The sequence below is a fragment of the Brachionichthys hirsutus genome, chromosome 16 (assembly GCF_040956055.1).
Source record: "Brachionichthys hirsutus isolate HB-005 chromosome 16, CSIRO-AGI_Bhir_v1, whole genome shotgun sequence".
Lineage (NCBI taxonomy): Eukaryota > Metazoa > Chordata > Actinopteri > Lophiiformes > Brachionichthyidae > Brachionichthys > Brachionichthys hirsutus.
The window spans coordinates 1,540,982-1,601,330 of NC_090912.1; the positions used below are offsets into that span (position 1 = coordinate 1,540,982).

A 60,349-nucleotide genomic window follows, 5' to 3' on the forward strand; every position below is an offset into this window, starting at 1 on the left:
AGTGGTTAATTTAATCAAATATAGTATATTCTGAATAATTATTATTATTTTGGATCCTAATATTTTTATAGAGAGACGCCTGGCCAACTGGAAGGAAGGCTGACTGCACTCGGGTGTAGTTCAGGGAGATCATTCAAGTGTTTCATTTTTCCGTCTCTCCCTCCGTTGCACGCCGCGTCCCCTGCGTTCACACAACCCGATGCGTGCCGTTGCTTTAATCTTTCTGTTCGCTTTGGTTTAATCAGGCTTCACTTTTACTGAAGGACAGTATTAGACAAAAAAAAAGAAACAAAAAAAGCGAGCAGCCGACAGAACAAACGGCAGCGATTCAGACACCGTCTTTGGGAGTCTAAAGTCTTAATAGTACTGTATTATAGTAATAATAATATACTCTGGGGTGAGTTCTGACCATTAATTGTGTCCGTCTCACCGGGTTGTGTTATAGCCGTCAGGAACTAACGCCCTAATCTGTTCGCTCAGTGTTCTGTACTGTGAGACTTTGATGCGTACGTTCATCTGCACTGAACGCCGCCCGTGCGCCGTGACGCTCGCCAGGTGCTCCGCGTAAAGCTGATCGACGGGACGAAGACGCGGTCGCTGACTGTACGGCTTTTTCTCGGCGAGGAGCAGAGGGGGCTTTACGGCGTTGTAGTAGAGGCATGTTTTCCCCACTTATTTCAGGTCCTTACATGAGTCTGTTCAAAGATATAAATAACACACACACCCCCCCCCCCCCCCACACTGCTTTGATTTGGACGGCGGTACATTTTAGGCACAAACGAGGGTCGTGTTCACAAAGACAAACCGAACGCATCTATGCAAACCCTCCATCCTGACTCGGCGGCGAGCGGCGGCCTCCGCTGGAAACACAATCCTGATGTTTGTGTTTCAGTAGATCTTTTTATGAGGCCTGTGGACTACAATACTTTTACGAGCAATACGTCCTTCGCCGCTCTTGGAATTGTGATGTCATTTGTCTCCGTTCAGAGGACTCTCGATCGTGTTGATCTGTCCCTAGCCTGTGATGCAATAGTGAGGAGGAATCCATTTCTACAGGTCCTTTCTGCATCGACTGCTGAGGTTGTCTTTCTGAATAAGATTTACCCCACCTGTGCAAATATTTAAAGTAGCTGCCCCCCCCCCATGCTGTTATGTCTTGTGTGTTTTTAAGTTTACACATCACTCTCTGGCGAAAGTGAAATCAAATTATAGCTAATTAAATCCATTCCTTCAGATCTACAGCTGATGTATTTAATTCATGACATTTGTGATGAGTAATAAACATAATATATTAAATCTCCTTTGCTTTGTGTTTCTTTTGAAAAGTAGTTTTCCGCTATTTTTTTTAAATGTGGAAGACATTATTTATGCATCAATGTATAGTAGATAGTAGACGTCACGCAATCCCAGCAGCCACCGCCACACAGGAAGCTGTCAAAGCAAGCGGATAATTCAGCAATAAAGTGCCTTTATTTTTGCTCTTCTTTCATGTTTTTATGTTCTGATTTAATTACAATAAATGTTTGTTGTGTCTTTAATCCTGCTACAAAGCATTTACAGCTCTTTCTTCTTGCCTCTTCGTGCGTGCATTTGCGCGGAAACGCCGCTAGATGTCGCTAGTCCGTGCTTCGAGCCTCGTTTCCTCCCTTGAACCCTGTCCCACAGAGCAAAACTGAACAGAGACACTATTGTACAAAAGGAAAGAGATTTTATTCACAGTTTGTCCTTTTATTCATTACAGAGGAAGAGGCGAGGAAGAGGTCCAGTCACCAAAGACAGCTTATGGAAGGAAATAAAGATGATTTGCTGTTGCAGGAAGGAGCGGAGGGAAAGAGAAATCGAAGATTTGAATGTTTTCTTTCGCCCCTTTCTCTCCTCTCCTTCGCTCTATTTTTCCTCTTTTCAAGGGAAAAAAAAAAAGTTGCCGTCACTTTTTAATCTGACCTTTTTCCTCTCTGGCCTGCAAACGGCCTCCTTCCTCCCACCCTTTTTTGCCACCCAAGAGGACGCCTTCATAATTTGGAATGAGGTCCCTCACGACTCATGTGTCGCCCTGAGACTCCGCCTCGGATACCGAGGGAGGCGGAGCGACACGGTCTTTTCGCATCCGAGGCAGAGGTGAAGAGGTGAGAAGACAGAAGATGGTTGCAAGGAAAGAAAGGTGAGACAAGTCTTTGGTTTGTAGATGAGGCGGCTGAGCACATGGGTTCACACAAGAGGTGAGCAAGGAGGCGGGGGGGGGGGGGGGGGAAGAAGAGGACAGGGAAGGCAGAAAAGCAAAGGGATTGTTGTCTTTCTTGTCTCCTATCTTTGTCTTTACTCCTCCTTCTCCTCTCCGTGTGTGATGACGTAGCAGATGTTCTTGTAGTCTACGTTGCCGGCAACATCTGGGGGGAAGGCGGCCCACATGTTCTTAATCTGAGGAGACACACAGCATGTAACAGCGGGCGTTTTCTTCCCCCCCCCCCCCGCTCTCCTCCTTTCTTTTGTGAAATGTGTAGAATTTATAATCGTATAAAAGTCAAACTAATCCAAGGCCGATCCGCCAGAAGCATGCAGCGCTCCTTTACCTCGTCTTTGGAGAACCTGTCGCACTGAGTGGTCAGGAGCTCCTCAAGGCTGAAACGATAGCGAGGAGCCGTCAAACCCGAGTTCATCCGAGTTAGACATCAGAGTCTTTACAAATATGCTCACAATTCCTTCTTGATGCTTCCAGTCGCGTCGGGGTCCAGGACCTTGAAGGAGGTAAGAATAACGTCCTCGGGGTCGGCGCCTGGCGGTGACAGGAGGGAGGGGGGAGGGGGGGGGCATTAGCGTGTTTAAAGAACACCAGCGGGTTGTGGGTGCGACGCCCACCCTTCAGCTTCTCGCCGAACATGGTGAGGAAGACGGTGAAGTTGATGGGTCCGCTGGCCTCCTTGATCATGGCCTCCAGCTCCTCGTTCTTCACGTTCAGCTGGCCTGAAAGGTGCCGCCCCCCCCAAAAAAAAGAAAATCAGGTTGGACAGACCGGCGGCGAAACACGTGGCCGTGGGGATTAACCCCGCCCACACTCACCCATTGAAGCCAGAACGTCCCTCAGGTCATCTTTGCTGATGATACCGTCTCTGTTCTGGTCAATGATTGTGAAAGCCTGAGGAGAGGAGGAGTGGAATTAGATGAAGGAAGGGGGGGCGGGGGGTGGGTGGCCTTATGTACCCCCCCCCCCCCCCCCACTTCCATGTTCATCTATGATTAGAGAGCAGCTGTCTGATCTGCTCAACCTTTGTCATTTACACGCAGGAAACTGAAGATAAGCTGTCGAACTAGAACTTGAACTCCGTCACCGACTTCCCATCTTTGTTCTTCCTCATCACACACGCACACTTCCCTCTCTCTGACAGACATAACCCCCCCCCCCCCCCCCAGCTGCTTTCTTTCCATCTTTGCATCGCGCTAAGTTCTTCCTAATCACCGCGCCATGCATTCCCTGTGTGGCACTCAAGAAGCCTGTATCACTTATCACGGGAAGAATCCTTTCTCTATTCCCAGCGCGGATCCCTAGACAACGCGGCGAGAACACACACACACACACACACACACACACACACACACACGCACACACACACACACCCTCTTGATCCGATCTCTTGACAGCCCATCCTTATAAAATCCCGTCTCCCTGACCTCACCAAACGCCGACGCGTGGCCTCCTGGCCTCAGGCGGCGCTTTGGCACCTTCTCCTTTTGCTTTTAAAGGACTTTTAAATGAGGACGATATTAAATACACAATAACTCATTTAACATCCTCCTAATATTCTATTCTCTGTATAAAACGATGCCTCTGGAGTTCCAGTTATTCTGCCTGCACCCCCTCAACAGGAGCCTTAAGGAGACATCTGTGTGACAACTGGGGGAGGTCAAAGGTCAACACAAATATTGAGACCTTCAGAGGGTGTTAGAAATTTCAGAGCTGCTCCTATTTACATTCCTGTAATGAAATTGTCAGGGGGGGGGGGGGTGCGGGGGGCACGCAAAATAGCCACGGCTGTGAAAACGGATCCAAGTGCTGCTTACACAAAATCTAATTTTGGCTTCTCTCTCCAAGAAATTCAAACTAAATTACACCAGTTTCAGTTTTAATCCAGAATATGAGCGGCGACTCAGACGTCCAACGCCCCCTGAAGCTGTCGCGAGTGAGGCAGGTACAGGAGAACGAAGGTGTTCTGGGATGGGATGAAGAGTCGCTGTCTGCGTCGGACAAACCTCACCTCTTTGTACTCCTGAATCTGGCTCTGCTCAAACATGGAGAACACATTGGAGGAGCCGCCGTCTCCTCCTCCCTGCCTCCTCTTGGCCTTCTTTGGTGCCTGGAGGACAAAAAGAGGAGTGAAATCCTCGAGTACGTCGAAAAGCAAAAGTAGCCGAGGTGCAAAAATCAAAGAAGGCAATCCTGAAAAAAATGAAATGAAAATGAATTTCCTGTCCGTAAGTTAAGTTATGATCCGCCAGATCGCTATCGAGAATAAAGGACTCGATACAAACACTGGAAATCACATCTTTATCACATAGAAGATGAAGTTCAATCGGATTAATAATGATGCGTGAATGAGGTTCGCATGCATCTGTCCAGAGTTAGTCCTGCAGATATTCGGTATGCAATCTGAAAATGTACAAACTAGCATCCTCAAAACCGGCGTCGCCGTGACGCACAAAAACATCCACCAAAAACGTAGAGCTACCGATGACGAACGCATCCCATCATTGTCACAATGTCAAAAACCGCCGGGAAAAGGTTTTTCCTTTTAATCCACACGGGTTGCTCTGACTCCACCGGCAGCGTGCGGCGACGCGGGCACCCCCGGTACTCACCATCTCGAGACGGTATGGGTGGAGGTTAGGATGATCAAGAAGGGGATGACAATTGTGAAGCCGCGTTATACGTATATCCCCGGGGGCTTATATACCCCCTGCCAGGCCGATCTAACTTTAGCCGCAGCCTCAAGTTTGGATGGGAATTAAAAGAGAGGGGAGGGGGGGGGGGGGGGTGGCGGCTAAGGATGAACTGGTGGCAAAAGCGAAGGAGACGGAATGGCGAGACGCAGTATCACCTTACGGGAGGGCAGAAATAGACCCAGGAGTCTTGGAATCGAGGCAAACCCGATAGCCGAGGGACCGGGCCGCAGATCCGCAGTCCCTCCTGGACTAATAAGGACATTCGGGACATGGATGCCGGTTGGACCGGCGCCTCCTCCCGTCCACCTCCATCTGCCTGCAGAGAGGAGGCGCAGCGGGCCTGGCAGACTTTATTTTTGGTTTGTGATGTCCATTGCGATATTACAGGCGTTCTATACGCGGCTTTTACCCTGTATGTACACAGCTAGCTTTCATTTTTAAGTCGGGGTAAATTCATGACAATTTTTATTTTTTTTATTTTTATTTTTCTCCACTGAAGTTGTGATGGAGGCGGATATGGAGGAAACGTGGAACATAAACCAAAAACTGTAGCTGCACCTATATATAACTGCACACATACGTTTATGGCCGGGGTAATATTAGAAGATATAGACTATGAGTACTGGAATAATATACTTAAGTTTCACTTTATTAAGGAAGGGGCTTTATTTGGCTTCCTTTTTTCTTTCTTCTCTTGCTTGATCGTGACGAATTAAGGGTTTAATATATAATTAGTAAATAATTAAATATTCAAATGTGATGGCTGAAGTGATTCTTGTTTTAAAATACTTCATATAGTTTTAAATACTTTAGTTCAGAGGATTTACAATCCTTGACTCTGAGCCCTGAATGAATGTTGGCAGTGATCAGTTTAATCCTGAAAGATCATGTCATGCTTTAAACAAAATATAAAGCTTATAAGATTAAATTGGGAATAGAGTAGTGTTTGTTTGATGTATTTAAATATTGATCACTCAAGTTTATTTTATGGCATTTTAATTAGTTTCCATGAATCTCTCTCCGTGCACGGATCCCATTCCCAGTCAGTGTGACCGTGGAATTGTTTTTCCTGCTATTTTTCTTTTTTTCGTTACTCAACTATCAGAGGGTGTGATTGAGAGGCAGATGTTAAACTCAGTGCAGTTCTTTGCGACTGTCTTTGAACGCACCATCAGCCGCTGGATGCTGTCAGGCTCTCAGGCTCTCACACACCAAAGGTGTGTTTGGTGATTGTCCTCAGTCATGAAGACATCCCCACCTGTTTGCCCCCACCCCCACACTCTGGGGTATTACTTGGCATGGTGACGGCAACACATTCCCACATGAACATAAAAGGAACAGCTGAAGGCGACTGAAATAGCTAAATAAACTTGACAGCATTCCTTTGCTTTTTTCGCTTTTTCTTTTAGATCTTATATCCTAATTTGCCCCCGTTAATCTGTTTTGATTAAACAGACGCTTGTTTGTCTTGGAGATTTCCCGACATCCAGAACCCCCAACGGCAGCTGTCAGCCCCCAGAGGCGTGCCCGTTTGACCTTTGACCCCGGGTTTACTTAATTATCACCACCTTGTTACGGGAATGAAATATGCCACAGCACGTTCTAATTTTAAACTAAAAATAAGTTGTTGTCAAGGAATGCAACGGATTTTTTCTTTGATGACTAATTAAAAAATATTATAAGAACAACAAAGCGATCTTGAGCCGTAATAAAAAGTGCAGGTGTTGCAGCTGTGGCATCTCTTTGCTGAGTTTATGACGCTGAGGTTCACATTGTGTTTACACGCTGGCATCGCGAGGAAATGTCCCCCCCCATATATCACCTTTTTTTGATGACTGCTATGACCGTCTGTCCGGCTTGGAATGGAAAGAAGCTCCCAGCTTGTCCGTGTGGAACAACCGTGACAGACGAGGCGCGAGGGACGTCGCGCCTCACGATGTTGTTCCGTTTCGTTATTCTATCCCATTTTGCATTATGTTGCATTAAAAGTCATTCAGTGAATTCCAGCAAAGACTTGAATGAACAGTCTATTTATATATTTATAACCAGCCTCTGAGGCTGTTTATTTCAATGCATTCACCAATCAATGAATAATTATGCGTTTATTTAAATGACATGCAGATTGACTCATGAATTCACGCCCTGTGCTCGCAGCGCCCTCTGCTGGTTCACACAAACAGCTGTCTCCTCTTTTCCTCAGCCCAGGTTGATGAGATTCTCATCACTGCGCTCACGTTCTGCCTGGCGGCTCAGCCACCACTCCTCTCTGGCTCTCCGAACTTCCTGTCCATAATAATCGTGAAGTTTGCTGAAGTCCTCCATCGGATTGAACCCCACCAAAGGCCATTCGCCGTGCAGAGGCGCCGGGCCGTTCAGCGGCGTGACGTGGGCGTTCCTCCTGAGCCACACTTTGGGAGACTTTTTGAAGACTTTAGTGGGCGCTTGTTGGACAGCACCGGAGCTTGAGCTTCTCCTCTCTCTGGCGGGGGGTGATGGCTCCGACGCAGGGAAGAAGATGGCTGTGGGTTCGTGGAGCGCGCCAGAGGAGCTATTGGGTTGACCAGAACCTTGTTGTTGTAGTTTAGCTTCTGCAAACAGAGAGCAGAAAATGAAACAGTGACTTTCAGTTTCTTCTGGATCTATAGATCCGGAGCTTTTGAAGATGCAACAAATCCGTTTGTCCACTACTAATTCTTGGTGAAGGCCAGCAAAAAACAGAACCTCCTTTATGGAGGTAATCAGAGAAAGATTATTGAAAGTGTCCAAAAATAAAATACTTTTGTTGTGAATATTTAACCCGATTTCACCTGGATCTGCCTCCTCAGGTAATAAAGACAGAACAAATCCGTTGACTAAAACGACGCTTGTAAACGCAACTTTAACCCGATTAACAAAAAAGAATCTAGATAATATAGGCGATCCGATTTGCATAAAATAAAATAAAAAGATCAAAGGTCCTGCTGCTCCTCGCCCACCTTCATACTGCCTCCTCAGGTCCCTCCCCAGCAGCGACAGGTAGCAGTGACTGGCGGACAGCAGCGCGTTCACCCAGCTCTCCCGAGTCCGACTATCCGCTGCTGCAAATCGGTACGTTTTCAGCCCGGTCCCTTCGAACATCAAAGAGAAATGCCCGTCGGGGTCCGAGCGCCGCACCGCGCAGCCCTCCAGCACGATGACGCCCAGGAGGTGCCGGTCGGCCGGGCGCTCCAGGTAGAAGAGCAGGTTGGCCTTCAGGACAAACCACCGCCGCTGGAAGGTGGCGCTTCTCGCTCTCTGCCCAGACAGACAGACAGACAGACAGGCAGGCAGACAGACAGACAGACAGGCAGACAGGCAGACAGACAGACAGACAGACAGGCAGAAAGACAGACAGACAGACTTTGGATTCGCTGTCTAAAACAAGCGACACTTCAAATGCAGTCTCTTCCAAACCTTTTTGTAGAGATAGCCCTCTTTATCCACCGGAGAGGGGCAGGACAGGTAATGGGTCAGAATCTTTTCATGGAGCTTCATCCCGACACCTACAGGGTAAAAAAAAAAAAAAGAAGCGACATTTTGCTTCATCTATCAAATGCAGATTATTTGTATAATATAGAGAACGGCTTTGTTTTCTCATCTCATAACCTGCAGATCTGTCCTCAAACATATTCTCACCTCCAAATACTAGACTTAAATCCATTCATTGGATTCTCTTTAGAATTCTTCTGGATTTTAGGGAAGATTTTGTGTTATTTATTTACTTTCTTTAGTCTCTTTACTATTCATGATATTAAAAAAATGTTTTATAATGCTATAAGGAGAATTTTTTAGAATGAGCTAGACAGACAGATGATAGATAGATAGACAGATAGATAGATAGATAGATAGATAGACAGACAGATAGATATTTTAACTTACGTCTGTTGCATTTTCTCTTGAACTTTTCTAAACTATTGTTCTCCTTCAGCATCCCCATATAGACAATGTTTGAAGATATAGTTTCTCACCAGCCGGTTCTCTCTCGGGTTTGAGGAGACGACTGTTGAAATATAAATAACTCGACCCACTTCCTTGTAACAAAACCCTGACACATAATAGTCTCTCTCCGCTACGCTTTGGTCGACCCCAAGCTGCCGTCGGATCAGCCTTCAAGCAGGACAGAACTGCTACCTGGAAGCGAGAGGTTGCCCCTGCATCGGGTTTCTCACTTCTGGTTTGTGTTTCCAATTTGGCCACATGAATATTTACATGGCGTTTACACACAGCTCAGTCCTTCATGTGATTTGAAGAAGATCTTCTGAGCCTGTGAAAGGATGTTCAAAAATAGTTTCAAGGCAAATCACCATTTGTGTGCATGTGTGGGGGAAAAAAATATAAAACGTTAAAAAACACAAAATACCCAAGCAAATTTGAACAGTGGTGTATTTTATAATCATTTGAGTTTAACTTGTATACACGCCTATATGCGGTATGTGCTGAATAATAATAATAAACTAAAATATTAACATATCAAATGTATTCCACCCATAAAGGTTTGTCTTATAAACATTCAGTCGTTTTCGCAGAGACACTTTTAAAACAATTCAATCGGAACGTGCCTGTAAAATCACCCATGACCAGGTGGCGGCGCTAAACACTGCGTCGCTCCCTGTCGGCCACCGTAGAGCCCAAGATAGCTTCGAGGAAGAAGAAGAGGAAAACAAGCGGAGAAGCGAAAACTAACATCGCTCGAATTGTTTTCATGTAATGTTCGTTTATTAGCCTCGTTGGTATAAAATCGCACGAACAGAATATACAGAATATGTCGTAGAACTCTAATAAATGTTACCGCATGCTGGAGTTGGGGTTAAATGGTTCACTTCGCGCTGCATGTTCCGGCTGTCGCCTGTTTTTAAGCTAACGTTTTAGCAACGAAGCTAACACGAGTCCCGCAGTAACGTTCCAAGGGTCGGCCCGAGTTCTATGACGGGCAGTGCGGTTGATTTTAGGACTGATGGAGTCTCTGTCTTGCCTTCTGTAGCGCCATGCCGAAGAGGAAAGTCACGTTCGAGGACGGGAACGAAGGTTTGGAAGTGAATGACGACCTCCCGAACAAAAAGGTAGCGGTGTCCCGTTCACGCCAGGAACCATGACGACCCGCGACCGGATCGTTGCATTTGAGCAATTTACGTCTGCAGAATTCGTGCTTATTTCTTATTACCGTAAAGACGAAATCATTGTTTATTCCGTCAGCGGTCTAACTGCATGCTATTCCTGTCCTTAACTTATTACTGTGAGCTCTTTAAATGGACACAAAGACAGGCTCACTGCTTTGGGAGTAAATATTTAATAGCATGTATTCTTTTCTCTCTCTCTTACTGTTGATTTAGAGTTGTGAGGCCATGACTGGGCCCGGCTCCAGGTTTAAAGGCAAACACTCCCTTGACAGCGATGAAGAGGATGAAGGGGGTGAAACAGATAGCAGCAAATATGACATTCTGGCCAGTGATGATGTGGAAGGTATGATTACACGATTACACGATTACACGAGCCGCCGCTGAAATGTGTACGGCTGGTTTAGCTTACTCTGATGTAACGTTCTAGAAACCGCCCCTTGCGTATTAAGTGCATTGGAGGGATACGCTATTTAGCAGCTGTAACTAGATAACAGAAGAACGTGTTAACAAGTGTTTCTTTTACAGCTAGCTAAATAACATCCATTGCAAGAGCAGATATTTGCATATCAGATGTTTTTTTAAACTCGTTTCCGCGCCAACGTGGACTTGCTTTTGTAGTTCAGTCCCAAAGCTTTCTTCTGTTTAGGCCACGATTTACAAAAGGGCTCTGAAGACAAACAACACTTCTGAACAAAAGCATGACATTTTTGACTTTGGAAAATATTCATCCAGTCACTCTGAATATTCTACAAGTGTCTAAAATAATGTTCTCCTTAAATATGTTGTGTTTTCAGGCCAGGAGGGAGCAACAATCGACTGTGACGAGGGAGTTCCTATCACACCTTTCAACTTGGACGAGGAGATGCAAGAAGGACACTTTGACTCCGAGGGAAACTATTTTATCAAAAAGGATCAGGAGATCAGAGACAACTGGCTCGACAACATCGATTGGGTGATTGCATTTCAGGGACTTTATCTTCGTGTTGGTCAACGTTTTGAGCTATAACGTGTATTACTTCTTGCAGGTGCGAATTAAAGAACAGCCATTCAAACAGAAGAAAAAAGGTCTTGGAGCCAAACGTACACGCAGAGCTGGTGATGAAGATGAGGCTGAGGAAGAGAAAAAGAGAGAAGAGCAACGGGCAGACCGAGAAAATGAAGAGGAGGAGGAGGAGGAGGAAGCCAAGCCTGCTGAGGACCCGCTGGCGTCGCACACGCAGCGCCAGCTCACGGAAGCTGTGGTCGAACTGTTGGTTCCCGGGGAGACGGTTGCAGCGGCGCTCCGTCGGCTCGGGGGCCTCGGAGGCCGGAAGAAAGGGAAGCTGCTGCAAGAGGGCGAACCCACAGCGGAGACGAAGAGGGATACAGAAAAGCTTGACAAGCTCACGGCGCTCGCGGACAGATTGGTCGGATCTGGGATGTTTGAGATCTACCAACAAACGTACGAAAAACTGGCCTATTTGATGAAGAGCATGCACGACAAGCAACCAGCCGTGAAGCAGAAACACAGGGGGGACGGCGACGACGACGAAGACGATGAGCTCGACATGTTTGCTGAAAACTTTGACGAAACACCTGGTGCCAGATCAGAGGAAAAGGCAGACGACGGAGGAAAAGGTGGGTCAGCGTGACTTTCAGGCATTTGCCTCTAATAAGTCGCCATCTTCTTTTTGGTTTAATCCCGTTTTGTCTTTCTGTCAGTGTGTGATAAAGTGATGTGGGAATACAAATGGGAAAATAAGGAGGATTCAGACGTTTATGGACCCTTCACCAGTCAGCAGATGCAGGCATGGACTATTCCAAATACAAAACATCCAGATTGTCGGGTTGCAGGCTTAGTTTAGTTAATTTGGGTTTTAATCTCCTCGCTGTCTGTTTTCCAGGATTGGGTGGATGACGGCTATTTCAGCAGTGGCGTTTACTGCAGGAGGAAGGACCAGGAGGGAGCTCAGTTCTACAACTCCAAAAGACTAGACTTTGAGCTCTACACATGAGTTCTGTGCAGCATCAAATCAGCCCTCGCTGTCGGCATCCCTTGTTTTCGGTTTCAATCTTTGCATCCAGGACTTTGCGGTGACGTGACGTAATAGGGGCTTGTTTTCTGTACATTGATCTTAAATAAATAACTCATCTGTGCTGTGTTCTCCCCGTGTCTGCGTGGGTTTTCTCTGGGTTCTCCGGTTTCCTCCCACATACAAAAACATGCAATTTAGGTGAATTTATTGCAAAAATCAGTTGCTGTACTTGCAGTTTGGATATAATTGGATAAAAAATGAAGTATAAAACTACATCTATCGTTTCGAATTGGCATGCGCTCAGCAGTGAATTTAAATATTTTCATAAAACATAATTTTTTAATATATTAGTTCAGGCAAGGATTGGGAAAAAAAACTAACTAATTTTAGGCACTCATTTTTTTCTTTGCTTTTCTATTGGCTCTCTCTTTCTGGAACGCCTCAAAGTCTATCCTGATTGGTGGGATTTCAACAAGGATTTCCGGGTGGAAAATTAAACCGTTCTGTGATTGGACGGAGCGTCTGTCTGTAAACAAACGCCTCGGACGCCGAGCCACAGTAGAGGGCGCCGTCAGACGCGCGTTGTTTACAGTGAGGTCGGATAAACACCCCGCAGTCCAGCTGAACGTTGTTGGTAAGTTTATTTGGTTTTTCTTCAACATCATTAAAAGTTTCTTCCGAGGCACGACGTTCGGTTATCCCGCCGTTAGTATTTTTACTGTTATGAGGCATGACAGCGCACCCGGCTCCGGCTATCACCTGGAACTATCAGCGGTAGCGACACTGTACCGTGTTGATACGGTTGCGGTACATCTCTGCCTAAATGTGTGCCCAGCGCCATTTTTAAAATTTATTTATATAAATAAAGTTATCAGAGATAAGATAGCGTTGGCAATAATTAACACCGTTTAACGTTATGTTGTTTAAATAAATAAATAAAAAGTCAGCGTCTGTTCCAGCAAGTAGACGCCGCCCCGCTGTGATTGAGCAGCCGCTACCTTTTGATTGAAAACATTCTCGTCGGTATTTAACAGTCAATCAATCGGCTTTATTGTTTTTGTTTGAATTGACTTTCCGTTTTTAATTCCACGTGTGATCATGAAAAATCATTACAATTTAATAATGTTTATTTCATGAATTTCTCTGTTTTATGACACAAACAAAATCACTTGGACTGTAAATGGGAACAAATGAATTCACGTAACATTTTACAGAAAAACATCCATTGATTATGATGAATTATAAAAAAATAATAATTGAGTGTTGACTTGAAATAAATACAAAGGAATGTGTGATTTTGTTCCTTTCCCATCAACGACGCCTCTCGACTGCAGAAAAATAAGTAACAGCGTATTCTTCAGGCGGATGTGGACGCGCTTCCAGTCGATGTTGATTCCCGCTTCTTTGGTGTTTTCGTTGTTATTTACAGAGAAGGAGAAAGGGAGAGCGAGGGGATGCTGACTTATCCCTCTGACCCCCTCCCTCAGATAGTTTGTCCAATGGATGAAGACCCTATTTCCCCAAACCGTTTCTGTAGCGCGCCTCCCCACAGTGAACCTCCACCCCTCCCTCCCTTTTCCTCCATCACTCCCAGGTATAGTTGTCTCGGCACCTTTTTGGTTTGCTTTGTTGTTGTTTTCCCCTCCTTTTGTTTTTAGCGCTTTTATTTATTTATTTATTATATAGAAAGTATTTAGGGATTAATATTCTTGGGGTCATTTGCATCAAAATACTTACAATTCAAAAATGAGTTTGCTCCACTTGTGTTTACCTTCTTTGTTGCTATGCAGATTTAGATGCTGCGGTCTCTGCATCGTTTGATGTTATGTTATCTATTAAAAAGGAACCCTTACTTTTTTGGCTCCAGTCTTTTTTAGAGCGTGGGATTCCGTTGCAGGCTGGTCGAGTGAGCTTGACATTGAATTAAGAGATCGGGGAGGGAGGGAATGTGTTGAAGGCTGCTGCAACCATATCCAGACATCACGCGCTTTTGCTTGCAGGTTTTCCACGGCATAGCAGAGTGAACTATTAGCCTCGGTGGTGGTATGCGCCACCCAAGTACCCCTCCAGACCAAAATAACCCTCGGTTGCCGTCTCCCTGTTGATGCCTGCAGCCGAAAGTCATTTATGCGTGGCACGATTTGTTGCGTATTCCAGTCCTCTCTTTTGCTAATTGCTTCACATCAATTTCAGGGGTCTATTTCCTCTCGGCTTAGCTTTCATCCATATCACGTCAATCATCTACGCTTCTTAGATTTAGAGTCTGGAATCTGGAATGAAAACGAGTATGTTGAAGGCCACACCTGTTATCAGCGTATCAAACGCTCGTTTTCTGAGGGTCTGGTCCGACTCTGCATTTGTAGAAACCTCTCTGATGCACTTGAATTGGAATCGGGGAATCAAATATTGATGCGATGATACTAAATGCACTTTTGATACTAAATGCACTTTTTGACTTTCGTGGCATATATTTAATAAAACGGTCACATGGTGATACTGAAGATTGTTTTTTTTTTTAAAACATTCACAGCTGTGCAGCAGATGGCGGCCGAGCTGGACACAGAAGGATCGGTCGCATTCAAGGGATCGCAGCGCAGCGTCCCAAAAAGCCGAGCAGCGCGGACGATGGACCGGCTGAGGAACCGTCCGGACAGAATCCGTCCCCTCCGAGAAGACGGAAGGGGAGCGATCGCACGGTGGGGAGTTTGGCCGGAAGGATTCCCTTTTGGATCGGGTTCATTAAATGAGTCCTGACTCACGCAGCGCACATTCCTCTCTCCGATTCATAGGTACAAGTGTCAGAGTCCAAGCAGCCGCGTGGAAATGAGATGCAAAGCAAGGTCGGTTTAATCTTTCTTTGCCGTTCTGTGACCGACGGTCGCCCGGTCTCGCCCGCGCCCGGCTGTTTCTGTGTCATGACCCCTTCATGTCTCTGACCCCGTCACGCAGCAGCTGCAGTTTATGTACATGCACAGCAACACCGAGGGTTAATTGAGTGATTTAATCCTCTTTCACGGTCTGCTGCATCCGACGCAGACGGGCCATCCAGTGTTCATGCGACATCCCAGAATAGAGTCCGTCCTCTTCGGTTTAAGAAGCGACGCATTTCGAATATTTGGACTATTCAGGTGTTTTTTTTTATTCTGTTTTTGAGTTGGTAAATTAATTTGAAATGTCAATGCTCACACTTCCGTGTTTTGATATTGATCAAGCCTGACATTGTATCGATCGATTGCTTATTTGGTGTGATCAGCAGCTCCGCTGAATCCTCCTAAATCGACTCTCAGAAGTTGTTTTTGTTTTGTTTCTTGCAGGATGGATTTGATTTTAGTTTTGCAGCCGAGTGCCAGAATGAGTAAGTTTTTCAGTTTGTCTTTGTTTACCCGAGGGGCTCCTTAATCTGCTCGCAGCAACGTGTTTGAGGCTTCACGTCCTCGAGCTAGCGATGTCTGTCCGATCGTTTTCCAAGCTGTAGTGGCTGAATTAGTTCCTGCTTAGAAGCATTTTAATTTATTTACATCTTTGTGACGACAACAGTGATAGCGATGACATCATAACCACACAGGATTATTAGCGTGCGCCGTTCTTTTCACCCCTGGAGCATCATTATACGTTTTTTTTTTGTTCCTTCAGTAGGCCGGAGAAGCGGAAATCTCCACGGAAAAACCCAGACGTCATTGCTGCAGAGGATGTCGTGCAGGTTTCTGGCGGCGCCACGCACAATCTCGACGGCGTCCGCTCCGACGTGGATACGAGCGTGAGATCGGCGGTCGGGCGCGCGACCGGAAACGCATCTGAACAGAAGGGATGGGTGATCGGCCCGTTGTTCCAGTCGCTCAAGTCCAAGATGGCCAGTTTCTCGGAGATCGTCATGAGTCCGGTTAAACTCTTCAGAGCAAACGGTCCCCTGCTGTCCGTCGACCATCTGGGCTGTGAGCTGCGGCCCGGCGAATCGTTTCACGCCGAACAATCGATGCCGAGAAATATCCTCCGTCCAGGAGCGGAAGCACCAAGTGAGCCTGGGAATCGGGGGGCCGAAAAGGTTCTTCGTGAGTATTCTGAAGAGTTACTGTTCTCAACGCGCAGCTCTGAGCGGGCGGACGAAAGTCCAATGAGCCAGTCGGAAGCAAACGTTCCTGATTCCGTGCCTTTGCCGCAAAGTCCCTCCCGCTCCGCTGTTCCTGAGGGCGTCGGCTCTGCTCTCCCCTTCGTACTGTTACGGCCCGTCGTCGACGCAAGCGCCTCGCAAGAATTCAAGCTAAAGCTACGTCGTGCTAAGCTAAATCACAAAGACAAGCCGCCAGGGCTGCCGAAGCCGCTGCCGAGGAAGCCCCAAGGGAACAGGAGGAAGGTTCCCGCCGAACCCGTAACATCTGGCGTCGCGGAGAGAGAGTCTGAGGTCGTTGATGCGCTGGCGTCGCTCGCTGATTCCGTCCAATCAAACCGCTCCGATGATGGAGACGGAACAATCTCAGTTTGTCACAACCAGCCTGATCAGGATCACGGCGGGAAGATGGATGATCGGCTCTGGGACAACGGGAAGGACGCTGAAAGCGGGCGGGCGCTTCAGCCCGACTGCCTCCCGGAATCCGAAACGTATTCAGCTGCACATCTCGAGAGGGCAAAGAGGCAACTGAATCCGCAAGATCATTTCCTAGAGTCTGCGAAAAGGAAAAAAGTGACGGTAGATGTGTTTAGGATGGAATTAAACAAACCGGAGAGGGGGCCGAGGCGACCGCGGAAGGAGGCGTCCAGAGACGTAGACGGGGAGGACAGGCTGAGGCCCGCCAGGACGCGGCGGGCCGTAGCATCGGGAGCAAATAAAGGAAGAGCAGGGCAAGAGATGCTAATTGCTCAAAGTGAGAGTGCGTTAAACACGCGGACTGCAGGTTCTTGGGATCCGGCGGTGGTTGATGAAAGAAACGGCAGGTCAGAGGACGATAAAATGGGCAGCAGCGCGGCAAAGCCCGGAGGTCCCGGCAAAGGACGGAAGACGAGGGCGGGCGTCGGCCACCCCGACGGCATGGCTCTGGAAACAACGATTGCCATCGCTTCGACCAAACGAGCTGAGGAGCAGCAGCGGTCGGAGGTCGTCATCGGTCCGGATACAGAGCCGGTCCAGAACACGAGGAAGGGCAGAGGCGTGAATAAGAAACCGCTAAAAAGGAAAGTGAGTTCAAGCAGCGAGTCGTTGGCTCGTACCGCGCCGGTGGAAGTCACGCCCACGCGTACCTCTCAGCAATGTCAGAAAGGAGACGGCAAGAACGTGGAGCTGAAGCAGCCGCCCAAGAGGTCCAAAGAGGGTCGTAGCGGCGATGTCGAAGCCTCTCCGGCCAATCGGAGCCGAGAAGCCGAGCAGCCGGTCCGCCTCCTTCATTCTGTCACCAAAGAAGCGCAGCCTGAAGAGGACGACGGCGAACTCGCCACGGATCCGGTTTATTTTGAAATGACTCGCCGGGCGTGTCCGGAATCCTCCAAACCGCCGTTAGACGTGCGATTAGAAGAAGCTCGAGGCGAAGACGGCGTGGAGGACGAGGCCGTTCCCGGCGAATCCAGCAACGGCGAGGCCTCCAGGCCGAGAAGGCGGGTCAATAAGTCGAGGCAAGTGGATGACCAGAGGAGAACATGCAGGGGTGAAGCGGTGACGCCGTCCATCGCCGTGGACGACACGGACCGGGCTCCGGTCGGAGCTCGCTCCTCGGAAAACCGCTCGTCAAGCCGTCTGTTGCGCAGCTATTCCTGCCCGGAGATCCCCTCCTTCCGCTCCTTGGACACGCCCTTGAACACGCCCTTGGACACGCCCTTGGACACGCCCTTGAACACTCTGCATCCTCCACATCGCTGCACGGTCCCCACGTCCCGCCAGAGTCCGTTCACCCACTCCGCCGTTTCCCATCAATCCCTGCTGCGGACACGCCGACACACGGTCAGCAGCGTCGAGGTGGAGCGGGAGGTCGCCCCCCTCTGCCTGCGTAAGGAGGTGTTCCCGTCCAGGAGATCGGTCCCGTACCACTGCTTCGGCCCAAACCGGTGTCCCAGCTTGTCCCTCTCGCCCCTCGCCTCCTGCTTCCTGTCCAGCCCGCTGGCTTTCCTTTCCAACAAAGCCGACTCCAGCACTCCCGGTCACGCCTCTCCCCTCGCCGCCGACGCCGCCTCATCTAGCAGGTATCCGTTTTGAATGTAAATGGTAACTATGACGATGACGATGACTGAAAAAAAGTTTCACTTCTTTTCTTTCTTTTCTTTTTTTTTTTGCAGTGGAATGGCCGTGGAGTGCGAGATTGGCAGCCGGCGGAGCGAAGAGGAGGAAGACGGCGAGAACACGAGCTCATCCGGTCAGGAGTTTGAAGACGCGGCGCTGAGAGAAGAAAAGGCTTCGTCTGATTCTGAAATCAAGGTGTTGCCTTTTTGTGATGTCATCACGTGCTGAGAGACGCTCGGGAACGTTTAGTTTGCATTTGATCTGATTCCACTTCCTCTTTTCAACTATATTTGTTCTATTAATTTATAACAGTGTTATAACACTTTGTCACAGGCGGAGCAAAAACATGAGCGAGGGAAGGTGTCGTCTATCAGGATTCGTAAAACTTTGCCCAAACCTCTGAACAACCTGACGCCCATGGGCCTCCCCAAGACCATCAGGTGAAAACCCCTGTTGGCACATGACGGTCTACGTGCATGTAGTTTATTGAGCACCAATCAATAATCAATTTCCTCTTTCTTACAACCACAGGCTGAAAAAGAAGGAGTTTAGCGTGGAAGAGATTTACACCAATAAGAATTTCACCAAACCTCCTGAAAGGTAAGGCCGAACAGTACACAGTTGTGTTTTTATGTCGAGTACAATGTGTGTTTTAGTCAAAGACACACACAGAAGGAAACGACTCTAATATAAAAGACGGTCGTGAAACATCAGCTGCAGCTTCGGCACCTTTTCACTTCAGGCTTGTTGGTTGTGAATCTTTATTACGAGGACGCGGGAAAACTGAGTTTGACCATAAGGTGGCGCCAGCGTGGGATTATTTCAACAACGATGTGGGTTGTGTCCGTGGGCGGAGACGATCAACGTTTTTCCCGCTTTGGCGGCTGTGTTTCAGCCGGCTGGAGACCATTTTCGAGGTGCCTCTCAACCGGCGCAATGGTTCCGAGTCCCGGTTTGGCCACAGGCGATTCAAACGCTCCCTGGAGTTCCTGGAGGTCGGCGAGGCCAGAAAACCAAAGAAGCCTCCGGTTGGCGTCGGAAAAGCAGGCGCGTCGGCGTCGTCCAGGACGCGACGAGGAGGCTTCCCCAAAGACGAACCGTCCGCCAGCGCGCAGGACGTGGACTCGCTGCTCTGCTCCAAACTCCATCAGCTGAGTCTGTGGCTGATGCACGATCAGGCCGACGGCCGACGGCGCATTTAGAAAAATAAACACGGAGCACTTTTGCTTTTTCTAGCTTTTTCTCGCGTTGTTCGTAGCGATCTCGCATTATTGTAAATCCTTTTCCATCGGCAGCTTTTTTTTTTTTTTTTTTTTACACACTGAACACATTTACGAAGGAAGAGATTCGTATAAACGGCAATTAATTTCTCAACCAAGTTTCTGTCCGGTTGGTCCGAGGGCTCGGGGCAGGAATCATTCCCCTCGGCTCAGGGCGGACCCTGTTCCCTCACTCAATCAGTTTTCTTTTCTTTTTTTTTGTAAATCTGAGGCTGAAGAGGTTTCATTTGTAGAAAAGTAGCCGAACCATCCGAGAGCTTCTGTAACTTCGGCCGGAGGCGTCCGGATTCCAGTCTCTGGATTGTTTGGTGCCGTCTGTATTTGTATTGTAACTTCTTTCCAAACTATATAGGATTTATTTTTTCTTCTTCTTTTGAACCGATTTTTTTTGTCAGGTTGCCTTAACCGTTCTGCCAGACGTTTTGTGTGTTTGGACTTCAAGCAGCTCGGAGCACGCCGCCTGTGTGTTCGTATGAAAGCGCATACATTTTGACGCGAGTCAAGCTAATATGGCAACAAAGCAATAACGCCAAGATAATGTTGGCAACACGAATGAAGAAGCACCGCCAAGATCGTCGGTGTGAAGAGACCCGATCCTTGATGAACGAGTTTACATTTCTTCTTTTTTAGCGTGACTGAATAATTTAGTTTGTCATTTTCCAGTATATAAAATAACCTTGATAATATTCAAGGTATAAAAACATCAAGGATCGGATCGTCCCTGGGGAATGGCGGCTGTGTTCGATACTGTATGTCATTTAGTGCCATATCTGAAACTTGATTGATGCTGGGTTTTATGTGGTCATTTAGATTTTGAACTGTTCATATATTAAATATTACGGTGTATAAACAGACTTGGACATTTTGTTAATACCATTTTCTAGACCTGTAGTTTCTTGTGTAAAAAATACAATACATTTACAATAACAATACATTTATGAATGGTTGGGTACGCGGTAAACGGGCGCAGCAGTCTGAGTCGGCAGGGGAGCGTCTGAAGCAGTCTTTGTTTGTTTTCTGCAGGCCGCACATCAGCTCTGTAAGCTGTCCACTCTATAAAACGTTCCTGGGAGTCCTCCTCTGATTAGTCTTGCAGAGTGAGGAGATATGAGATCAGTGCCATTAGCAGGGGCGCTAGCGCCAGCAGGCTGATCCACGTCACGATGGCGATGATGCCAAACTTCTTTGCCCGATATGAAAACATTGCAGCTGCCTCGGGGTCTGGCGTCGTCTCAGCCTGTTGAGGACGATGACCTGGATTAATTGTTTGCACAATTTTTTTAATGTAAAGATTCAAATAAACTGAAATGCGTTCTTTTTCATACTCTACGCGAACTCTGCATTTTTGTCCTCCTTGGCTTTCCATACCGGAAGCGTTCTTCTAGCAGTGTTTGTATAATCGCGAACTTTAGTGCTGTTTTTCTTCTGGTAATGTTAATAATTTACATTCTACACTGCTTGTGAAAAACAAAAACAAATGGCGAGTACCTTTACTGAATAAATGAGAGAGGTGATTCCTACGCAGGACAGCCCGCAGACGATGCTACAGATAGCGAGCTTCCTGTGGTGCTTGTCGTCGCAGCAGGAGGCGCGGCCCCGGCTGGTGACGTCATGGCCGCGCGCGGTATCATCTTGAGCGTCTCCTGTTCCTGGGATGAGAGTCAGTCTGATCTCCTCGGCTTCTGTTTCAGCAGTCCGAGGTGGATTCGACATTTCTGCAAATGACGAGGGAGAGGAATGCTGAGAATGAATGTCAGGCCTGCTCGAGAGCTTTAAATGCATCTCATGCCCGGGTGAGAGATGCTCTGATTTCACAGCCGGTATTTGCTGCGGTGCTGATTTACACTGTCGAATGATATACTTTCAAGTTGTAACGTGCTCATTAGATGAGTTTATCTGCAGACCTGTTTCGTGCAGCTCTTAACTAGACAATCCAGTTTCAAGACATTACAATAAAGATTCCTAACATGTCTTGACATGTTGTTTAACATATTTTAACAGTGCGTGATCAAAGGGACTTCACTGGACTGGGTATTTCTGGTGGGGGGGGGGGGGGGGGACTTGAAAAACTTGTAGGATGAGGCTTAAAAAAAAGGTAAGACCATTTTCTCAACCAGCAGGTTGTCATGGTGAAATGAAAGCAGAATGCATCTTATCTAATCTCATATCAAATAGTGACACGCCATCATATTTGTACACTTTAGAAAATACACAACAGGGTGTCCATTGTGCCAGATTGAACACGCCTGTGAAACATTAAAAAGTGACGAGCCATGATTGCGGTTTGTGTCAGTCAGAATATAGAAGAACAGATTTCCAAATAAGCGAATGGATTAAGGAAGTGTCTGTTACAACAACGACAACAATGTACGTCAACTTTACAAGAAGTTCCAAGTACAAACCTGATGGAATTAGTTCAGAATCCTGTCTTCAGTCTGAATCCACGCCTTCACCTTGTTACCTGTTATTTTATTCCTCTTTCGTAGCTTAAAGTAAACTCCGGTTCAGGTGACTATTTCCAGGCGCTGTCATCCTAACGCAGCTGTTGTCATGGTTGCACACGTCTGAAAGACAACGGCGTTGAGATCGGACCCGTGTCTGTGAAAGTCCGTTGCCATATAAGTTGTTGAATGACAGACCCGAGAGCTCAGGGTGAAACCTCCACGCCCATCTTTAGTCCTTCCTTCCCACGCATGCACGCGTCAGACGCTTCCGGCACTCGGTTTCACTACTTCTCATATTCTGTTCCTCAAATTTGTCGGATAGGACTCCTTTCTCTCTTTCGTTAACTGTTCGATTCGCTCTCAAACAACATTCCTGAGGACTTGGGGAAAGGTGTGTCAGCCCTTGCCTCGCCTCAGGGTGAAACGTCCTCTCCTCTGTGCCCCCCCCCTCTGCTCTATGCCCCAGAGATAAGAAGCCTTTGCTGCACCTAGTGCTCCGTGACTACCTGACCGCATTCCCTCAAAGCTGGCACCGCCCACTGTACACATAATCCGGGATCCGGGTTTTCCTTGTAGTAAAAATGATTATGATTTAGCCAGTATTTACACAGGCAATGTGGGTGAATCATCTCTCTGTTCCTGCAGCATGATTTACAGGAAAGTCCTTCACTGCACATCCTGATTAATGAACTCGCTAAACCTTTTGGGGCAGACGTTCAGTTGGAAATAGAACATGCAGACAGGCTACCGGTGAGTAAAATACTAATAGTACAATTACTCTGTATCAAGTGAAAACTCAAAACATACGTAAGAATTGTCATGGAGATGAGTCTTGATGTAGAAAGTTTTAGTTATTCATCCATGACTTAATCTATGTATCATTCAAAATGATTTTTTTATTGCTTATCTTCAATAACATTTGGATTTGTTTACCTTTAGTAAGGTATGATTGTGCTTGTTTTTAAGTTACATATTTATTACACTAAAGCTTTGGTAGTCGCAGATAAATATTTTTTTCCAGTTATTACATTACCCGTATAAGAGCCTTTACTAATGTTCTGTCGTCAGTTTTGCCTCCTACTTAAACAATTGTACTTTTTTTAAGAGAAGAGAAGATGTTTTCTTCTAAAACAATTCACACCAAACTAATGAAGTCTTCATTTCAATTTAATATCAGTTACAGAACCGAAGTCAACAAATCTTTTAATCAACCAGAATGAACCTGAATGTTACCCACGGCGCATTCAAATGCAGCGACAGCCGTGGGGTTATTTATTAACACAAATGCTTTCCGAATAAACGGCGCAACAAATAAAAAAAAGTTGTGTAATCCGTCAATAAAAACAAAAATACAGTTGTATCCCCCTGCAGTGATTACAACATAAATATCTCCCGAAAAATAAAAATAAAGCAGGGCTGAAATGTATATAAGTCTAGAACAATAACAACCTAAACAAAAACAAACAAACTCATCAAGGTGCTTTGAGTCGTCAGTAGTTCACAGTGAAACTGAATCCCTAATTTCAGGTGTAACATCAAACAAACAAAACACACAGAATACAATCAAATCAAAGAACATAATCTTACCTTGTTCGTATGGAGAAACGGCAAATTTAACGGCTCGGTTGAACCATATTTTGGATTCAACATTCATTTTACCTTCAATGATTCTGTGCCAGCAGACCCATCCCAAACAAGTCAGGCAAAATGTGTTTTATCTCTCGATCCCGACATCTTTGTCACGACGCAGGTGTGCACGATGGATTTTATGGCTCAAGACTAGAGAGGACGGCTGAAAGGAAAATGGAGGAGGAAGAAGACCACGCTGAAGTCTTTATTCTTCTGCTCTCCCCATCCCACTGACATCTTTAGTCCTTCATGAAGAAAGGATGATCCAGGGCTTTGGCGGCTGAGATGCGGTGGCTCGGACTGAATGCCAAACATTGCTGCAGGTAAAGAAATTTAAATGTTTCCAAATATTTGAATAATGATTAACCTTCCACACTAGCAGATTAAACTAAACGCAAACTTCAGAGCTACCAAGCATTAGCATATTACTATTGTCACTTTTCCATATGAATAAGGTACTGAATGAAATGTGAAGCAGGACGTGGGACAGATCTGCTCACAGAAAGGAGGTCGCTCTCGTCCGGGTCCAGGTTGTGCAGGGGTTTGGTGCAGGAGCCTATTGGACCCCAGCCGAGCGAGTATGCAACCGGGCTGTCCTTGGGCCAGTCCTTCTCACAGGGCAATCCAATCATCCTGATAAACACGAGGCGAGCATGAGCAGTGGCAACAAACTATTTCAGATTCCGATATTTACTTTTCTTCAAAACAAAAAGGCTTAAAGTTTCGGTGCGAAGTGCTCACTCGAAGATTTTCTGCAGCTGCTGCACCTCGGTGTATCCCTGAAACAGCGGTCTGTGGGCGAACAAATGTAATACGGAAACTTTAGCACTATTTTGACAACAGCAAGTCTTAAATTCCTCGCTCTCCAGAGCCAGACCTCCGTAGGAAGAGCTCGGCAAATACACAGCCGGCGCTCCACATGTCCACAGAGGACATGTAAACAGAGTTCAGCAGCACCTCTGGAGCTCTGTACCACAGCGTCACCACCTGGAGGAAAGTAATGGAGGAGGAAAAAGAACAAGTAGACGATACACAATGATAGCAGTCAAATGTATCGTCTCACTTACACCTGGGGTCAGGGCGACGTTGAAGGTGTAAATGCGCGCAAGTCCAAAGTCTGCGATCTTGACCTCTCCTTGGCTGCTGACCAGGATGTTATCGGGTTTCAGATCGCGGTGCACCACCATGTTGGTGTGCAAGAAGTCCAGACCCTGTAGCAGCTGCTGCATCACATCCTGCGCCGACAGAAGAGCAGCACTTTGCTACGTGACCTCCACTGTCGGCTGTTCAAAACTTTAATATCTGTATTAGAAAAGACACTATTTTATGATATTCTGTAAAGATATGGCTTCACACCTTAGCGCAGGCACGACTCAGTCCAGAAGGGGGAGCCTTGGACAGGTACGTGGACAAATCCCGATCGATGTATTCCAGCACCAGTGTGAGGTCCAAGGCATCGCCCACCGGCACAACAGACACGTCCAACAGCCTGCAACAGAGTTATTTTAGGATTAAACAATATCATAAAACAGCATATGTACAAATAGAGACTTATTATAAACAATAGAGGATTTAATATTTATTCTGTCCTTGTCCTAGAAATAATGTATAACCCCTTTAAGATCAAACGATCTTTTTAATGTTTTGTGTTAAAAAAAAAATCCGATTAAATTATCGTTAATAGAAATGAATTACAAATGTAGATGCTTTTTTTTTTTTCCCATCTGACACTAATTTGTTGTGTTTAAAACTCACGTGACAATGTTGGGATGGCTGAAATACTTCATCTTTCTCAGCAGCGCCACCTCGCGGATCATGACGGCAGGGATTCCATTCGCTGAGGTGTCATCGCGGAAGTGGAATTTCTTCACCGCCAGGAGGCGCTGTTGCCCACCGGCCTCTCTGGCTTTATACACCTTACCGTAGGAGCCCCCGCCCACCTCTACGAGCAGCTCGTAGCTCAAAGGTTCGATCCTGGCGTCCATGGTCCTCCAAATAAATTCCAAGATCAGCCTGAACTTTACAAATAAAACTTTTAGTTTAGTAAAATATGTTCGTTTTCACCCGCATCATCGTTTGAATTGAATAAATAAAATAAATCAAGCTAGCTAACAAGGAAGAAGCTAGCTAGAAGAAACCATCACCTGTCAGGCCACACCTGCAGTAAGTGTGGAAGTTCGTGCAAGGAGAGACACGCGTGAAATCATTAAACTGCAGTAACAACGTTCAGTAACTGTTAGGAAGAGGAGCTTTAGCCTGGTTAGAATAGCATTTTATGTATTTAGCTTTACCTCAGTCTGTTGAGCGCATGCTCCTCGCCATGCTTCTGTGGTCGAGAACTAACCCAAAGCCCCCACATGCACGCGCGTTCCCTGCTGCTGTCGGGGGGTCGCAGTAAATCCACGCCACGTCCATGTGCAGGGAATTTACTGATTTCCCTGCAAGAAAATAACAAACATTTAAAAAGGTGGAGGAAAAACAACGCAGCCGAAATTCGGAAATAATGAAACTATAAAGAATCTGTTTACATATTTGGAGATTTTGTTTATAAACAGCAGCTTTGTTGTGTTTATTTCTAGAAAAAACAACACGGGAGGGGGGGTTAAGAAAATAAAGTTCAACTTTAAAATGAAAACTGTATTTATATAAAAGCATCTTAAACTAATCTCCAGTAGAAGAGATGTGTAGATGAGGTTTAGTGAAAAATATTTCACCTTCATGTGAGTAAAAAATACATTTACAACCATGGAAATGAAAATAACAATTGCAAAAAAAAAAATCTAGATTCAGCTTCAGAACCCGTTTGTTGAGCCTATAAAGTTTTGGAGAAATTAACTGACTAGTATTTTGAGTTTTCCTATTTGTAACCAGAATTCCTAATTAAAAAAAACAGTTAATAATTCTGCTCAGTGTGTCTTTATTCCTTTATGTTTGTGTCGCACAGAGGTCGTGTGCTGATGCTAGAGGTAGGCGGTAAAATCAGACAATAATTCAGACTAATAATAATCAACGGTGACAACTTTATTGTTTGTATGCTTCATTGTTAGGAGACGGCAAACACAGCAGATGAAAATGGTTTATTAAAGTACGTGCTTCTAGTTAAGGTCATGTTTCTTGCAGGCGGATGGTTACAAGGAATTCCCATTTGATCATATAGCCGTAGCTTCGTGATATGATTCATTGATTCATATCTCTTGCCCGGATGTTTAGTACTAACGAATAACAGTATATAACTGCTGTCGTACAGTTACTCCCCTTTCAATTTTAAATTAACCAGTTTAGTTTTCTTTGCCAAGACGACGGCATCCAAATGGAGGTTGCGGTTGAGGATGGTTGAGCCACAGGTGAGCGCTCCGGCTAACGCGCCGGCGAAGCCGCACACGAACACATCCTGACCTGCAACACAAACGGGTGTAACGATCTCCGGTGTCATTCGAGGTCCGTCTGTGGAGGCCTTTATTCTGCAAAGACTGACCGGTCAGATAGAGGTTCTTCAGCGGCGTCTGAGGTCTGAGAGCGGCGTGGAGCTCGGGGGTGAAGCGGGCGAGGCCATGATCCGCACCGTAGATCTCGCCTTTGGGCGCTCCGATGTAGTGCGTGTTTGTGATGGGGGTTCCGGCGTCGACGTACTCGATCTGTGCGGGAAACACGAATCCAGCGTGAGAAACAGAAGTGTAACCCCCCAAGAAGTTGCCACGTGAAGGAGAGCTGTGACCTTGTCTCTGGTAACCTTGGGGAAGATCTCCATCACCACCTCCAGAATAGAGTCAATGAGCGCCCGCTTCAGCTCTTTGTATTCCGGCGCTCTGTTTGTCACTTTGTCGTCTTTCCACTCCTCAAACCACTCGTAGTTGGCCAAGGTGACCAAACTCAAGGTGGACTTCCCTGAAACGGGACGACAAACATTACTCCTCGCGCACGGAGGGCTGCCCGGCGGCTCCCGCTGCGCCGCGTCACGCCGGTCGCGCACCCGGTGACCTTTTCGGCCAGGTTGAATCTTTCGATGACGGAGAGGCGACGAAGAGGACGGGAATGTCTTTAACGGAGTCTTCCCTCCTTCCGATCATGTATTTCTGGACCCTGTAACAAGGAGTTTCTATTCAAACCCTGGACCTGATACGACTCACTTTATAACAACGTGTAGTAACTCGTTCACTTTAAGTCCCATCTTCCCACTGAATTCTCCTGCCACGCTTCATCATTAAGCCGTTTTATACATCCATTTTTTGCGTTTTTTTAGATCGAGTTTAAGCCTTAAAACTCGTGTTCGTCGGCAGCAGCGTGACACGCGGCGAGCAGCACGTACAGTTCGTCGAAGCGGTTCTCAGTGAAGATCCAGTAGTTGTCCGCTTTCAGACCCAGCTCCTCCTTGGTTCCGGTCAAGCCCACGAAAACACTCAAGCAGCCTTCCCCGTTCTTCATCATGCTCAGTTGCTTCTTTATAGCTGCAGGACAGAGGAGTTCAGCTTCAGCAACAGATCAGGGACTGAAAACTAATTCAAGTCCCATCAAGACTCTCCTCTTCTCGATCCTCCAGAGCGAACATCCGATACTCCATCATCATTTCAAATGAATCATCTTAATCATTTGAATATTTTCTCACCCGGGGAAGCCTGGAGCTCTTTGGGGAGGAGCTTCTGGTAGGTGTTGAAGATGCCGGCGTCGGAGATGACAATCGGGGCTCGGACGTGAACCTCTTCCTGTCCTTTCATGACGCTCACACCTGAAAGAATGGAAGCTAGTGCACCGATATCCTCTCTGCGTGACGCACGCAGGTAGGTAAACCCACCATAAGCTTCCTTGGCTTCATTAAACAAAATGCGGTTGACCGGTGCTCGGACCAGGACGGCGCCGCCTGCCTTCTCGACAATCGGGATCATGTGGTAGGCGATTTCGCTGGCTCCGCCCTTCGGGTACCAGGCGCCGTTCAGGTAATGATTGACCAGCAAGCTGTGCATGGAAAAACTGGAATCTTTCGGGATGCTGCCTGCCGATCGGAGGAGGAGGCAAAACGTTAAGAGCGGAATTCTGAAGACATCGGCGGACGACATTTCACAAATCGAGGCGCGGCGTCACCGTAGGTGCCAAAGATGTAGGCAAAGACGGCCCTGAGGTCCCCGTTCTCCGTCAGCTCGTTGACCACGTCCTTCAGGCTGCGAGAGGACATTTTGAAGAAGAAGGACAGGCGCTTGGCCAGACCGGTGTAGACGATGAAGCTGGCCAGGGGGGCGGGGAACAGCTTCAGAAGAGCAAGCAGCCAAACGCCCCGCCCGGCTTTCTGAAGACCAAAAAAAAAACCAGCACGCAATTTAAAACTAAATAACAATGAGAGAAATTATACAGAAGAAGAAAGCGATATGGCTTCTATCCTGTTGCAATCGGGGGGGGGGGGGGGGGGGGGGGTTACGTAACAGCTGGGCTAATAAAAGCGTGGCTAAGTTCTCCCGACCTTTGAAGCCTTGATCGGTGCCAACATCAACAGAGATATGGAAAATGAAGCCTTTTATTTATTTATAGAAAAGGCAATCTGCAATTGTGCACATCTGGATAGCCAAAGGAAGGAATGAAATCTTACTTTACGCTAACCCTTTACCGTCGACACATGGCTTTGAATTTAACTGGTGTATAATAAATACTCTGACCCCCACCTGGACCAGCCTCACGTACTCGTCGATGGCTTTCTCCTCCCCAGGGAAGCATTTCTTAAGCTCCGCCAGGAAGCGGGCCCGGCCACTGTAGATGGGATACCGCCGGCGGTTTCCTGGCGGACCCAGCACTACGTGGTCAAAAGGATTGTCCAGAGGCTCCCACTGCAGCTGTCCATTGGTCATTTGGTCCAGCATGCAGCGGAAGGGCTTGTGATCCAGCAATTCACCGATGTAGTGGATCCCTGAGGGACACGGGAAAGAGATTAGAGGCTAAATGAACACATCGGACGTGATGACACACGAAAACATCACAGCCCGAACAGAAACCAGAACCAGAATTCTCACCGACATCAAACTCAAAGCCCTTCTCGGTGAAGGTGTGGCAGCATCCTCCAGCCCGGTCGTGCTGCTCCAGAACCAGGACTTTCTTTCCGACCTTGGCCAGCAACACCGCGAGTCCAAGCCCTCCGATTCCGCTGCCGACGATGACGGCATCCAGGTTGTCTGGAACTTTACTAGCCAGGAAACCTAATGGAAACAAGATGAAATATTCAAACAGCGAAGCAGCAGCGCAAACGGGACTGCAAATCATAAATGAAAACATAGACACGGAATTTAGACAATAATCAGAAATACTTTGGACTAAATTAGAAATGGGAAGATTTACGCCTGGATACTCTGACAGTTTTGATATTTGAATCAATAGATAATAATAATAAAAAAGTATTATAACAGGCTATCAGACATTCATGCGTGAGAGTTTAAGCTTACAACCAGGAAAACTGTAACTTCACGATACTGCCTTGTAGAAATTTAAATTACTTTTGAAATACATTTAAAATCATTTTAAGTCCCGCATCATTACTTTTTACATTAATATTTTTTGAATTGGATTTTGATCGCGCATCTTTTCTATGAGGAAATATCACTTCCAAGTCGCTCGACTCCTGCTATGTTGTTTGTCCACAAGCAGACTCGTCTTACAACATTCAGCTCTGAACGGGTCGTTGTTGTCCTTTTTCCTGGACGCCAGATTAATCATAGAAATGCATTTCTGGTTGAATTTAAAGGAATAAAACGACGTCGTTTCGTCCAACCCACCTTGTTTCAGAACTTTATTTTTCTCCTTGCGGTCGTGGACCATGTTCTTCAACGGTTCACGCGTGTCCGTCTCGAAGGGATTGGGCCCGGGGCTTTTGAAAACATATTTAATTATAAATATGACCAAAGCCACAGAAATAATGACGATACTGATTAACATGACGGAATCCGGCAAAGTCGATGTTGACAGCTGGACGTCCTTCCGCGTTTAATCTACACCTACAAGTAACGCCCACAAAACAGTGAGATTCCCCCGACCAATTAGAACACGCCTAATGAAGTACTAACCAATCAAAGTCGACTACAGAATGAGATAGCGGAAATCATGACCTAAAAACTGTATTTCCCAAGACGAGGATCGATTGACCTACTTTTGCCATGAGGACGCAACGAAAAATCGAATATACTCTATATATTTAACGTATTCTCCGTAACAATTTAAAATTGTGTCTTTTATTAGAACAAATAAATTACCCAATTTATTCATCTGAAGCCGTCTAATCATTCAGCAGAAACGCCACTCCTTGGAAAAGATTATGCAATCGGAATTAAAGACAAGGTAATCCTTTATTAGTCCTAAAAGGGGGGGGGGGGGGGGCTGTGGATATTTATTATTGTCTTTAATTTATCTAGTTTCTAGCATGATTTGAGGGTCCGTTTCAAATATTAACTTGAACAAGAAAAAAATAATCATGCACACACACCTCACAGCAACTTCTAGATTTTATTTTTTTTTACTCCAAAAAAAGAAATCGTATCCCCTGCATCTTCACAGTCTTTTCTTAGCGTAACACCAAAAGGACCCATTAATTCTTAAACATTTGTTTGCAAAAAGAAGCAACATCTCATTCATGTTCATGGGCCGACGTCCAACATCCATCCCGAACCCTCACACATTAATACGACCTGCATGACCAGTTTATCGCTCCACACGCCGCATTGAATTCAACTCCGGCCTGCAATGCTCAATTTTTGTAACAAAGGCTATTATTGATTTTTGTCCTCCTCTAAATAAAGCCAATCAAAGCACACCAGTTATTTAATGAAAGGAGACCAACCCGTGACCACGTCTAGACACAAGAGCTAAACACTGTATGTAATATGTGCATGTAAACGTGTCGCCTGATCTCTCATTTGTCTAGATTTAAGACTTCCTGTACGACTCCCTCAAGCTCGTCTTGAAACTTGATTCCAACCGAAGCTGGACCGATGAGGCAGAAACGGAATCCGTAGCACTGTAAACCCGCTTCTAAAACGAGTTTAATAAAACTCCACCATTACGACGTTGCTTCAGATTATTTTATGCAACATGAGCAGGTCCATCTTTACCAGTCCGTCCCAGGGCTCCTTCAGGGTTAGTGCATTAAGCTGCAGGAGGAGGGCCATGAAAGTTAATACAGACGAGAAGAACTCCAGAAGACAAACAGCGACTCTGGCATAAACATCGTCTTCAAACAGTGTAGAAATAAATCCAGAATGAGGTCTGAGGAAAAAAAAAAGACCGTTTCAAGCATGACGAGAGATCTTAAAAGAAGTCCTTGTCTGGTGTCCACATTTTGTATTTATTAGCTCACCTTATTGAGCCTTTTCCTTTTTAAAATATTTTCGGATCAGTCGATTTATTTATTTATTTTAAACCTCTAAAAATGGAAAGATGACAATTTTAATTGCAAAAAAAACAGCAATTCCAACATGAATGAATAAAATGACAGTCGAGCCTAGTCTGCATGTGTTTGGGAATAATCTGTAGCGTTGCCGGATTATTTACATCATTTGCACATTGTGACCGGATGCCAGTGGCGAATGTTTGATACGCACTAAACTGTGTTTGGTACAATCGAGACAGCTTCCAGATGAAACACGGTTGCCTGGCATGGTGATTACAATGGTTTAAGGTCTATGTGATCAAGGGAGGAGGAAGGAACAGGAGGACTCACCCCCCCCCCTCCCCCCCACACACCTGGCAGCAGTAGTGCAGGTCAAAGTTCAAAAGGTCAAAAAGTAAAAATGGGCGGTGGGTTTTTCCTTTCCTGAAGAAGGACTTCATCAATCCATCTGCCAGGCGGTCGCTTCTGGCCGGTCGGCGACAATATGGCGTGAAGGGTCGTCACTGCAGCACCAACCCGACCTGAGACACGAGCAGCAGAGCCATCAGGAGCGAAGCGAGACGTCAAACAAATCAAGCTCCAAGACATCGTCACGGAGACCGTACCTTTTCCGATCCCATGCTCGGACACTTCCAATTGTACAGATAATACTGTAGATTCCCATCACCGATGCCAAACTTAAGCTTCTCCAAGAAGGTCTTGTTCTCCATTAGATCCAGCGCGTTGAAGACGTCAAATCCTTTCTGTGGGAGAAAATTAGAAGACTCAAGTTTCCTGAGGGTAAATACGTAATGTAATATAACACGCACATACACACACACACGGATGGAAGAGAAACACGCACCGCTTTGGCCAGGATGAGGGCATCGGACATTAGGTCGAGCATCGGGGTGACAGTGTGCACGTTGTAGAAGGAGTATGCTGCTTTTAGGCTGTGGTGCACGGGGTGGTTCATGATGGTGGAGGGCAGGGTGTAGAAACTCAGGAAATCAGTCACCTTGCCATCGTTCTGGCGAGAGAACATCAAGATCCAAAGATTTTGGTTTAAGCGTGGCTTTGGGGCAATTCCAAAAAGGAATCAATATTTTCTTTACCTCCACCAGGTAACTGTCGATAATGTTCTCCTGGGGCAGCAGCCAGTGTTCCACCTCTGCCTGGCTCATGGCAGGAACCAGGTTGAACTGGCTCAGGTACTCCCGGAGGAGGCGATGCACCACCGGCACGTCCTTCTTGGTCATCGGTCGCAGACCGTGAGTCTTTGGCGCCTGAAGGGAAGAAGACGGAGGTGAGAAATAACGGATGGCGAAGACGCGTTCTTCCAGTTTTTGCTGTGTGTGTTTTGTTTTCTGACCTCAGGCAGGCGGAATAACTTCATGGTGCGCTGCATCGTCATGTTCCTACTCAAGTGGGAGAACTTCACCTCGATTAGTTTCCGTGGGTTCAAAGAGCGATGCCAGTACCTGTGCAGAAAGATCGGATTCATACACAGACAGGAAGTGTGCGCGCACACACACACACACACACACAACACTTGAACGTGCATTCCGTCACACCCACCTACACGTGCCCACTGGTTTGGGCAGTACCACTCCAGCAGTGTAGACCGCCTGAAATATACCCTGCAGGTTGACCCGTCTGGTGATTTCTCTTATCAGAACCGGAGCGACCCGTTTGGAGCGAAGCTTCTTGTGGACGCAGAGAAAATTGATCTCGACCATTTTCTTTTCTCTAAATATCAAACAAAATAATTACGTAAGCAAAAACAAAACAACTAAACTTTTAGGTGACTTTGGAATTTACAGCAAAATGACCCTCAAATGAAAGAACAAGGACGGTTCTTATTCTCAAAAGACCAGATTTCAAACCCGGTTTCTGTCTGGAGCTCCGTAAATACCTTTAAGGTCTTTAATGTAATGTTATACTGGATTTCATTAAACATCATAAAGTGTGCGCTCGTTTCATGGAAAGAGGACGCTGGAGAAACACTTGCTGCCGTGTTGCGTTCGCTTACATGTCGTAGATTCGGATGGCTGCAGGGATGGCACTGATGAAGCCCACCAACTTCTGGTTGGAGTCAACTCTCACCCCGCAATGCCACTGGGGCAACCAGCCCGGAGGCCGCAAGGCCCTGGGAGAAAGAGGAGTCGACCATAATGTCACGTCACGGCACTTTAAATAAATACAAGCAGATCAGCATCGGCGCCGTTTTTACCAGAGCAAGAACTCGGGGGAGTAGTCGAATCGGAACATGTTGTCGTCGTCCTCAACGTAGTTCTCGTTGAGAAGCGTGTAAAGCTCCTTGAGCTGGTTCCACAAAGGAGAAGGAGCGAATTAGACACAACTTTTACAAGCGCAGCAGAAATGGTCAGTTCATGATGTCAAATAGAAACATTTATGTTTCTGCCCCAATGTCACACAAGCCGTTTCACTTCCAACCCCTTTTGTTGTGCGTCAATTCTAGGGAATTATTCCACTTCTCAATCCCCTTCAAATTCAAAAGCCAACAGATTTTTCATGCGCATTCCTGCCGTCCTTGTCTTTATACGCCATCGCTCACCACAGCGGGGTTCCCCAAGTCCAGGGTGTCCCAGCTGAAGCCCTGTGGGAGGCTGTAGGGCTCCTCACGAATGTTGTCTTTGTCGGGTTCGATGGAGCCATGCGATGTCACAGTTTCCCCTGAAGGAAAGCAAAATCACAACATTCATTTGCGTGCGTGCGTGTGCGGTTGTTGTAAATCGGAAATCCCTGACGAACTTCATACCGAGCTTGGGCACCGGCTGCGTGTCCCAGAACTGGTAACTCCTCCGAGTCGCTTCCTCCATGGTTTTGGCAGGGCCTTGGCCAACGGAGAACAGTTCGATTGCCTTTTGGATCTCCTGTAGTTTATCAGCCGGCAATGAATTGACCTGTTTGAAAGCAGAAACATGCGTCATTTAGGATAATGGATCAAGCTATCCTGAAGCGCATTATTATTTCACATCAAACCAGTTTTGTCGTGGTTATGAAGGCCAACACAGATTTAATTTCTAGTTGTCGTCACAACTGCATGTCTGAAGCAGCGGTTTTGAAACCTGAATTTAAAAGGTAGTACTCTAAGAAATAAAGGCATTCATGCCTTGGCAAGCGGATCCTGAGCTGCTTCCGTGGCTCCGGACTTCTTCTTCTTTTTCTGCTTCTTCTTCTTCTTCTTGGCACCAGTGTCATCACCCAGGCCCCTGTCACTGAAACAGGACAAAAACAGACCCAATCCGTGTCAGTCTTCGAATGCCACATCCTGATGAAATATAGGATTTTAATATTTTACCTGAAATACGCTAACTGCACACACAGCCAGGAAAGTTAGCAGCACAATAGAAGCACTTTTGTTAAATAACTCGACTGGTTTTTTGGAAACGCTTCAAAGATTTAACCTAATGCAGACCAGAATTACTGCGTTTTTCACTTTGCATGTGTAGCTCTAGCAAAGGCAAGACAAAAACAAGGTAAGTATGTTTTCTGAGTTCCTTCAACACCTCGATCAGGTGATGACAAAGATAAAAGATGAGTGCAAGAAGCCCTGCAGCCACCACTGTCTAATCTAAAACCTGAAGACCGACCCCCCCCCCCCCCCCACCACTCGTCGGCTATCCCCTTTTCTGGCCTGAAAGACACTACATACTTACAGAGGATAATCTCATTAGTGTCTGAAAGGAGAGAGAGGCCAAGCACTGGCCTGCATTTGTATACCAGCTCAGATGGCGGATCACCTGACCTCTGGACGTTTAGCATCTACGCATGTACACAAACGTATGTACAAGAGGGCAGTGGTAGACGGACACAATGGAGAACAAAACATTCACACAATAGCTTGTTCCACTGGCTTCCACTGGCTTCCACTGTGTGTGTGTGTGAGTGTGTGCGTGTGTGTGTGTGGGCGTGTTGGGAGAGCAGGGAGTCACACACATTGCTAGAAAGAGAAACTCGAATTTGCTTCACTTGCAATTATTGATTAGTGTCATCAGTTTCTCTTTCAACGAGTCAGACAATATTTCCTACAAGAGATCTTCATTTCCTGACTTTACGCTTTAAGTATTAAAATACATGCTTCAGTATAAACACCGAGCACAAATAAGGTTATAACGTGGAAGGTCACAGGTAGAAACGGAGTTCTTTGAAGACATAAGCGACTAGCTTCACTTTTCTCTATATTTGTTTTCAAATACAGAGAAGCTGCGTCCATTACGGCCTTTGCTTCTCGCCACTTGGTAAACATTAACCGGAGTATTTCCAAACTAAATACGATTTGCATCAGCCTTTGGGAAGGAAGATCTGTCCAATGGTTTAGAATATTTCATATGTACATGCTATTTGGGGCGATCAACAGCGCAGACCTACATCTTTATAACGATGCACTAGCTACAACAATCACTTTTTATTTGGCTGCTTTTTGCACCGAGATCCACAACGAACAATAGGCGTTTGACAGCTATGTTAGCATGCGAGCTAACTAGCTAAATGTCAAACGAGATCGCCATGAATTGCATAGGTTACAGGCCGTCAACGTCGTGAGAGCAACAGATCAAAATGTCAACTTAATACTGAAAGAGTGGCTATTTTCTGGAAGTTGTACAGCTAATTGCAGATTAAGCATTTTGTTATAACTAGTTTTCAAAAGGACTTTGGGTTTTCTACCCCCATGCTACGCCTTGCTATCAGAAGCTGCAGAGCAACGCTAAGACCCGCCCAAAACAGGAACCGAACACTCTCAGCCAATCAAAACAAAGAAATAGCAAACTAATTCCCTTTCTAACCAATAGGGCAAACTAAGATGGGCGGGACAACCTCCATCGATGGCAGCCTGCCCGAGCTGCTCACCGAGCCTTTCGCTTGCTTTCGTCTTCTTTATGTTTACGCAACGTGACACATCGCAAGCGCTGCCTTCTTACCCATCACCGAAGTGGTGATCTTCATTTTCACAGTCGCTGCAATGCCCGTGGTCATCTACGTCTTCTTTCTCCGGCATCGGTGCTGTCTCATTCTCATCCGCCATCTTCAACCAGGAAGTGCGAAGCTGCCGCGTGCCCTTCGATTGCTTTAAAGCTCCCTCGATGCGATTGGCTGAGGGAGCAGTGACGAAAGCGTCTTCGCTGTTGTTTACGAATGGCCGCCTCCCCGGAAGTTTTCCTGAATTCGGAAGATTCCTCTCATGGCACCGCTAAAACGGCATTCAGAAGTCTAAACGTTTCCTTATTCCTCACGCACCAAGTAGACACAATAAGAACAAATAGATATATTGGTATCGATCTATCTAGAATTAATTTGGTATTGTAATAAATCACGTTTCCATTTAAACACGCCCCACAGACATGTTTCTCACAAGATCCGCCATGTGATCATTTCTTTCACAGCACACGCCTTCCTCTTTTACTCAGTTTAATGACAATCATTCAGTTTATTTGTAATGTAAAAATGTCTTTTTTAATGAAAAAGCCTGTCACAATTTGTGTTGTTCCATGTCACCCGTCTAAAATCCATCAGCTAGTTGTGGAAATCCTTTTAGAAATCGAATAGTTTTTTCCATGCCATTTTCCCAAATCTCGATTTTATATAGCTGTAACAAACTACCGAATAAAGATAATAAACACACAAAAAACAACAACATGTATTTACTATGACCAAAATGAGTTTTATTCAATGGCCTATTGCTCATATCCAATAATTAGTAAATTATTAAGTGCAGTCATTAATTACGATTTATGGATTATGCCTAATGCACACAACTCTGTGAGCTTCATCAAAGCAACTCCATTATTTTTTTAAATAAAATTCAATGCAGCTCTAATAAAGGCAAGAAAGGTGAAAACATTTTATGAATGAAGTGTGATATACTGCAGCATGTTACTTTATTATAAAATGGCTTTCTGAAACTTGGCAAGGAAATGGTTTCACTGTTAAGATATATGTATTCCTGGACAGCCCCCACCCCTTTCATATATTACACACATAATCTGTCTTTTCTTTCTTGTGAAAACATGCACATAAAGTGCATCCATGGCAAATGTGGTGTAGTATAAGTAATTTCTCTTAAACACATAAAAGACACAGTCACAATACACAAAACGTGAAAGTAAAACATCACTTGTCACATTGCAGAAATTAACACGAGTACTATTATTACAGGAATCCTTGTACAGCACCATTCATGTCTGTCTTATTTCACTGTGAAAGAACCACCTTCTAAGACGATTAAATGATTCACTGTGATCTATATATCAAGTAATTGTATTGGATTGTTTCTTATTGATTGTTGTTAGTGTTATGTCACAATACTGTGATCTGAATAGCAAATATCAAGAAGTCAAACGCCACTTGCCTGACCTTGATTAGCCAAATACAAAACTGAAACTTCTCAGATCACACGTAAACATCTGTCTGTAAGTTAACACTGTTTATATTTCAAGTTATAAAGTTAGTATCTTTCTCTCGAGAGAAATGAAAAGTGCCAAGTTTGTATTGTCTATCTAGAGACTCAAGTAATACTGACTGAATAAAAGCTTCAATTCGCTCAATGTTCACAGATAATACATGCAATCACTGAAGCATTATGACATCTGTGTTACAGCACAATCATTTTAAGATTACAAGTCTTAAGTGCAAGCACAAGTAAGTACAGCCAGTAATGCTTGGATCCGTACTTACTTCGCTTATTAGTTAAGTTACGCATTGTGTTTTTATTTTGTTACATTAACATCACTCATTAAGTTAAAAATGAATACTTGAAACATGTTAACATACTACACAAATCCAAAAACACTAAATGAGGCAATCTTCACTCTGACAGATTAAGGGATCAGAGAGTTGACATCATTAAAATGACTTTTGCAAACAAATCCTACATCAACGCGTTTCAGGAAACACCGACAACCACAAATCCTCTCTCTCGCCAGATTCCTCATCCAACCTGAAACAATCCATTTGTTATCCATTTGTCATGCCTGATCTGTCCTTTGTATTGTTCTTTTCACCTTTACTGTTTTTTGTACTGCGCGGAGCCTACTTAATTACTTAATTTCATTGCATCACCGTGTGAAATAACAATAAAGTGCTATTCTATTCTATTCTTTGATACGTAGCACATTTCTTCCTGCATTGGGAAGTGAATCGGTGTAAATCAGGCAGAGGTCTGGACCAGAAGACCGACTGGCAGCAGTCTCTCTCTCTCTCTCTCGCTCTCTCTTCCAAAGCCCGCTGTCAAACCAAACGCAGCTTTCCGTCAGATGCACCTCATGACTTGCGTTTGGCCATGGCGATTCGCTCGGACACGGATTTGACAGGAACTCCTTTGCGGGCCACTTTGACATGGACAAACAGCGTGGAAGGGGACAGACTGGAGCCGTCTGCCTTCAATAAATGAATATGTCGATACCCTGCGAGGAAAAGATCGCACGCGTGACCAACAGCAGCCTCAAGTCAAGAAGGACTTATTGTCTTATATTATATATGTTATACACAAGGCCAGATCTCGGTGGGCACCTGTCCGTAGGCTCGTGAAAGGTATCGTGTACTGCCCCACGAAGTCATTGTTGGCGGTGCGGTCGTGATCCACCACCAAAAACCGCACCAGGGCCAGCTCAGGGACCTGCAGCTGGAAGCTCAGGGTGCAGTCCCATCGCGGATTAAAGCCTGTAGAGGGAGCACAAGAGCTGTAAATGTCCCATCCTGCACTGGACCACGAAGGAAACTAGTCATATTGATAAACAAGAGAAGACGCCGACCAAGATATACTCGAGCTCTGTGTGTCTTAATGCATAGCTACATAGCATTAGCACGGTTAAACTATTACTATGCTTAATACGTTAAGGGTTGAGCTTCATTGTTGATGCGTTGAAATGAAAAATGACATGTCGGATTTACCGTTGTTGTCAATGCGGTGGGTTTTGTGTCTTGCATTGTCGATGGCCACTCCGTGAATTTCCACCCACACTTGTGGATCCACGATGGAGGTGGCCTGCTCGGTGTTGATTTTTGGCAGCTGCTGTGCGGATATGATCTGAAAAGCCCGACGTGTCCGTTTTCCATCCACAGTGCGAAAGACAACATCTATCTTTAGAACGTCTTTATATATCAGGAAAACACTGAGGAGCGGGAACGTCAGGGAGGGCAATAGAGGATCTTTGTAAAGAATCAACATGATGCTACTCACCCGTATCGTCAGCTGGGTGGGGACGTGACCCGGGCCTCCTCCCGTATTTTCCGGGTTGAAGTTGGACGTGGGGCTACACAGGAAGCTCGGTTTGAGGATGTATCCGCAGCGTCCATTGGGGAGGAAGCGACCCTGATTCAAGTCCATCTGCTCCCCGGGTGTCTGGAAGTTCAGAGCCACTGCACAAGCAGAGAGACTTCGGTCAATGGCACAACAAGCGTGCACGCACGCCAGCAGAAAACATCTCAGCCTCTGTTAATGCTGAAATGCACTAAATGAATCAATGAAAGAGACGGCCTCAATAGGTTTCGGGGCGAAGCAGCTATTTCCAGCATTTGTCAGGTTAACGTTTAGTTTCTTTCATCGTCCACTGAATAGTCTTGATTTGCTGCCTTCAGACCAACAAACACGGCTTCTAATCTGGAGTACCGACCCATCTGGCAGCCGCCATTCCACATTTCCTGGGGATCGTAGTTGGATGATTGGAGACGTTGGCCGGACGGGTAGATCCGGCTCAGCTGTCGGCTGTTGTGTCTCACAAAAAGATTTCCTGCAAATGAAGAGGAGAAAACGACATACAACTATAAAGGATGATTATATTTTACACAGAATCATCTGCAGTCGAGCCGTTTCACAGAAGCTCTCTGGCTTTCCCTCTGTCACGCCGAGGAGCAATCATTTCCACGGCTGTACCTGAGTCCTTGATGAGCCGGAGGGCCTCGCTTTCAGAGAAAGAGGACATTTCGTTTGAAGGTTTTTCAGAATCATTTTCAAATCCGCGGAAGGGGACGCTTCGACAGTACACCACCAGGTCTGCTAACTCGGGGCTCACTTTAACAGAAACCTGCGAAGGACAAAGGTGAACATTATTTAAAAATAACCTCCTTTCACAGAACGTTTAAGACTCAACTCCTCCACAAGCTGACCTTCGCAGGATCCTTCTTGGGCGTGTTCTTACTGCTGCTTGCAAACTCTTCTTCGGAGCTCGAAGAGAAGCTGGCGCTGCTGTCGTTCTTGCCGAGCTGGCTCAGATGCGGAATCAGCTTCTTCCCTTTGATCAGGATTCGGCCCTTCAGTTCCTGCATGCAGAGGTCATTGGAAGGAATGATCCAATTAGAAAACAGCCAGCTAGAGGTTTCTGACCAAAGAGATGCAAATGTGCATGTTGTACCTCTGGAGAAGGCAGATCCGGCAGCGGCTGGGCACTGAGGGGTTTAGTGAGAAGTTTGCTACCCAGGATGCTACGGAGGTGTTTGGCCATGACAGCCTGCTGCTCAACGGAACAGTGGTTCTCCAAAGACAGGATGAGAGGGAATGGGGAAGCCTGTGGGGAGAAACGCATCATAAGAGCAATGCAGAAGCCGACGTCGGTAACTTTACCACATCAAAACCGAAAAAAAGACACAAGGTTGGCTCAAATCCAAATTATGTAAGGAGAACAAAAGGCCATGAATGCAAGGAATGAAGCCAGGCAACTGGATTTGTTTATTGACAACAGCTCGATGGCTTTTATTATCATTCTAAACAGAACCCAGAAAGCACAAACACACGCTTACTGCGGCTGTTTCCTCATTCAGTTCAGTGGGCCTGATGAAGTCACACGATAGGCCGACGCTCGTAATACGCCACCCTGAACACGAAACCCTGACCTGGTGTCATTCTCAGTCTGATTGCTATTCAAGAATACATTTCACTAAGCGGTTCTGGATCCAGATCATCACCAGAATCCAAGCAACCAACCTGCCAGCAGAAGTGCTGCAATCATTACGTCCTTGCCGAGGAGTCACACCGAGGTCGTCTTACCTTGAAGGCATACTGGGCAATGGTTTCAATGACCTCCTTCAAAGGTATCTTGGAGGTGAGCGTGTGGCCGTGGTAGATGACAGGCTCACCTTTATCTCCGTCCCAGCAGTCCAGCTCCACACAGCGACAGCCCTGATTCAGAGCCCTGTCGATTTTCAAACCCTCACTACGATCGTACAAAGACTCATGGACGGCTTTAGGTGCGTGCCGTTTGGGCCCTTGTCGAACTACCTGATGTACGGCTCCGTGCTGCTGGCGCTGGTAACCTGGTCCTTGGTGAGGTAAGTGTTGTGCGATGTGGAGATGAAGTAGTGAGACAGGGGGCGGCTCATGTCCTGGAAGACTCCGGCGTAGTTCGGGTTGACCAGATCATTCTCCTGGGACAGCATGTACATGGTGAAACCATTCTGGGTCATGAACTGGTTCTTCTGAGCTGCAATAAAAGCAAAAGTGTTGCCATGGAGATGATTGTCTTTGGGTGGATTTATCACAGAAACGCTGGTGAGGGTTTAAGCGGCATAAATTTGCACTAATGAAAGAGGGGCTTGTTTTTCTATCTTGTTTACCTGCTCAGGGACTGCAGATGTAAATCAGCCATTTGCTAAGCTAGATGTGTTGCTTTTAGGACCCACCCCATTCATTGAGCTCATATGTGAGTATGAGGCTCTGTGCGTGTTTCAACGAGGCGTCTTCTCCCTGGTCTCCAAGGAAGTCGCGCAGCTCCGCCGTGGCGAGCACGCAGCCGCTGCTGGAATAGTGTCTGAACACGGCATCCAGCTCGGGCCGCCGCAGCAGCTCCCTGCAGAACTCCTCAATCTCCGCGTGATCCAGCCGATTATCCCCAGATCGGTCACACCTCTGAGAGACGGGGGGGGGAGTTAAAAAAAAACCTGCCAAACACACCCTAAGAAAACAATTCAAACAATGCATACTTTTATTAAGGGAGTGTTTCAAATTCCTGAAGGGCAAAGCCTCTCCACTCAGGCCGGCGGTGCACACTGAGATTAAAAGCGTCTCTGAGGGGTGTCGGTGTTTTAAATTGCATCAGGACGAAACATGAAAAGCAACGACTCAGCTGCAGTCGAGCGATGAGGGACGAAGCGAGCAGTAATCCCCTCACAATAAAGAAATATTTGGCTCTTGGGTTGTTGTGGGAGGAGGTACAAATGTGCTGGAGGGGCTTGCTAACAAATCTACATATCATCTACATCTACATATTCTAACAAATCTACCTTCGGGTACAAATAAAGTAACCTTGAACCTTGCTGGTTTGCTTCCCACCGGCCCGGTAATTGAGCACAGACTCCAGCGTGTCAAAAAGTGAAGTCGTATCCAAAAACACACCTACTGAATATCAGATCAAATGTTTAACAGGTGCTTAGAACCCCACATAGCCATGGCCCTGACCTTGAATAGCGAGCGGGCATAATGCTCACTCAGATCAATGTTGATCATCTGAAGGAGCACTTTGACCTCGTCGTAGCTCATCTTGCCATCCTTGTTCTCATCCGCCCTCCTCAGGTAGCGCCGGATCCAGGTTTGGAGGGTTAAGGAGGGAAAACAGCATGAAGCTAAAATACTTGTGTGAAATCATCAAAGCAGAGTTTGGATCAATCATAACCCTTAAAACTGAGAAAACGGACGACCAGTCACCTACAATAACATTCTCCACTGGTTATACGGGACTGTAATTAACAGCGAATATATTTAGACTGGTTTTTGGACGTTAGCAGTGCTGCCTCAGCGACACTATATTTATGCTATTAGACATTGGCAGGATATTGATCCAGCTTTTCCTTCTGAGTCATGGTGGACACATGTTCCTTTAGAGTGCGGAGCCCGCGCACCCAGGACCGAGCCTCCTCCTCGCTGGGACACACCAGGTCCAGGCTTTTCCGGCCTCCTTTAAAGACCACCGTGAAACACTGGGTCTCTTGCACCGACCCGGACAAACGCTTCAGCGACTCGGACTGGCAGCCTTCGCGGATGCACTCCACTTCCGTCACTGCGACTGAAAGAAGAATCAGAAGAAGCAAAGGAGCCAAAGGTCAGAGATCACGCGTTTCAGTGATTCACCAATCCCATCAAGCAGCTGTGAAATATAACGCACACTCTACGGGTTTCTCGAGGGCTATTCTAACCTGCATTTAATGAGCTTTCAATAAATTACCTGCAAAATAAATCTGATCGCTTGCTTGTCAGCTACTGAAAAGTTAGAGCCTTTCTTCTTCGGCTAAATCATTATTTGCCATTTTATTTATCTTTGTTTGGGGAGAAATGAGTAAAATAGGTTGAGATTTACGTGATCTGTTTATCTTGTATTTTCAGAACTGTGGCGAAAAGAAGAAACGATTCAAGCGGAGCGGGTTGGTTTGCTGTGGCGATTCCTCACGGGACACGGCGAAAGCACAGCGGTCGGTGAAAAGAAGAAGCGAACTCAGTTTGCTGATCAGTCGGTCGGCTAATAAACACGGTCTGCCTTGACAATGGCCTCATTCTTTCACAGGAGGCCGTAAAAACCTCTCCCTCAGACCAACGCCACATTCCTCCTTTGTTGTTATCCCAGAGACGTGAGGAAAGTGGCGTGTGTGTGTGTGTGTGTGTGTGTGTGTGTGGCGCAGAAAAGAACAGCAGCGTTACGTGTTACATAACAAGCCGAGCTCTCTCCAGCAGAAAACACGGCACAGAGCTGAGGCACCAGATCATAATGGATCTGGACCAGACGGCCGGGGGCTCGGGAAAGAGTGACCGATCCGAGCCTGGATTCACGGAAACGATGCGGCATTATCAGCGTCTGACCTCAGACCGCTTGTTGCCGTCGTTGTAAATCTTAAATGCTGTAACTCGACCGCTCTGCGCCTATTTCTGGGGGGGGACAATCGAGGCGGCCTTCGCCAGGACGAACACACAGAGGAGAGGTGGGAGGGCTAAAGGTCAGCCAGTCAGGTAGAGCGAGCTGGCGCACGTGCACGTCAGCCGACACCTTTACGCCTTTAGTGGTGCAGTAAAATTCGTACAAATAAAACGGTAATATAATTAAGTTCTGCATGAAATAAAAGCCCTGCATGTTGACTTTTCCGCAGTCATATCTCTTGTTTGCTTAAATATTCAGTTCTATGGGTGTAAAATCCTTCTATAGTTCAGTGAAAAGGATGGATGGATGAGAAGCTCCTGCTCTGGTGTTTTATGACTTAAAAGAACAAAAGAATCATCGTTTACTCCAACAAAGCAGCAAGTAAACAACTTGTATCTTAAATCCTGGAGGATTAATCTTGTCTTCTTCACCTTGTAAATCCCCTCCTGGAGTTTTTATCCTCATAAAACAAATGGCAGACTGAGATTTGAACCCCGTAGTATTTTATCGATCGCTTTCAGTTGACTGTTGACCGCAGAGTAAAACGGCTGACATTAATTCAGACAAAGGAAAGGATTCCTTCCGGCTCCTGAAACCAAACCAGCAATCAGCACAGACCAATCAGACGCCAAATGCTCCTGGGTTCACCTTTTCTGAGAGCTGGTGACAAAGGTGAACTCCTCTGCTCTGGACATCACCTGATGGCTTATCGTTCCTTCCTCTTTATGAATAAATAAATCAATGTGATCATTATTTAGCAAGGCTGGGAAGTCATGAGCCTCCTATCTCGTTAGGTAAACAAGTAGCCCCCTTTGAACCCAACAATAAGATGACGCACATCCCAGTCTGTACTGGGGGGGGGGGGGGGGGGGGCTGCTGAGCTGGTTCCACATGGCTTCCAGGCAGAGCTCCTTCCTGATCTCACTGAGGTTTCCTCTCCCATTCGTGAGAACTTTCACTCTAGAACTCCTTTCCCCCCCATAAGCCTCCTCACTTCTAGCAACTTCCTTATCCCCTGGGTGCTTTGTCCTTCTAATCTAACACTCACAGGTCTGCTGGGCTTTGCCTTTGCGGGAGCTCTTGCTGGTCTCGCTCCACACGGTCAGTCCGTCCTCCAGGAGGCGCAGGTTTCGGATCTTCTTCCACCTCGAAGAGCGGACCTTCGTCATGTTGGAGCCCTCCATCATCACACGTATGTCCTCGTTGTCCAATCCTGGAGCACACGCATAAGCACACGCAAAAATACGACAACCGATAAACGCTGACTCAGGCCAACATTGATTTATTGTTGAAAGTTTCACAGGAATATTTAATAAAAATAGATTTAAAAAAAATCAATTGAGCTAACATATGCTAATTGGCACTAAGAAGCACTAAAGTATAGTTTGTGTTTCCCAGCTAATCTTAACTCTGCTTTTTTCCGTTGTGCCATTTTCAGGCTATAAATAGTTTGGCCTAAGGTTTAAACTATTATTAGTTGCCTTAAATTGGTTAAATACATAATCAATACATCACATTGAAAAATACCCATCAGTCCTCGCAAGCTTTAAGTTGTTTGGTTATACTGATGAGCGATTTTTGGTTTTTCCTGTGTTTTATTGCAGTCTAGACTTTCCACTGAAAGGAAGCTTCTTAATCCCAGGAATGAATGAGAGAAATCGAACGAGAAGAAGAGAATCAGTCGGGATAATTTATTGATTTATTCCTCTCTTGGGGGAGCAGCAGGTCAAAAGTAAGAGTGTGGAAAATTCCGCTGCTCCCTGGCTGTCCTGATGGTTTTCCGAGCTATGGAAATGTAATCAAGAGGTGAAAACAAGCGCGGATTCCCGGAACAGATAATTATTTGTTGTGAGCACTGAAGGATTCAGGGCGTGTTATAGGAGAAATTATAGGATGGATCGGGAAACACAACGTAGATAGAGGCAGAGAGATGAGAGTAAGTTCAAACTGTAATCTGTTTGGTTAGGGCTTATACTCATACAGAGTGTTTTTATTAAAATGTATAAGTGGAATGAAGTAGCTGTTTTCTTTTTATCTCATTACTTTATATACATTTTAGGTCCTTTGCATTTCCTTCACAATTAAAACTGGTTTAAGCTTCTGCCTAAACCAAATTCATGTTTTTTGCAAAACATGTTTGAAATCATCTTTTACTCGTCAAACCAAACGGGAATAATGGCTTTTAAAAGCTAATTAAGGGGCTGTTGATAACAAACTATAATAAGGAAACAATTTATTTACAACTACGACTGCCTCAAATGGGTAAAACAGGAATATGTCATTGCCGTTAGGGTACCTTTTCAACCATCTCTGTGGTAACAAAACGTATTTTCCACTAACCAAACATTAGGAACGGCAGATAAAATAAAATAAATAGAAAAAAGGCTAAGCTGAAAGATAAAGAAACATAAAAACGAACAGATCCAAGCATTAAAGGAAGAATGCAAACATTTCTGGCCCTTCTGTTCAGCCGTGCCTGATTTTAAAGGGGCTGAAGGTCCAAACAAACTCTCCCTCTTTACTCTTCATGGCTCAGTCTCCTCTGCTTAAAGATTTGTCCAGACACAGTTGGCATCCTCTCTCTTTCCTTTTAATCACAGGCCTCGTCCTGTCAATGCCAAATGGCTGAGCCCCCTCCGAGGGCCCCCAAAGCGCCCCCCCCCCCCCTCACTCGAAACAAACCGCAGTGGTGGATTCTTCCCCATCGCCACTGAACACAAAGAACCCCCCCTTCAACCAGCCCTCCATCTGTAACAAGCCTGTTTTTCCAAGCTGCTGCCACATGGACGGCATTCCCACAAGCAGGAGACATGGAACTGAATAACTTCAGGGTCACTGACCCCGCTAACCTGGCCAATAAATGCCCCCCCCCCCCCCCCATCTCCTTGCACTGCTTCAACTTTTATTGCCTCGCCGGCCTTCACCACATTCTCGCTTGGCTGCCTGCGCCATTTTAATATCTCACCCCAGCGGGACAAGTGAGAACAAGCCCACAACTGTTTACAATGCACATCCACATTTCGATTCTGTGCAGGCCCTGAAGGCCTATTCAGACAGTATAAATGGAGGGACGGCCGTGATTCCTCAGGCGACGGGACTGAATCCTTTCCTGTTATCGTCTCCCACTGAAAATCTGCCTGACATCCACAATTATAGCAGCGGTCGATGAGAATGTCATTAGTTTAACATATATTAGGAATACATTAACAAATATAGTAACAGATTATTTTTATGCTTTTCCGTCATGTCTTTGGAGGCACGAGGTTTTTTGGTGGCTTGTCTGTCTGTTCCCTTAAAATGAACACGGAATCTCAGGAACTTCATTTCATTCCATCCCATTAGACGTTATTGGGAATTCTGTCACTGCTAGCATATGGATTATTGGATTATGACCAACAAAGTCAGACTTTATGTTTGTCTCAAAGTCAAAGAAACTCCCTCAGTGTGTTCCTGAGATATCACGCTCGGAATAATGGGAACGATGGACGACCGGAGAACCTAATCCCTCCTGCTGTGGCCATCCCAGATGGGGAGGCATAAAAAAAACAAGGATCGGTGGTGATAAAACAATAAATATTGAAATCAGGAATGTTTTCCTTGAGGCTTTTTTGACGCTGTGAGCAGCTGTGGCGTTTTCAAGTGGAGAGGAAGGTCAGAACGGAAACAACGATATCAGTTTGCTGAAACGATATGGATGCAAGTTTCAATTCCACAATCACGACAAGTCGCCCAGCAAAGAAGAGACGCAGTCTGTAAAGAAAAGACTGTAAATGAGAAAGCACTGTTTTCGGTTTGAAAGTTTTGACTCAGAGGTGTAAAAAAAAACAGAGAAATAATTATAAAAGCAAGTTTTGTCAGTGATTTATGGACATAAATGCGGTTCGGAGGTTCTTTTAATCTGCTGTTACTCCCTTTGTTTGGGATGGCTGAATGCGTCAAAACAAGAACAAAAACTGCAGGATTAATGTTTTCCTCCTCCAGATGACATTTTTCCTTTTACAGAATTCTTTTTATTACTTCAGGAATTTTTTGTAACTATATTGTGCAAAAGGGAAAATCCGATGTCCTCAAACAGGAACCGAGAATCATCACACGTCCATTTCCACAGCACACTTCAGCAGTTTGTAATGTTTATAAGTAGTTTTATATTTATTTATATTTTTGGATACATAAATGTTTGAAGACGTAGAAACGCCTCCTGTGAGCTGCACAAAAGAGGCAAACAGCCGTACACGTCAGAATAACAAAAATAAATCTTGTCTATTCCTACTAAAGATATTTTATGACCAATAATTTACTGTCAGCACGCAAATATATTCAGCTCAGGAGCAAACCGGCGACCTCCAGAGCAAAACCGTGAAAGATTAACCCGAGCTTAAGAGGCATCTTGCTGTCCCAGAACTCCAACAACCCAGACGGTCTCTGAAAGCTGAACCCACGAGCCTTTCTGGTGATGTCACAAACGCAAATATATTAGTATGTGTTATCTTAAAAACAATCAAACCTCAGTCTCTGAGTCAGGTTACCGTTTAATCTGCAAGCCGGGCTAACATTGAGCAAACCAACGAGAAGTCTTCATGTCACGAACGCCCCGACCTCAATCACCTGATTCAGCTTCATTACAAAACTATCTGGTAATAATTCCCCTTTCATTTAGGAAATGAGTACAAAGTGGGTTAAAATAACAGAATGAATCCTGACTGGTTCACGTTGCCGTGGTGACGGGGTCACGGGAGGCGGTGTGGGCGCACAAATATATCATTAAGGGCTGCGCAATGTGGGGATACAGTTTCATAACTCAAACAGCAGCTATGCTCAAACCAGTGATTCAACATGGTCGCAGCAGCAAATCAGGAGTTCCTTGTTCTGTAAATAAATGATGGAAGTTGGATTTTGGTTGTCCGGATGCCAAAATAAAGACTGACGAATCAACTTTGGATTTTCAACTGATTCTCTTTTTCTTTTTCCCCCACTTTCTCAGGGAATACAATGCAAACTGTATTGTTGCTGTGGAATGACCTGCACAGCTTTTGATTCCCATGCACTTAAAAAGGTGAATCCTGAATGTGAAAAGCTGCAGAGCGGCTGGAAGCACGTTTTACATTTGCGCAGCGTAAATATAGGCCAAGCGGCACCGGTGTGGTGTAGAAGTCAGAGATTCTGACAGGTGCTGGGGTCGCAGGTGTCTATTTTTGGGGCGAGGCATGTCTTCTTGTGTGAAGCATGTCTGCCGGGCTGAGGGGGGGGGGGGGGGGGGGGCTGGGTGAGACTCAAATCACGCCACATGATCTTTTCAACTGCACCCCGATGCCGTCCTTTAATAAACTGTCAGTGATTTATTAACTGTTTATTACAATAACTAACCATATTAAAAACAAATAGCCATCTTGTAATATTTTCTGTCATAAATCTACTTTTTAACTTGGGGTAGTTGGAAGGGAAAGCAAGCCATTGTTTTATTTATAACGCAAAAGCAACACATAAAATCACGTCACTAAATTACCTGTACGACAGGTGTGCGTCACTGACGTGTATTTAAGTCGTCGTGCTGTTTTCTTTTAAATCTCAGGATGGGGCAGACCGGAAACGTCTGACGCGACAGATAAGAGATCCTAAAAGTTTTTGAAGTTTCCTTACCGAGCTTCCTGCATGGATTCACGGTCTTCCTCTCCTCTCTGACACCGGCGGCCGGTGACTTCCCGCTTCCCAACATGAGAACGGCCTCAGGATCAAATGGGAATACTGGAGGCTTGCTTTACTCTGGATAAATCTGGGACTGTCCCTTTACGCGCGGAGATTTGAGTGGTCAACAAAGGCCTCGAGGGGCGAGCGAGAGAGAGAGAGAGAGAGAGAGAGAGAGAGAGAGAGAGAGAGAGAGAGAGTCCCCTCCCTTCCCGGCGCGCCTCTCCATGCCAGTGCGTAATGCGACTCCAAACAAGGCGCACATTTTACGCACCTGCGCTCCTCCTTCTGCCCCAGCCAGCAACAGAAATGATCCTTAAAAATGTAAAGCTTTTAAAGTCCTCTGTGAACATGTTACCAGAGACATACATTATTATTGAAAGTTTACCATCCCCGTGTCTTTATTTGTCGTCGATATATATTTAAATATCTGCGCTCCCAAAAACTTAAAACACAAGTGTGATGAAAGCCTGAATGAGTAAAGCAAATACCCAGAAGCCACGTGAGATGGTTTAAGTAGGTACAAAAAAATTATAGCGACAGATTAATTCTTCCCTTCAAGGCAAAAAATTAAGAAAATAACTTTCCATGCTATCTTTTAATCTTACGTTCACCTAAATATTCAAACTGAAATTAAATGGCAGTTACAGCGTTTGAAGAAAGTGTTTAAGAAGTGATTAACTACACATGAATTAATTAATTACACATGTTAAACATGTTTAAAACATATATGTGTGGATGGATGGTCCGTTTATGGTATTTATTTGCCAATTTGACTGATTTGTGAACCAATTACATGAACTCTGAAGGGAAATGGACACATTTTAAGATCATACATTTCGGGAAAGGACAAACCACAGAGGAAACATGCAAGGACACGTTCCATTATCATGTAATTATCAATCTGTTAGAATCCAGCCCCCCCTGGTGGACATGCAAACAAACTGCAGTCATCTCAATAACGATCATTCCGTTCAAAATTAATCTTCCACAACATCCAGGCGTCATCTGAGTCGTGTGAAAGAGAAAACACAGACGCTACATTTAGTTGTGAGGCAAAGAGGAGGAAACCCACAGCAGCGCGGCACTGGCTGGACTCTCGTGGGTGTTTCATAATAAAGTTATATCAGGCAGCAGGAATAACCAGACTGGTGGTTTAAACCTGGTGCTGTCAGAAAAGGCCATACAATGTAATGTTATCCGGCCCACAGCCAACCACTGAATCAGATAAACTAGCAGCTTAGGTGGGTGGAAGCCACTTATATATATATTCAGTCATTTAGTGCAGATTAGTATATCCTGTCACACAGATTAGGATTTAATTCATGAAAATCTAAAACTCACTGCCTCCTGCGTTGAATGGGGTGTCATCAAATTGTTTACATTTAGACTTCAAGGCCATGGGCAGGTCTATAACATTTCCCCATCCGTTGCAGCAGCAACCATGTTAGACAGGGTGAGAGATTAAGTGATGCCTGCTAATCCTCACAAGCTGCGATCTGTGCAGGGACAGCTTTGGTTCCGTTACTGCACCACTCCTTGATTTGAGAATGCAAGAACCCTTGGTATGATTTTCAATCTTTGTGGCCATTCGGGTTTAGATTAATCAGCTCTTCCTCTCAGGATTCCCAGCTCAGTTTATTTGCCAGGGATGAAACTCTGCCTGCTTCTATTAGTAGAAACAGTGGGCCTGTTTTTTTTTTTGTAGCCATTGGACTCCTAGTCTTTACAAGCAGTGTGAGGAGAGACCTGTCGTCCAGCATAAGAGGTCATGGACTGCATAACCTGTTTCTTCCAATAACAACATCTAAATTATTGGTGCAAACTGTCTTTATTTGTTGTAACAAACATTAAAGTCTGTGACTCTTTCAAATAGAAAAATGGGACAGACATGATTCTCCACACTCCTTTAAAAATGCAGCTTGAATAAGAACCAACAGCAATAATAAAGAAGACTAATCAAACGTGAGATTCACAGGTTATTAAATTAACTAATAGGCTGCTATATATTACATCAAACAACAATTAAGTGGATTTTTTTTTTTTACAAAAAAAGGGATTTTTTTTTTTACAAAAAAAAAATCAAAGGAATTGTAAATAAAATATATAACCTACATGTAAGCAGGTTGTTAGTTAAACGTGTAAAACTAAACTGCAGCTGATTAGCAGAAATTAAGGCAGTTGTGCCTGGCAGGATGAGGGCCTGTCTACTTCCTGAAAGTATAATAGTTCATCGAGGGTTCCGAAACGCGGATTAAAACGAACAATGGTTGTTATTTAATCGGTTCATGTGCTTTCTACGGTCTTGGTACATGAAATTCCGATTAAACGTCGTGTTGCGATGCAATTATTACAACTAATAGTCATTCTTTTGTGGAAAACTCTCTCCGGATACATTATGCACCAGCAATTACATGGAGCCACGATCGACACAGTGGCCTAGTTAGCATATGGCTAACATTAGCGTTTCCATTTTTATTTATTTATGGCGTGGCCGCAGCAACTGACAAATAACCAAATAACCAACGCCGGACAACGGGGACGCGTTGTTTGAATTTGATCGACTTCTTGTGGTTTACTGGTTCGTGTTAGCACTGCTAGCTTGGCTTTATGTGCAGTATGGCGTCTGTGTTGACCTGGTCCTCGCCTTATTTGTTTTGACGCGTTGTAGCACTCAAACAATGCGTTTATCTTTTTGTGGTTATGCGTGACTTCAGGCTTTATAGATATGTTCAACCTGGGAGCGACACCACGTGGTTTATTAACTAATGTTGATAAGCTAGCGTTAGCCAGCTAGCTTATCTTTAGCTCTTACCAAGACACTACGGCGCAAATGCTAACAATGCACGTCTGAGCACGAGTTGCGCGTAAATATTCAAAACCAATCTAAATCGAGCCCATCTAACTCCTTATGTGGTTATTGAGCGCAGAGATCGATGGCCTGACCCACCCTTCACACCGATGGGCTCGAAGCTGTGCTCATGGCGGCAGCTTGACAATAAATGTCGTTTGTTTACGCTAATTCCAGACTTGCCCCGAACCCCAGCCCGACGACGTATTATTCCGCACAACACCGGGAGTACTCGTACTAAAATGTTTAAAACATGCCTGACCACAAAACGACGCCTATTTATACCACTACGTACGAAAAATATTTGATTTCCCGTTAAATGAACAGCTTTAACATGTTTACTTATGTGAAGATTCAACACGGACTAGTTTCCGCAAGAGGCTTTCTTCACTTCGCTGAAAATACAGGAGGGCTTTCGTTGTGTTATTAAAACGCCTTGGACGTTGCGGACAAAAAAATATAAAATTCGCGTAGTTTTCATCAGTATATAATAAACTTATTTGTGTCACTTACAGGATAGTGTAATTTTAATGTACTTAAATTAACTTATAAGTTGTATATTTTACCCGTAACCCCTCTTTTGCATATAGTAGCGTCCTCACGAATGGCCCGGACTACTTTCTTGGTGTGGCTTACGTGCATTTGATTGAATGTTGGATTCTCCAATCGTAAACTACGTTAAGCTTAGCAACAGAAAATGTATCCTTTTATCCAATCACTAGAGAGGGGCGTGTGCGCTAGCGTACTCAATATCCTACCCTTTGATTGGTTAAATCCTTTGTCATTTGTAGCTGACTTGTGGTTGATGTAGTCATATAAGGATGCTTTCGCTGTTTGTTCCTTTGAAATTGAAACCACATCTCCCACAATTCAGCGGGCCTTACGAACGCCAACATGCGCATGGCAGGAGGCGGGGCAGCTATATAATCGCCAGCTCCCGTCGTTGGAGCAGCACACTGGACACAGTTGTGACGGCGGGACGTCGTCAATAGGTGATCGATAGAGCTGACAGTAACGAAACAGTTAATGTTAGTTAGCGACAGTAGCTCTGACAAACCCTCCCAGGACTAACAAGTGTTTATTGTTAGGAAGTTTACTTTTACTTTGCGAGTATTTTTTTTTTTTTGAATCTTCAAAACTCATACTTACTTCTCGTTCTGGAATAAGTATATATATTTATATTTTTTGTGAAAATTAAGTTATTTTAACCAACTTTAAAAGCTCTGTTTTGAGAGTGTGAACATGTTTTAAAATGCTCTAAAGCGGAGCCGGCAGAGCAAATCAACCAGGATGACAGAACCAATGGAGCGGAGCCATCACCTGAAAACTTCGGGCAGCCTATCAGGTGGGATCGGCGAAGACGCGATGGAGCATCTCCCAGCAAGCAACCGTGCTCGTCCCGAGAACGGCGACAGGGGGCGCCAGAGAGTCCAGAAGCAGCAGCGGCAGCAGCGGGCGGAGAACTGCGGGGATATCAACACAGACAAGTTATGGCAAACGAAAGGCGCACAGAGGGGGGTGTGCCCTGCCTTCGCAGCCGGAAACGAGCGCGCAAAGTGCACGACTGCCGCCCAGCCTCACCAGAAAGGCGACGCCAGCGCGTCGGGAGACGCGCATCAGGTGTCGCTGGAGAAAAACGGGGAGAGCAGACCCCTGGAGGAGACTTTAAATCGGGCGCAAGAGGAGAGCGCGCTCATCGACTCGGACACCGGCTTGGATGCGCGTCTGGGCAAGAAGCGGCACAGGCGCAGGACCACCAGGAAGAGGCGCAACTGGAAGCCTTACTACAAACTTTCCTGGGAGGAAAAGAAAGCTCTGGAGGAGAAGGAGACCGCCCGGGCTTCGCGGGTGAGAGAGGAGATGTTCGCCAAAGGGCTGCCGGTGGCTCCGTACAACACCACGCAGTTCCTGATGGACGAGCACGACCGGGAGGAACCGGACCTCAACACCGGGGTCAGGCGGCCCCTGGGGTTCGGCGTCCGCATGGAGGACCCCGGCAGCGAGGAGGACGTGTTCGACAACGAGGAGGAGGAGGAGGAGGACGGCGGCAGCGGCGGCGGGGGCAGCGACGGCATCGGGAGACCGGGAAATGCCGGCGGGGAGTTTCTCCAGAGAGACTTTTCCGAGACTACGAGATGTATCACGTGGAGAGCCTGCAGAATATGACCAAGCAGGAGCTGGTCCAGGAGTACCTGGAGCTGGAGAAGCGCCTGTCCCGACTGGAGGACGAGAACAACCGGCTGCGGCGCGCCATGGAGCCCGGGGGTCCGGCGGCGGAGAAGCAGCCGAGCAGCGACAGGGGCCCGGTCCGCCTCAACTAAAGTAAAAGGACAGAATTTAACAAGGAGCTAAAACGTGTATATTTTTTAATTGTCATCAGTTTTCTCTAATCGGTTTATCTGGACGTCGAGATCCTCGAATTGCAATGCAATGACTTGAAGTTTCTTTTTCTATTCGGACTGTAAATAATGTCCTGTTCGCCTTCTCCCCCCCCCCCCCCCCCAAGAAGAAATTTAAATATTTCAAAAAGTAAAGTTCTTTTTTTTTTTTTTAAATGAAGAGAATGTATCCGGCAAAAAAAAAAAAGATTTTGTTTGCATCGCAGTTCAGCTGTTCATGTTTGAATTAAATAACAAGAAAACCATGGAACGTTTAGCTGAGTTTCTCCCACTATAAAGAAATAAATAAAAATGCGCGTAACCGCCAATCGGGGCCGGATTTAAGCGATTGTTTTGCAGAAGTAAAGTCCGGAATGAATATTCTAACAGTTGTGTGTGTTAACATGAATCCAAATAAAATTTTGAAATCCTGTCATGTGACTTGCTCTGAAACACTGGAATTGGAACGAGGTAATAACATCTTCGGCCTCCAGGGGCGCCCCCTCACCGCTTTTGTTGCTTCACATCTACAACGACGTCATTGCTCCACAATCTGAACAAACACAAATGTAAGCATGGTTTTATTTTTATTTTTTTAAACATAGTTCTGTTTATTTACATTTTATAACCTTTAAAAGAACACAGAACTTGAACTGTCCGGTATCATCTCGGTTGTATTCAAAAGCCATTCAGAAATGTACCCGATACAATATGTTACATACGAAGAGAGCGCGTGTACAAAAACACGACGCCTGAACCTCGCTTCAGACGACACACAGAACACTGAAGTTTATCTTCGTGACGTAGTGGCGTCTCATTTTAGGGCTTTAAGGTGTACCGTATTCACACACTGGGGCGAGATGACCTCAGGTCATTAAGGAAAGCGGGATGCTCCGCCCCCCTCTCAGCATCTACAACAGCTGTTAGAACGCCTGGCCGAGGCAGAGGGAGCGCGTAGACGTGTCCTTGGCTTGAAAATGTACATTCTCTTGTATTTAATGTACGCATCTTTGGGCGAGAGCCTTCATCTTTAGCAACCGACCGCAGGGAGAATAGGGAGGCGACCCGGAGACAGCAGACGGGATAAGAACAGACGTTGGGACCGCGGAACAAAACCTTCCAGCAGTCAGGCACTTGTAGAACGAAATTCTGAGTAAGACGAGACTGCATCCTGATCAATTATTACTCACCGGGGTTATTAAGTCAGATTTAAATATCACTTTGGAAGTTGCACTTCCTGTTTGTGTTTTTCCACGTTCATTTCCTCCGTGTACCATTTCTCCACTGAGTGGATTTATCAGAGCCTGACCATATGGAAAACTCCTCGTCACGTTAACCCGAGATAAATAAATGAAGCGCACACAGGAGGAGGCCAAAAGGCATCGCCACCAAAGATGCAAATCGTTTGATTCACGTCTGGAAAAAATGCTGCCAGCCGTCGGCGCGGCACCGAGTGCGTCCCGCTGATGTCATGTTGTTGGAAGAAAGCCGAGAAAACGGAGATAAGATAAAAAAAAATAAAGTTTTCTGCACAGTGTCGAAAACCACAGAAGAAAAAAAGGCCGTCTATGTGGAAATAAGGAACAGGTTTAGTCTCAGGTACACCAAAAAGGTGAGAATCACAATGAGAGTACTCTATTTTTTTACTTTAATACAAAATATATATAATATATATATACTGAATATAAAAAAAGGAATATATTAAGGGAAACATTTCAAGTAACATCTTGAAACAAATGACGGTGCGCTCTGCACGTTTTATAAACCATAAAAAAAAGGAACGGCATAAAGTAACAACAAATAGAACAATAATAGATTTATATTTACAAGGTTAATTTAACAAGGCTTTGTACAAAATGTTACAAAATGGTTTTAACACAAACGTCACATTAGACATTAACACGTAGAGAGAGAGAGGCGACGGAGTGTTTTGCGTTGTCCGGAGCGTAAACGGGGTTCGTTACGGCGTTCAGGAGGAGGCGAGACGGATCAGGAAGACCGACCCGGAAAATCAGACGAGATTAAATGGAATTAACTGAGAAAGAAAAGCGGTGAGAAGCTGCAGAACTCCACTTTGGAGGAGAAGCACCATTCCGTCGAGAACTTAAAGGAGGTTTCGCGAGTCATCGTCCTTCTCTGGCCACGTCGTGGCGTCCGAGAGACGGGGGGGGGGGGGGGGGGGCAGGAGGCCTGGGTGACGCTAGATCAGAATTCTTGGCTGTAATGAGGTCTGCTTGTGTCGCATTCCTGCTTCTGGTGTTTCTATAAAAGCTTTATAGAAATACAGGAACTAAAAACAGAGAAGCTTTGGAATGCCCCTCGACGTGCTAACATGCTAACGGGGCTTTTATTTTGAAAGGAATCGAGTGGGCTGCTCTTAAAAGAGCAGTTCAACGGTTCGCTAAACGGGACCCAGCCTGCCCCCCCCCCGATCGGAATCAGCAGCTTCAGCCTGTTTTATTTTGAGGGAGGTGTTGGAAGTTGGGGGGGGGGGGACTCACAGGTACTGGTGAAATCTAGAGGTGGGCGCTGGCGTTTTGACCTGGTTCTGAGCGACGGGGGAGACGGGGAACTCATTGACACTCAGGGGGGGTCTCTTGTCGGACGGTTCGGTGGGGGAGGCCACCACCGTGTGCCGCCGCCACGCCCGCCTCTTCCTCCGCGTCTCGGGCGACACGGGCTTCCGCAGGCCGACGATGCGCAGGTCGTCGGCCGAGCCCAGGAGGCGAGCGCGAACCTGCTCCGCCAGAGACCTGCCGTCCGGGTCGATAGGGCGAGGGAGGCGAAGGAGGCGAAGGAGGCGGCCTCGCCCGGGGGCGGGTGAGGACCCTCCCGATTGCCGGTCCTGACGTCTCCCTCCTCGCTCTGGCCGAGCCGTCCGACCCAGAACCGGTGCCGCCGGCCTCCGGCTCCGGGGGGCGGGCCTTGGCCTTCTCCGACTTCAGCTTCTTCCTGGCGAGCGTGTCGCACTGGATCAGCTTGTGGGAGTTGAAGGACGGCCGCGCGTGCAGCTTGTGAGCGGCGGAGGAGGAGGAGGAGAACGAGGAGGAGGAGGGCGTGGCGGAGCGCGCCTCTCCTTCGCCCCCGTCTGCAGGGTCCGGCGGGTGTGTGAGGGCCGTGGGCGGGGCTAGAAGGTTAGCGGGGGGTCTGTGGTGTGTGTGGAGGAAGCTGCGAGGGGCCGGCGGCGCCCTCTGGTGCTTGGGGGGTCTCTCCTGGGTGAGGGGGCGCGAAGCAAAGCCGCTCTCGTTGTCCGTCTCGCTGACGAGCTCGCTGTGCTCGTCGTCGGCGTCCTCCCCCAGGCTCCGCCCAACGTGGAGAGGGTGGAGTAACCGGAAACGATAGAGCGAGCGTCCTCCGGCGCTCTCCACGCCGGCCCTTGACGCCGGCCGCACCTCCTCCTCCTCCCGCAGCAACATGCCTGCCTGCCTCCCTACCGCCTCCTCCTCCTCCTCCTCTTCCTCCTTGCAGCACGGCCGACTGGGAATGACCGTCTCCTCCGCCGCCTCCTCCTTCAGGCCGCCATCTACAACTTCCTCGTCTTCCTCTTCCTCCTCCTCCTCCTCCTCGTCTTCCTCTCCTTCCGCTCGAGGAGCCGTACCTCCTGCCGGCGAATCGGCCTCCCCTTCCTCCTCCGCGCAGAGACGGCCCGTCCTGATTGGCTCGTGCTCCGAGTCGTCGTCGGTGCTGCTGCCCACGCGGCGGCCGTTGTGGCGCTTCCTGCGTTTGCGGCCGGTGACGGCCGACATGATGGACAGAGCCCAGGAAGTCCTTCGGCGAGAGGTCTTTCTTTGACCCCCATGAACCCTGGGAAAAGTAAAAAAACACACGACTGTGGCACGTCTGAACGGCCGACGCTCGTTCTCCCGATTCCCACCGCGGACGGAGGCCTTTACCTTCGATTTCGCTGAGTCACTGTTGGTTGAGTCTGGGGGGGGAGGGGGGGGGAGAATAAAAACATCGGTGGGTCAGAACCGGTGAATCGACAAACGTTAAACCGGTCGTGGAGGAGGACACGGAGGGGGGGTCTGAGGACGACGCCCAATAAACCACAGGAAGCTGCTCGTGCGGCGTTCCATCGGAGCGTCGCTTCAACCGGAACGCCGCAGACCGCCGCTTGAAGCTGGGACATCATCGCCGGGAGTGTTTCTAAAAGCTTTGATTTCGGGGGGGGCAGCTTCGAGGCCCGGCTTATCGGTTTATTCAACCCAAAGATTCCTTTATTTTCTTCCAATAATACCCAGAAGCCCTTTCTGCCTCTATCCATCGCACAGCTTTTACCACGACGACCAAACACGATTACTCATTAACTAATCAACTCCAGCTGTCACCGTTGCCAGGCGACAGGGTGAAGGACGAGTGCAACCCCCCGCCCCCCCCCCCCCTTCTCTAGTGAGGGTCGGTTCTAAGTCCTGGAAATAATAATAATAATAATGACAAATCCTCCTCTCATCCTCCTCTGTGACCTTTGACCCCCCCCGACCGGCACAAAGAATTACACACAGGGTTATGTGTAGGAGAAAGGGTGGGGGGGGCGGGGTTTAAAGGGAAAAACACAGCACACAGTGATGACATCATCGGAAGGAGGACTGGGACGGCCTCGTGG

At 46.3% G+C, this 60,349-nt stretch overlaps 8 protein-coding genes across 9 annotated transcripts; 2 read left to right on the forward strand and 6 right to left on the reverse strand.

The window, feature by feature from the left end:
- Positions 1–1,806: 1,806 nt before the first annotated feature.
- mylpfa (myosin light chain, phosphorylatable, fast skeletal muscle a) lies at positions 1,807–4,987 on the reverse strand. Its single transcript, XM_068750432.1, has 7 exons — positions 4,852–4,987; positions 4,251–4,349; positions 3,058–3,133; positions 2,857–2,961; positions 2,695–2,773; positions 2,571–2,619; positions 1,807–2,418 (listed from the first exon to the last, which is right to left on the reverse strand). Exons 1-7 carry the CDS (start codon positions 4,852–4,854, stop codon positions 2,317–2,319), a joined length of 513 nt encoding a protein of 170 aa, XP_068606533.1. The 5' UTR covers positions 4,855–4,987; the 3' UTR covers positions 1,807–2,316.
- A 2,144-nt stretch (positions 4,988–7,131) lies between these two features.
- On the reverse strand, positions 7,132–8,448 carry pheta2 (PH domain containing endocytic trafficking adaptor 2). Its single transcript, XM_068750425.1, has 3 exons — positions 8,368–8,448; positions 7,911–8,208; positions 7,132–7,523 (listed from the first exon to the last, which is right to left on the reverse strand). The coding sequence occupies exons 1-3, from the start codon at positions 8,446–8,448 to the stop codon at positions 7,132–7,134; spliced, it is 771 nt and encodes a 256-aa protein (XP_068606526.1).
- A 1,143-nt stretch (positions 8,449–9,591) lies between these two features.
- On the forward strand, positions 9,592–12,214 carry cd2bp2 (CD2 (cytoplasmic tail) binding protein 2). Its single transcript, XM_068750407.1, has 7 exons — positions 9,592–9,657; positions 9,935–10,013; positions 10,284–10,413; positions 10,865–11,022; positions 11,096–11,687; positions 11,772–11,857; positions 11,954–12,214. The coding sequence occupies exons 2-7, from the start codon at positions 9,939–9,941 to the stop codon at positions 12,062–12,064; spliced, it is 1,152 nt and encodes a 383-aa protein (XP_068606508.1). The 5' UTR covers positions 9,592–9,657; positions 9,935–9,938; the 3' UTR covers positions 12,065–12,214.
- Positions 12,215–23,162: 10,948 nt separating this feature from the next.
- Positions 23,163–25,625, reverse strand: cdk21 (cyclin-dependent kinase 21). The gene is made up of 7 exons (XM_068749734.1): positions 25,396–25,625; positions 24,997–25,129; positions 24,708–24,875; positions 24,518–24,627; positions 24,382–24,432; positions 24,141–24,273; positions 23,163–23,957 (listed from the first exon to the last, which is right to left on the reverse strand). Exons 1-7 carry the CDS (start codon positions 25,623–25,625, stop codon positions 23,880–23,882), a joined length of 903 nt encoding a protein of 300 aa, XP_068605835.1. The 3' UTR covers positions 23,163–23,879.
- Positions 25,626–26,637: 1,012 nt separating this feature from the next.
- On the reverse strand, positions 26,638–30,577 carry LOC137906103 (all-trans-retinol 13,14-reductase-like). The gene is made up of 11 exons (XM_068750400.1): positions 30,390–30,577; positions 29,634–29,816; positions 29,289–29,530; positions 28,717–28,918; positions 28,430–28,627; positions 28,244–28,363; positions 27,947–28,085; positions 27,611–27,720; positions 27,356–27,525; positions 27,116–27,275; positions 26,638–27,036 (listed from the first exon to the last, which is right to left on the reverse strand). Exons 1-11 carry the CDS (start codon positions 30,547–30,549, stop codon positions 26,888–26,890), a joined length of 1,833 nt encoding a protein of 610 aa, XP_068606501.1. The 5' UTR covers positions 30,550–30,577; the 3' UTR covers positions 26,638–26,887.
- A 517-nt stretch (positions 30,578–31,094) lies between these two features.
- Positions 31,095–37,026, reverse strand: LOC137906105 (glycylpeptide N-tetradecanoyltransferase 1-like). Of its 2 annotated transcripts, none has more exons than XM_068750402.1 (12): positions 36,922–37,026; positions 35,112–35,217; positions 34,758–34,902; positions 34,554–34,672; positions 34,209–34,300; positions 34,008–34,124; positions 33,554–33,724; positions 33,348–33,456; positions 33,091–33,261; positions 32,841–33,005; positions 32,602–32,739; positions 31,095–32,517 (listed from the first exon to the last, which is right to left on the reverse strand). In XM_068750402.1, exons 1-12 carry the CDS (start codon positions 37,023–37,025, stop codon positions 32,497–32,499), a joined length of 1,458 nt encoding a protein of 485 aa, XP_068606503.1. In that variant the 5' UTR covers position 37,026; the 3' UTR covers positions 31,095–32,496. The 2 variants fall into 2 exon arrangements, with proteins under 2 accessions (XP_068606503.1, XP_068606504.1); XM_068750403.1 differs by having other exon boundaries at positions 35,112–35,211; positions 36,922–37,025.
- A 616-nt stretch (positions 37,027–37,642) lies between these two features.
- Positions 37,643–50,606, reverse strand: LOC137906100 (1-phosphatidylinositol 4,5-bisphosphate phosphodiesterase delta-3-A-like). The gene is made up of 15 exons (XM_068750396.1): positions 50,473–50,606; positions 45,884–46,048; positions 43,764–43,992; positions 43,389–43,518; positions 42,614–42,839; positions 42,213–42,414; positions 41,982–42,126; positions 41,350–41,502; positions 41,105–41,257; positions 40,872–41,022; positions 40,612–40,728; positions 40,179–40,357; positions 39,890–40,025; positions 39,509–39,658; positions 37,643–39,402 (listed from the first exon to the last, which is right to left on the reverse strand). The coding sequence occupies exons 1-15, from the start codon at positions 50,546–50,548 to the stop codon at positions 39,260–39,262; spliced, it is 2,355 nt and encodes a 784-aa protein (XP_068606497.1). The 5' UTR covers positions 50,549–50,606; the 3' UTR covers positions 37,643–39,259.
- A 3,730-nt stretch (positions 50,607–54,336) lies between these two features.
- hexim1 (HEXIM P-TEFb complex subunit 1) lies at positions 54,337–56,173 on the forward strand. Its single transcript, XM_068750416.1, is given in 2 exon segments — positions 54,337–55,493; positions 55,496–56,173. Coding segments are annotated over 2 exon segments (1,029 nt in total). The 5' UTR covers positions 54,337–54,658; the 3' UTR covers positions 55,690–56,173.
- Positions 56,174–60,349: the final 4,176 nt, after the last annotated feature.

What these genes read in the sequence shown, in the direction of transcription:
- mylpfa (XM_068750432.1), bottom strand. An exon ending in AGATTCAGGAGTACAAAGAG is followed by an intron (nt 3,134 to 4,250) that starts GTGAGGTTTGTC and finishes TCCTCTCCTCAG; the next exon opens with GCTTTCACAATCATTGACCA. An exon ending in GGACGTTCTGGCTTCAATGG is followed by an intron (nt 2,962 to 3,057) that starts GTGAGTGTGGGC and finishes GGCACCTTTCAG; the next exon opens with GCCAGCTGAACGTGAAGAAC.
- pheta2 (XM_068750425.1), bottom strand. Translation starts at nt 8,448, where the DNA reads ATGAAGCTCCATGAAAAGATTCTGACCCATTACCTGTCCTGCCCCTCT. An exon ending in AGGGCTATCTCTACAAAAAG is followed by an intron (nt 8,209 to 8,367) that starts GTTTGGAAGAGA and finishes CTGTCTGGGCAG; the next exon opens with AGAGCGAGAAGCGCCACCTT. An exon ending in CCTGAGGAGGCAGTATGAAG is followed by an intron (nt 7,524 to 7,910) that starts GTGGGCGAGGAG and finishes CTCTGTTTGCAG; the next exon opens with AAGCTAAACTACAACAACAA.
- cd2bp2 (XM_068750407.1), top strand. Translation starts at nt 9,939, where the DNA reads ATGCCGAAGAGGAAAGTCACGTTCGAGGACGGGAACGAAGGTTTGGAA. An exon ending in ACGACCTCCCGAACAAAAAG is followed by an intron (nt 10,014 to 10,283) that starts GTAGCGGTGTCC and finishes CTGTTGATTTAG; the next exon opens with AGTTGTGAGGCCATGACTGG. An exon ending in GGCTCGACAACATCGATTGG is followed by an intron (nt 11,023 to 11,095) that starts GTGATTGCATTT and finishes TACTTCTTGCAG; the next exon opens with GTGCGAATTAAAGAACAGCC.
- cdk21 (XM_068749734.1), bottom strand. Translation starts at nt 25,625, where the DNA reads ATGGACGCCAGGATCGAACCTTTGAGCTACGAGCTGCTCGTAGAGGTG. An exon ending in ACGTCGCCCTGACCCCAGGT is followed by an intron (nt 24,628 to 24,707) that starts GTAAGTGAGACG and finishes ACTTTCCTCCAG; the next exon opens with GTGGTGACGCTGTGGTACAG. An exon ending in ACGAGAGCGACCTCCTTTCT is followed by an intron (nt 23,958 to 24,140) that starts GTGAGCAGATCT and finishes CTTTACCTGCAG; the next exon opens with CAATGTTTGGCATTCAGTCC.
- LOC137906103 (XM_068750400.1), bottom strand. Translation starts at nt 30,549, where the DNA reads ATGTTAATCAGTATCGTCATTATTTCTGTGGCTTTGGTCATATTTATA. An exon ending in AGTACGTGAGGCTGGTCCAG is followed by an intron (nt 28,919 to 29,288) that starts GTGGGGGTCAGA and finishes TTTGGTCTTCAG; the next exon opens with AAAGCCGGGCGGGGCGTTTG. An exon ending in CCAAGGTTACCAGAGACAAG is followed by an intron (nt 27,276 to 27,355) that starts GTCACAGCTCTC and finishes TTTCCCGCACAG; the next exon opens with ATCGAGTACGTCGACGCCGG.
- LOC137906105 (XM_068750402.1), bottom strand. Translation starts at nt 37,025, where the DNA reads ATGGCGGATGAGAATGAGACAGCACCGATGCCGGAGAAAGAAGACGTA. An exon ending in GATCACCACTTCGGTGATGG is followed by an intron (nt 35,218 to 36,921) that starts GTAAGAAGGCAG and finishes GTCCTGTTTCAG; the next exon opens with TGACAGGGGCCTGGGTGATG. An exon ending in CCCTCATCCTGGCCAAAGCG is followed by an intron (nt 32,740 to 32,840) that starts GTGCGTGTTTCT and finishes TTTCTCCCACAG; the next exon opens with AAAGGATTTGACGTCTTCAA.
- LOC137906100 (XM_068750396.1), bottom strand. Translation starts at nt 50,548, where the DNA reads ATGTTGGGAAGCGGGAAGTCACCGGCCGCCGGTGTCAGAGAGGAGAGG. An exon ending in CCAAGAAGGATCCTGCGAAG is followed by an intron (nt 41,023 to 41,104) that starts GTCAGCTTGTGG and finishes TGTCCTTCGCAG; the next exon opens with GTTTCTGTTAAAGTGAGCCC. An exon ending in GAATGGCGGCTGCCAGATGG is followed by an intron (nt 40,358 to 40,611) that starts GTCGGTACTCCA and finishes CTGCTTGTGCAG; the next exon opens with TGGCTCTGAACTTCCAGACA.